Source organism: Sarcophilus harrisii, chromosome 6 (genome assembly GCF_902635505.1).
Source record: "Sarcophilus harrisii chromosome 6, mSarHar1.11, whole genome shotgun sequence".
NCBI classification, from domain to species: Eukaryota; Metazoa; Chordata; class Mammalia; order Dasyuromorphia; family Dasyuridae; genus Sarcophilus; species Sarcophilus harrisii.
Genome location: NC_045431.1, coordinates 134,577,008 through 134,649,096, shown reverse-complemented (window position 1 = coordinate 134,649,096; position 72,089 = coordinate 134,577,008). Strand labels below are relative to the sequence as shown.

Here is a 72,089-nt window from a genome sequence, read left to right as displayed (position 1 = left end):
TGTTTAGATCTGACTTTATCTGTGTGATTAGTGTATTATAATTGTGTTCATATATTTTCTGTGTTTTTCCTTGGCAGGCAGACTCCCAAAAAGTTTATGTGTCTTTAATTATTTTAAATGGTATTTCTCTGTCTCTTGCTACAGGATTTTGTTGGTAAAAATGGTGATTATTTCTGGGAGCTTATTTTATATCCTGAAACTGCTAAAGTTTTTAATAATTCAAATAATTTTAGTTGATCCTCTTGGATTTTTCAAGTAACTTAAATATCTGCTGTTTAAAAAAAAATCCCTGTTTCCTGTTTTCCTTCTAATTTTGCCTGCATTCATTTTGTTCCTGTATCTTTAAAAATATATATATATAATCAAAGCTTTCTATTTTATCTCATAATCCTGTCTGTCCTTTTTTTGATTTGGTCATAAATTCTCTTCTTGTTCATTGGTCTGGCAGGTACATTTTCTCATGTGCCATAATTTACTTATAATAGCAACCTTTATGTGTAAAGCAATTATATACATTGACCTTGTCTTTGCATACATTATGAGATGTTGACCCTTGCTTAGTTTTTGCCAAATTGCAAAAATTTCCCAGTAATTTTTCTTAAATGTGGAGTTTTCACCTCAAAAACTTGTATCTGTGATTTTATCAAACACCAGATTACTAGTCATTTTCTATTGTGTATACAATGTAGTTCACCAAGCCATCATTCACATTGTTTTGATTAACTCTTTCTTCTTCTTTGTAATATAGTTTGATTTTTAGACCATCTTTCTTATTTTTTTCATTGATTCCCTTGATATTCTTGCCTTTTTGTTCATCCAGATGAATTTCCTTGAAATTTTTCTAGTTCTTTAAAACAATTCTTTGATACTTTGTTTAGTATGGCACTGAATAAGGAAATTAGTTTAGCATAGGATTGTTATTTTTATTATTTGGCTCATCCTACCTACTATTAACATTTCTCTAATATTTTAGATGTGTCTTTGTGTGTGCTTAATTTTATATCCTGTGATTTTTCTGAAGTTGTGAATTGCTTCAACTAGTGTTCTCTAGTTGATTCTCTAAGGATATTATCATATCATTATGCAAGATTGATAATTTTGTTTCATTATATTTATTTTTTTCCTTAAATTGGTGTAACTGGCATTTCTAATGAAATAGTAAATATTAGTGAAGATAATTGACATCCTTGCTTCATCCCTAACATTACTAGGAAGACTTCAATTTTATTCACATTACAAATAATTCATGCTTGTGGTTTTAGATAGATACCACTTATCATTTCTAGAAAGTTTCCATTGATTCCAATGCCTTCTCATATTTTAATAGGAAAGGGTATTGCATTTTTCAAAAGTTTTTTTCCATATTCCTTAATATAAACATATGGTTTTGATGTTAATTGTTATTAATATGGTCACTTATGCTGATAGTTTTCCATAATATTAAACCAATCCTTTATTCTGATATAAATCTCACCTGGTCATGATCTTTGTAATATATTGACATAATCTTCTTGATAATATTTTATTTCAAATTTTGCATTGATGTTCACTAAGAAAATTGGTCTTAATATTCTTTTTCTATTTTCTTCTCCTTTACTTAGATATCAAAATTATATTTGTCTAGTAAAAAGTTTTAGGGATATTTGAAATACTGTTTTTGAATTTTATTCATTGTTTGTGGGCTTCTTCAAGCCCTTTGAGTCTTCTGAATTTTTAAATGGATGAAATAAAGACTGTCATATCTCATATGTCCTTTGTTATGCTGTATGTCTATATATGACCTGGAGACTCTTCTTACCCAAATCTGTAAAAAAAGTTAGACATTAGGCTTCCTTTGAGATTCCCCAGAACAATCTGTGAGTGGAGAACTAATGAACAAAAACGAGAATAATATTTTGAATTTTCTTCCAAGATAGGTCCCAATCTCTATATACCTAGAACCAGTTTCTTTGGGCCACACAGAACTTGTTCAACACATATTTGTGGGATTCAAATAAACTATGATAGATATGATCATCTGCAACTTTAATTAAAATCACTGGGAAAGAATGTTAACTGAATGGAAATAAGTCATTTTTTAAAATAATTTTAAAGCACCTTTATTCCTTTCTAATGCCCCAACATGTGTTGTTTTCTTCCATTAGAGTGCAAGCTTCTTCAAGGCAATGCCAGACATATAATAAGCACTTAATGATTGCTTTGCCCTTTCTTCACTCATTCACATTCTAGCTGGCCTATATTAGCTAAAAACAATAGCTCTAAAAATTAACTAGAGATTTTTTTTAAAATAAAAGTTATTTAATGTAGTAAGAAAACTTTATTTTAATAGAAAAGCAAATAAAATCAAATGTAAGCATAGAAGATTTGTTAAAAGACTTCAGTGTTCATCTAAAACACAGAACATATAGATGGAAGCAAACATTCACTCAGTCATTAACATATTTCCAAGTACTTAGACAACTGAAATTTTTATTTTCCATTTATCATTTTATTGTGTGAGAACTTAGATAACTGAAATTTTCTTTTTCTTTATTTCAGTTTATTTTGTGAGTACAACCTATTAGGTGGTAGTTAACAACAAAAAAAAAAAAAGCAAGTCTCAATTCCTAATTGAGGATCCTGGATCAGGATATTTGACTTTTCTTGAATGCCTCAACTACTTCTTTCATAGGTACTAGAGTGAAAGAGAAGTACTTCTATTTTGAATTAAAAAAAAAAACTATGGTGTATAAAAACATAATCTACAATTCACCTATCTCCTTTGAAATGAGAATAATTTAAATGAAAACCAACTGGAAGACAATTAACATTTTCCCTCCATATTGACCTGATATGTCTGTTATATTCAAATCATCTAGATTCCAGTGCTGATATTTGTATGCATATATGTTCAAAAAACAAATCTCCTTAGAAGTTGAGAAGAGGAACGTTGTTCTATGTCTCTAAATCTCCTAGGTAGGAGAAAATACTTCTTTCTCCTCTGTATATCCATTTAGCCTTTATGTTCCTAAATATTTTTTTTAAAAATATAATCATGTTTTAAACATATAAACAAAATAAAAATGTAAACAAATTTTAAACAAAATATAAGCATATTTGGGGAGAAGGATTTGCTGAAATTTCCTCTCAATATCCTCCATTTCCACTTTTTGATAACCTCCTTTTAATTATAATCTTTCTGGTTTCTGTTAAAACCTAGTGATTGGCCATTGGGAGAGTAAACATTAATTCTTTCTAGATCCTTGAACTCAAAATTTACTTAATGAGAATCTGTAAACTCTGATAAGAACTAAGTAATAGATTTGAGAAAATTAAGGTTCTAGTCTAGGTTTTGCCACAAATATTTACATGGATTTTGGGCCATTCATTTCTTCTCATTGAGCTTTTACTTCTTTGTATATAAAATGAAGGATTTAGGCTATAAAACTGGAACTAGTTGTATTTCTTTACTCTGTTCATGTGGAAAATGATGGAAAGGGATGGACAGAGTTTGGAAGGAAACAGGTATCATTGGAAAATGTTAGTAATTCCTAATTAGTTGTTTTAGAAAATATTAACAAAGGAGTGCAGCCAACATGGCAGAATGAAGTCAGAAAGCTGCTTGAGCTCTCCCAGTTTCCTTCAAAAACCACATGAAACCAAACATCTGAAAAGAGTCTGAGGAAATGAAAGCATTGTCCAGCTCAAGACAGATTGGAAGGACTTCACTGGGTTGAAAGGGTATTTAGCCCAGTTTATACAGACTCAGGGAAAGCCAGTGAGAGGGTCTTAAATGTGGCAGTTCAGCAACTGAGATCTTCAGTCCTGTTTCACTAGCAAAGTAGACTAGTGGGGCAGCCTCCAGTCTCAACTCAATAGTAAAATTCTGGGAAAGGAGGATATTTTCTGGAAAAAGCAGGTAAAGCTGCTGCAAACAAAAATCAAATAGAAGGGCTCCTGTGCTCAAAACCAATGCTCAGAGCTGCCCAGAAGGCTTGGGACAGTTCCCCCTTACCCCAAGAGCAGAGTTCAATCTTAAAAGATTGAGAAAGAAGAAAATGAAAAAGAAAAGGAGCAAAAACCAGAAAAGAACCTTAACCACAGAAAGTTACTGTGGTGACCAAAACATCAACTCAAACAAGGACAAAATGTTCATACAGAAAATCTCAAAGAGTGATATTAATTGCTCTCAAACCCAAAGAGATTTCTTATAAGTGCTCATAAAAGATTTTAAAAGACAAATAATAGCAGTAGAAGAAAAAAGGAGAAAAGAAATGAGAAATATAAGAGAGTGAACAGCTTGGAAAAGGAAGAAAAATATTAACAATTTGTCAGACATGATATGAAATTGAATCAAAGAACCCCAACATTATTAAACTTACAGATTCTTAAAAGAATACTAAACTAGGGTCTTTCAGATAGATCCCTCAGAATAACTGTAATCATCTCAAAGAAAAACTCATGTTTCTGTGGGCCAATTTTATTTTGCTTTGCTTTCAATTTTCTTTATGTAGTTGTTAAAGAAAAACAAATCTTTTCAAAATCATTTATAGCCATCTTCCCTTCCACTTTTATCAAGAAACACTATTTTTCTTCCTGAAATACTTTCAAATAACATTCTTTACAAAATAGTATAAATTATCTTTTCGACATTTATATTGATTTATTTTTAAATCTGGAATCCTGTTGATTTGTTATCATGTCTCTGTTTCTTTTAGTTCCTTAACAAATTATCCCTAATGAAGAAGCCTTGTTTGATTGTAAGGCTAATAAAATGATTTTTACTTCAAGTCTTCTTGAAAAGGGAACTATATCTACAGGGAATATGATTTTACATATGATATGCCAGGAAATAACCAGTTGTATGTAATGAAGGCAGGTTCATACAAAATAAGAACAGCTAGGCCTATTTACTGGACAAGATCATAGAGTGGGAAGGGAAGGGAAGGAAAGGGAAGAGAAGGGAAGGGAAGGGAAGGGAAGGAAAGCGAAGGGAAGGGAAGGGAAGGGAAGGAAAGGGAAGGGAAAAGCATTTATACAGTACCTATTCTCTGTCAGATACTGTGCTAATTCAAACTCATATCATCTAATCAATTTCATGAATACAAAACTCTATGTCTCTATATCTGTCTCTTAACTTTCTCATTCTCTCTAGAGAGAGTGTGTTTGTATATGTGTGTGTATGTGAAGAGAAAGTTTATGTGTATGTGTATATACATAGGTGTTTTATTGATTTATTTTTAAAAGTGTTGCAAAGAAATTTCTTTGTATTATATATTATTTGGGCAGCTGGATGTGATGGAGTACAAGTACTAGAGTACCAGGTCTGGAGTCTGGAAGACTTATCTTTCCAAGTTCAAATCAAACTTCAGACACTTACTAGTTGTGTGACCCTGGACAACTCACTTCACTCTATTTGCCTCAGTTTCCTCATCTGTAAAATGAGCTGAAGAAAAAAATGTCAAACTGTTCTAGTATATTTGTCAAGAAACTCAGTCAGACAGGACTGAAAATTACTAAACAAAAATATATTTACATGCCTATATATGTACACATATATGTATACATATGTGTAAATGTAAGCATATATGTGCATCCACATATGCATATATGTAGATATACATAAACCTGTGCATATATGACTATGAAATAAATGGGAAGCTATTTTTAAAACACCCATCTCAACTTATAGTATTTATTGATAAGAAGTCTCATTTTAAAGAATAAAAATGATAGAAAATAGTTTTCTCATCTAAAATACAAGAAATTGTGATATGGACTGCATTCTTACACCCAAACACATAGTAAATATGTATGATGTGAGTGATACTAAGATGAAATTTTATTGTCATCATATAGAATGTTTGATCTCATAAAAAGCTTACTCTCATTTAGTATTCACATTATTTTTCTTTTTTTAATTTTTTTATTTTCCCCCATTACATGTAAAAATACATTTTTGGGGATTATACATATACATTCATTTTAAAAATATATTTCCTTATGAATCATGTTGGGAGAGGAAAAAAAAATCAGAACGAAAAAACAGAAGTGAAAAAAATAAAACAGAAAGAAAGTGAACACAGCATGTATTGATTTACATTCAATCTCTATAGTTCTCTTTATGAATGTGGATAACATTTACCCTCTACAGTTTATTATTGGATCACTGAACTGCAGAGAAAAACCAAGTCTGTCATAGTTGATCACACAATTTGCTGTTACTGTATGTTTTCCTGGTTCTGCTTGTTTCACTTTTCATCAGTTTATGTAAATCTTTCCAGGCCTTTCTAAAATTAACCTATTCATCATTTTTATAGAACAATAATATTCTATTACTTTAATATATCATAACTCATTAATGAGTTATTTTATGAGCTCATTTTCCAATTCTTTGTCTACACAAAAAAGAGCTGCTACATAATTTTTTTATATGTGGGCTTTTTATTAATTTTTATGATTTCCTTGGGATACAGATTCAATAGTGGCTCTGCTGGATTAAAAAGTATGAACAGTTTTGTAATCCTTTGGGCATAGCTCCAAATTATTCTCCAGAATGTTTGGATGATTTAACAACTCCACTGGTGATGCATTAGTCTTAGTTTTCCCATATCCACTTCCAGATTTACCATTATCTTTTCCTGTCATTTTAGTCAATTTGAGAGGTGGGAGGTGATGCCTCAGAATTGTTTTAATTTTCATGTCTTTAATTAATAGTGATTTAGAGCATTTTTATATGACTATATGTGGATTTAATTCTTCATGTGAAAATTGTTCATATCTTTTGACCCTTTGTCAATTGGTGTATAACTTGTATTCTTATAAATTTGACTCAGTTCTTCATATATTTTAGAAATGAGACTTTTATCAAAGACATTAACTATAAAAATATTTTCCCAGCTTTGTGCTTTCCATCTAATCCTGGTTGTGCTGGCTTTGTCTGTGCAAAAATATTTTAATTTAATGTAATCAAAGTTGACCATTTTGCATTTCATAGTTTTATCTAGTTCTTCTTTCACCAAAAATTCTTCCCTTCTCCAAAGATCTGATAAGTCAACTATCTCTTGTTCTCCTAATTTGCTTATAGTATCACCCTTTACACCTAAATCTTGTACCCATTTTGACCTTATTTTGGTATTGGGTGTGAGATGTAGGTATATACCTAGTTTCTGACATACCATTTTCTAATGTTCACAGCAATTTTTGTTAAATAGTGAGTTCTTATCCCAGAAGCTGGATTTTAGGGGTTTATCAAATATTAGATAAGTATATTTATTGATTATTGTATAACTTGTAACTAACCTATTCCACTGATCAGTACTCTTATTTCTTAGCTAGTACCAAATGTTTTTTTCGTTTGTTTTTGTTTTTGTTTTTGTTTTAATGACAACTGCTTTATAATAGTTTTAGATCCGGAACTGCTTGGCCACCATTTTTTGTATTTTGTTTTTCACTGATTCCCTTAATATTCTTTACTTTCTATTCTTCTAAATGAGTTTTGTTAATATTTTTCTAGCTCTATAAAATAATATTTTTGGCAGTTTGGTTGTTGTGGTACTAAACAAATAGACTAATTTAGATAGAATTGTTATTTTTATTATATTCATTTGGGGTACCCATGAGCAATTGATATTTTTTTCCAATTGTTTACATCTGACTTTATGTGAAAAATGTTTTGTAATTGTCTTCATATAGTTTCTGGTTTTTTCTTGGTAGATAGAATCCCATTTTTTTTTTTTGCCTATAGTTATTTTAAACACAATTTCTCTTTCTATCTCTTACTGCTGAGTTGTGTTAGCAACATATAGAAATGCTAATGATTTGTGTGAGTTTATTTTATACCATGCAACTTTGCTAATGCAGTTAATTGTTTCAAGTAGATTTTTGGATGATTCTCTGGAATTCTTTAAGTATACCATTATAAAATCTGCAAAAAGTAATAGTTTTATCTCCTCAATGTTGACTCTAATCCCTTTAATTTCTTTTTCTTTTCTTATTGCTAAAATCAACATTTGTAGTACAACATTGAATAATGGTGGTCATGATAGGCATCCTCTGTTTGCCTTGGTATCCTCATTATGAATAAATATAGTAAAGATAAATCATCTATACATATCTGGTGTCTATACAGATACTCAATTAATTAATTAATCAATTTGACCATTCAGTTCATAGATACAAAATGTCAGTTTTCTCAATTGTCTGGCACTATATGGACACATCTAATTAAAATTTTTCATCTTACAGCCAAGTGTTCTGTTGTCATACAATTTACAATATTAGGTATTTTGTTTCAGCTTTGGTCTATTTAAAATAGGAGAGTATTACAAATAACCATGTAAGGATACTAAACTCCTAACCTTGCCATTATTTCAGTGAATAAAAAAGACTTTGGGATGCAACCTGTATTTATGATTGTTTTTTATTTGGGTAACCTAAAATGCTCTGAAAAATCTCCTTTACCTTCTCATTGTCATTAAAGCAAATTTGTTGTAGACACCTAGCAAGGTTGTAGTGAAAGTGACAGAAAAGCCTGTCTTTCATTCATAGTCAGTGAATTCAGAATCTATATTACTTGTCAAAGAACACTATGCTAAAATAAAATTATGTTTTCCCTCAAAAGCAAACTTAGGAACCTAGGAAGAATTTGAATGGAGCCTCAATTCTCTTCATCCTTTGAATGACTGCTTTTATGCACTTTTCTCCATAAATTCTTAGAGAAAGACAGCACTTGAAAGTATGTGCCTCAGTGGTATGACTAATGATACATTTCTCAAAATGGGCAAAATGAAGCAGATCCCTGTAACAAGTCCAATTCTATTCAATCTATTTTTTTTAAAGCCATGCATGGAAATTCATCAGGTAACCAAGAAGCTGTAATTTGTATCTGTATCTAATCCTCAGGGGGTCTCTTCCATTTCATGCTGTCCTGAAAGTTCCTGTGACTATAATTCATTAACTCCACTATGCTAGTCACTATTATTAAAGCATCTGCCCAAAAAGGCAAGGGATGAGCACATGTAATTGCTTCATTGAATAGCTATAGAGAATTAGCAAAAACATAATGACCATTCATCTCTTTAATATACTTGGCATTCACATTCTAAGGTTGAGGCTTACATAGTGACATAATGCTATACAATTAAATGTGAGATAAAAAATCTGGTCTAAATCATAGACTTCTAAAGCTGTAAGAAAACTTACTTGGATAACATCTAGGTTTAAATAATATTTTCTAGTATTTCATAAATGAGATCTATAATAAAGTAACTTGAAAAAAGTCACACCACTAGCTAACTGTAGAACTAAACTAACCAATATATCTTATTTTACAAATAACCAGTTTTCTTGTCCCCATACAAAAAAGTATAGATAAGTCTATGAATTTTCCAAACTAGCTTCAAGATCAAGATCAATATAATGCGGAATGTTGGAGGGGATGTGGGAAAACAGGGACACTAATACATTGTTGGTGGAACTGTGAATACATCCAATCATTCTGGAGAGCAATTTGGAACTATGCTCAAAAAGTTATCAAACTGTGCATACCCTTTGATCCAGCAGTGTTACTCCTGGGCTTATATCCCAAAGAGATCATAAAGAAGGGAAAGGGACCTGTATGTGCACAAATGTTTGTGGCAACCCTCTTTGTAGTGACTAGAAACTGGAAACTGAGTGGATTCCCATCAGTTGGAGAATGGCTGAATAAATTGTGGTATATGAATATTATGGAATATTATTGTTCTGTAAGAAATGACTAACAGGAAGATTTCAGAAAGGCCTGGAGAGACTTACATGAACTGATGCTGAGTGAAACAAGCAGGGCCAAGAGATCATTATATACTTCAACAACAATACTATATGATGACCAATTCTGATGGACTTGGCCATCCTCAGTAATGAGATCAACCAAATTATTTCCAATGGAGCAGTAATGAACTGAAGCAGCTACGCCCAGCGAAAGAACTCTGGGAGATGACTAAGAAACATTACATTGAATTCCCCATATTTTTGCCTACCTGCATTTTTGATTTCCTTCACAGGCTAATTGTACACTATTTCAGAGTCTGATTCTTTTTGTACAGCAAAATAACAGTTTGGTCATGTATACTTATTGTATATCTAATTTATATTTTAATATATTTAACATCTACTAGTCATCCTGCCATCTGGGGGAGGTGGTGGGGGAAAGAGGGGAAAAATTGTAACAAGAGGTTTGGCAATTGTCAATGCTCTAAAGTTACCCATACATATATCCTGTAAATAAAAGGCTATTAAATTAAAAAAAAAAGATCAAGATCAATACCCACAAAAAAATATTGCTCATTCTATAGAAACCATAGTGAATTCTTAAAGGGCAATTAATTCAGAGTGAATTGTTCTCAAACTTTTGGCTTTTGGCTTGGTGGCACAACACTCTTTCCTAAGAGGAAGTGAAGCACACTGGCTATTTAAATCAGCAACATTACAGGAAAGTTAAGGAAGTTGAATGTATGCAGTTCAATTAAAGCAACCATTTTTATTGAATTCTTTCAAACTTCTAAATCTGACATATTTATGGTCAATATTTATGTGTAAAAGAAAAATTTGTTTATTTTGTAACTACTATTATTAGCAAATGAAGTCAAGTGGGTTAAATTTATATTCAGTAACATTATTTTTACTTTTTCTTAAATTTGTGATGATGTGACATCCAAAACATTATAGCTCACTTTGTGAATGGAATTGCAAATATACACAGTTACAATCATTGGTATATAGCCTTCAAAGTCCTAATACAAAAGGCTATATGTATATAATAGTTAAATGATTACAAACACCGAGGGTTTGATTTTTTTAACTTCATTTATCCAAGTATAGAGATGATGGTGCTATATATAGTCAAGTGGGAAAGAAATACAGAAAGCATAAGGGAACTGATGATACTGCCCTGTTATGGACTTAGATTAGACCAACAGACATGCAAAAAATAATGAAGCAAAATGCATGTGTCCATATGCAAACATTGAAAATGAAAGATGAGTTTTTGGAGAAAATTGATGGAGAACAGGATATACCTATTCCTCTGGCAGCATCAGTGTAAGATTTGTTAGAATCAATTACAGAGATTACAATACACACAACTTCTGGGTTTGATCTCTCTCTATCATGTTGTGGTAATTAGAAAGAAAAAATTGTAAAATAAAGGTAAAAATATACTACACAATTAGGGAGTAGTGAGGTCAGAGGACTTAATGATTGTAATCCCATGTCTAAGGATCCTGACTGTTAACTGCTCAATGTGTTGCTAAATTAATTGTTTCAAGTCTCCATTTCACTTCATGAAGATCTGTTTTGTGTTTTATTCTACTTGAGAAAAAAATATTGTATAATTATGGAGTCTAGGTGACTTTTTCTGTTTACACAAAGAAGGATAGAGGTATAGGATGGTGAACTATAGTGTTTGATAAAAGGTTAAATCTGATTTTGGAGGGGGAGCCAAGATGGTGGAATAAAGGCAGGAACTTGTCCAATCTCTCCCTCAAACTGCTTCAAATTCCTTTAAATAATGACTCTAAACAAATTTTAGAGCATCAGAACACCCCAAAAGACAGAATGGAACATTTTTCAGGCAAAGGCAACTTGGAAGCTCAGCAGAAAAGATCTATAACACCAAACTGGGAGTTCTAGTGTAGGACACCCAGCTTCAGCATCAACCTGGGCCCCAATCTCAGAATCAATGGCAGTGCTTGGTGGCTTGCAGAGATCTCTTAGCCAAGAGACACCAAAGAGGACTTGGAAGGTCAGCAGAAAAGATATGTAGAACCAGAGTGGGAGCCCAGCACAGGCCCAGCCCAGCCACAATTCTTGCTCCTGCCTAGCATCAGTGAGGTGGAATCTCTGAATCAGCAGCAGTGCTGGAGGATTCTGGACTTCTTAGACCAGGGACACCAAGGAGGAATTGGGAGGTCAGTAGAGAGGATCTGTGGCAATGGGGTAGAAATCTTGTATGAGGGCACTGCAGTCCCAGCCAGCACACTAGATCTTATAGCTGCAGTGGGGCAAGGACACACCTAATAGCTCTAGGGAAGAAAAGAATGCTTGTTGTCAGATTCATAAAAGGATTTCTGAAAATAGCTGCACAAAACCCCTGAAGCTTAAGACTGTGCACCCTCCAACTTAGAAACACAGCCCTACTTTAACAAATAGTTAAATTCTGAGTAAAAAACTAGGAAAATGAGCAGAAAACCAAAAAAAGAGTTTCTGATTATTGAAAGTTATTATAGTGACAAAAAGGATCAAAATACATATGCAAAAGATAATGACAAAGTCAAAACTCTTACATTCAAAGCCTACAAGAAGAATAAGAATTGAGCTCAGACTACAGAAAATGTCGAAAGGGACTTTGAAAATCAAATGAAAGAGATAGAAGAAAAATAGAGAAAGAATTGAAAGAGGTGAAAAAGGAAATACAAAAAAGAATACTAATGAGGAGAATTCCTTAAAAAGCAAAACTGGACAATTGAGAAATGAGATGCAATTTTTGCTCACTGAGGAAAATAATTCCTTAAAAAATAGAATTGAACTAATGACTTTATAAGAAATCAAGATACAATAAGCAAAACCAAAACAATGAAAAAGAAAAAAAAAGTTCGTTGGAAAAACAACTAACCTGGAAAATAAATCTAGGAGAGATAATTTAAAATTACCTACCTGAAAGTCATAATCAAAAAAAAAAAAAAGCCTGCACATCATCTTTCAAGAAACTATCAAGAAAAACTGTCCTGATATTCTAGAACTGAGTGGAAGTAAAACAGAAATAGAAAGAATCCTCTGATCACCTTCTCAAAGAGATCCCAAAATAAAAACTCCCAGAATAATATAGCCAAATTTTAGAACTCCCAGATCAAGGAGAAAATATTGCAAGCATCCAGAAGGAAACATTTCCAATATTGTAGAGCCACATTCAGAATAATACACTATATTAAAGGACCAGAGGGTTTAGAATATGACATTTGGAAAAGCACTGGAGCTAGGATTGCAACCAAGAATCATCTACCCAGCAAAACTGAGTATAATCCTTCAGAAGAAAGGTTAATCATTCAATGAAATAGAGAGTTTTTAAGAATTCCTGATGAAAAAATCAGAGCTGAATAGCACATTTGATTTTCAAATGCAGGACTCTGGAGAAGTATAAGGAGGAGGAAAATGGTATAAGGGACTTAATAAAGGATGTACTTGTAACTCATTAGAACATTCTCATTATTATGGTAGTTAGGAGCAGAGGGCATGGGTGTGATTTGAATATGAAAGGATAATATCTTTTGTAAAAATGATGAAACTAAGGGGTAAGAGAGGAATATAAAGGGAAAGGGAAAAGTAAAATGATGCAAATTATCTGCCATAAAAAGAGGCAAGACAAAGTTTTGGAGGGGAAGATGGGAAAGAGGAATAAATGAACCTTATTCTTATCAGAATTGGCTCAAAGAGGAAATAATATGCATACTCAATATGGGTATAAAAATCTATCTTACCTGCAGAAAAATAGGAGAGGAATGAGGTTTGAGAAGGGAAGGATAAAAGTTAGGGTATATTGGAGGAGGTCAATAGCAAAACACCTTTGAGACATGGTGAAATGAAAAAGAGAATAAATGGGGAAGGGAATGGAAATACAATTAGCAATAGTAATTGTAAAAAAATTTTGAAGCAACTTTCCCTGATGGGATATTTTTGTTCTCTGGAAAATGATGAGCAGGATGCTCTCAGGAAAAAAAAAATTAAAAACTGGAAAATCTTCCATGAACAAAGTGAAATGCTATATACAAAGTACTAGCAATGTGTTCTGGGATGACTAATGTAAACGATTTTGTTATGCTCAGTAGTTCGATCATGTATACCCACTCTGAAGAGGTTATGATGAAAAATCCTATCCATATTCAGAGAAGGAATTTATTGAGTCTGAATATAGATTGAAGCATTCTCTATTACTCTCTCTATTTTTAACTTAATTTTTCTTGAAAATTTTTATTTTCATCAGAGTAAGAGAACTATGTTTTCTTTCACAACTTGACTTTTATGGAAATGTTTTGTATAATTTCAATGTGTAGTTTCTTATTTGTGCGTGAGGATAAGGAAAAAAACCTAGAACTCAAAAATTTTAAAAACAAATGTTTAAAAAATTGTTTTGAATGTAGCTGGGGAAAATAGTAAATAAATAAATTTAAAATAGCTGTTTTTTTTATTGCAATTTGGTGAATCACACCTGAAAGCAAAATCTAAATGTACTACCATTAAAAATTAGAACTTTTTTAATGAAAGAAAAAATGAGATAGACAATATATCTCAGCCACTGCTTGAAAATGTCATTTTGCATCAAAACACTGGTCTCTGCCTGTCTTTATTTCTAATCTCACTTTATTCCTTTTGGGAAAATGTAGGCAGAGAGAAAGAAAAGGTGTGTTATTTCCACCACCTTGCACATGGAGGAAAAAAATTGGTTTGCTTCTGCCATTCTTAGGTAGAATATTGTCATGCTGCCCAATGCTTCAACTTATACTAGGCTGCTTTAAGGCTATATTAAGAAGCCTAGAGCCTTGGGATAGCTTGGGGTATTTCTAAATCTCTGCCATCCAAGTAGACTAAAAAAAACACGTTAAAAATGTGAATGGTCATGTCAAGGCTGGAAATTACCATTTGTCAAACTGCTTATTTCCAATAAATGGGTTGTCCTTAACTTGGAGACATATAAGTTCATTCAAAAAGTAAGATGATTCTGTGTAAGCAATTAGATGCATTATTTTCATCTGAACTGAAACTATATCATAGGAAGCATCCCATCATTCTGTGATATCAAATATTTTGATACTGAATAAAAAGTTAGGTATATGTCAATGATGCTTAAGGAGCAAGACCTTAATTGAAAAGCTCTGAAAAACCAAATGCATGAAAGTTGATATTTATCATTTCCTGGAGTCATAGGTAAATATGTGTCTATGATATTTTTCAGAAATAATCTTCTTTTGACATAAAAGAAATTAAAAATCAATAACAAATAAGAGAGCAATGGACTAGATTAATACTTTTGTATTAGGAGGAGCAGGGAGCAGTACATTCTTCCTGGGTAGACAACAAGTGAAAAACTATGCAGAAAAGTCATACTGTAATGACTTGGGGATACTTAATTACTGTTAACAGTTTTATTTAATCCATTCATTTGTTCATTAAAGTTATTCATTCAATAAAATATTTATCATTACTCTCTTTGTAAGGCATTAGGGTAGGTACTGTAGCAAATTCACAAACCTACAAGAAATCTTCTGTAATCTCAGTGAACTTTGCAGTCTATGAATGAAGAAGACATTTTCCCAAATAATGATAATTTTAGTCAATGTAAGATATAGAGTACTTAGTGGTAATGAGATTTAGATTTGGGATACCCAAATGAAATTAGGGTTTTTGTGGTCAGGGAGTTAAATGAGGTCTAGTGGCAGGTTCGGGGTTCAGGGAGTCAAATGCAGCTCTCCTGAAACCCCTCAGGATTTGGCACAAAGGGAGGGAGTTAAATGAAGTGTAATGGTGGCACAAGAGTCCCCTCTAAAGGAATTTGCAGACCCAAAAACCTAGATGGATAAAAGAGGTTTATTATAGGGATTGGAAGTCAGGTTAAAGTCTAGTAAAGTCTAGTCAAGGAAATAGGTGAGATTCTGGAGAGCAATCTGGAATTATGCCCAAAAAGTTATCTAACTGTGCATACCCTTTGACCCAGCAGTGCTACTACTGGGCTTATACCCCAAAGAGATACTAAAGAAGAGAAAGGGGCCTATATGTGCCAAAATGTTTGTGGCAACCCTGTTTGTAGTGACTAGAAACTAGAAAATGAATGGATGCCCATCAATTGGAGAATGGTTGTGTAAATTGTGGTATATGAATGTTATAGAATATTATTGTTCTGTAAGACATAACCATCAGGATGAATACAGAGAAGCTTGGAGAGACTTACATGAACTGATGCTAAGTGAAATGAACAGGACCAAGAGATCATTATATACTTCAACAATGATGCTGTATAAGGATGTATTCCGATGGAAGTGGATTTCTTCGACAAAGAGAAGATCTTTCTTTTTCCATTTTATCAAATCTATCTTTTAATGAGTTATATGCTTTTTACATTTCACTAAGTCTATTTTTAGTGAATTCTTTTCAGATACTTTCTGTGTTGCCTTTTCAAAGTTTCTTACAAAGTTTTCATTTCCTTTCCCCATTTTTCTTCTAGCTCTTTTAAAGTCTTTTTTAATTTCTTCTAGGAGAGCCTTGTGTGATAGGGACCAGGTTATATAATCTTTTGGGGCTTCATCTGGAGACAATCTGCCTTTAGAATCATTAGGGTTTGAAATCTGTTCTTCTTTTTCTCCTTAAAAGCTGTCTATTGTCAGAGTCCTCTTTACTTTTTCACTCTTTTTTAAAAGAAAATCAAGATCTGCTTTTAGGGTGGGAGAGGTTTTCCACACTGCCACAGCTGCACTTAATTCACTCCTGGTGCTGGGTGGGCATGGCCAGGTCCCATGAGATTCTGGCATTTTGGGGTTCACTAATAACTTTTATGTTTGTGTTGGATGTTTTGTAACTTCTCTTCTAATCTACTGGCTTGCAACCAAGGCAGAGGGGAAATACTGATTTAGATTCCTCCTAGTAGATTCTCTGCTATGTAGAGTCTGCACCACCCTGGGAATCTGCACTGTCTATGCCAGTGTTTGTACTCAGCTGCTTGTGCTTCACTGGGTCTCTCCCATTTCCAATTGAAACAGATTTTTTCTGGTCTGTTTCCTCCCCCTAGATTCTCCACCATGTGGAGTCTGCACCCCCCCCCCATAGAGACTGCATCACCCTGGGACTCTGCACTGTCTGCACTGATGTTTGTATTCAGCTGCTTGTGCTGGCTGCCTCCCTCCCATTTCCAATTGCAACAGACCTTTTCTGACAATCTTCGAAATTATCTTCGGCTGATAATTTGTTGCATTCCCAATATTTGTGGGGTCTGTTAGTTCAAAACTAATTCAGAGGCTGAATTTCTTAATTAATGTGAGGGCTGTAAAGAAGCTTAGAGAGAAACATGTGCCATCTCCACCATCTTGGCTCTGCCCCAAGAATATCCTAAAATATTGTGTTCTTACTCATAATGGTAGTTGCTGAGTTTATGTGACTGCATAATCAATATAGAGCTAAGAATGAGGTAGAATATTACAGATTTTGAAAATATTTTATCACCTAACAAATTGTTTTTAAACTTCTGCTATATAGAACAGATTCCTTCAAATTGTTATGTGGCTGAAATAGCTTTTTGAGGCAGTACAGTTTTAAAGTTATGATCCACCAATTCATCAACCAATAACCTTTTCTTAAGTGGCTATCCTGGGGAAGGCTAGCTTTTGGAGATCAAATGAAAATGCAACAGCTCTTGCCCACGAGTAGCTTAAATTTTCTCAGTCAAACAAAGATATACGTGTACTAATACACATACATTATACAAATATATTATACAAGTTATACAAAGCAGAAACATAGCTCTAGAACTTTAAAAACTAATTGTATTTGAGGGGATATACAAGGCAAGTGATGTTTTACCTGAGCTTTAAAAGAAATCAGAAATTCTAGGGTATAGTAGTGAAAAGAGAAAAGATTTCTGCACAGGTTAAAGACACAAAGTAATGAATATGAGAGATGAACATTAAGAAACAATGTCAGGGCAGCTAAGTGGCACAGGGGATAGAGCACCAGCCCTGAAGTCAAGAAGACCTGAGTTCAAATCTGGCTTCATACACTAGCTGTGTGACCCTGGGCAAGTCACTTAACCACAATTGCCTCAGGAAAAAACAAACAAACAAACAAAAAAGAAACAATTTTAAAGCCAATTTAGCTGGTTCACAGAATGTATTAAAGGGAGTTATATATAGGGCTTCAAACAATATTTGATTCCAGAATCAACAGCAAGCCGCTAGTATATTGGATCAAAGATAATCTGAGAACTATGCTTTAGGCATATCACTAAGGAGACTGTCATGTCTACAACCAAAATAACTAGGCTTTTAATCTTTTAAAATGAAGTTTTAAATCACTAATCTTGAAATGAAGGCATAAGTACTAAGAAAAGGACAGAGTGTATAAATATATAAATGTGTGTGTTCAGGTGTCTAGCTAACTAGTTAGTTAGTTAGCTGTCCAGTGGCAGAATACAGATTAGGGCAACTTGAGATGGCCTCAGAAGCATGAGAGGCCTTGACCTTTTTGAGCTTAGGTCTTTGACAGATCTCATTTGACTGAGGAAGTGCCTAATCAGTGATTGAGTACAGGTAAGAAGTGAGGCAGAGAATAGCTTCTTTTAGCTGATCAAAAAAAATTATACACACACACACACACACATATATATATATATATATATATATATATGGAGAGGGAGAGAGAGATTTATGGATCTCTACATGTGTATGTATATACATACATGTGGATGTCAATCTGGGAAGGGAAAATACTAAGATTTAATCACTCAAACTTTTGGATTTTAAGGGTTAGGATCGTACCTTATACCTAAACCTAAATCACTCTGGCTCTCATTGATTGTTCCAGGTCAAGCCCCATTTGGTAATTGTTTGGGCTCTGACTGGCTCAGAATGATACTAAATGAAAGCAGTTGTTTCTGTTTTGGCCAGAAACTCGAAGTCTTCCCTTCCAAGATGATAGATAAACAAACTAGGTTAAAGAAGCTATTTCTGCTTCACTACTTACAGTATTAATTATTGATTGGGCATTGCCTCAGTCAAACTGAGACATGTTAAAGACCTGAGCTTAAAAAAGTAAGGGCATCCATGCTTCCAGGGCCATTTCCAGTCATATTTCTCTATATCTTGCCACTGGACCCAACTGGCTCCAGAGGAGAAAATAAGGCTTCTGACTTTGCACAGCCCTACCTCACTGAAATCCAAATAATTTGCATGTCATGGCATCACCTCTCTGATATCATGTCCTCTTTTTTATTATTATTATAGCTTTTTATTTACAAGATATATGCATGGGTAATTTTTTGGCATTGAAAATAGCAAAACCTTTTGTTCCAATTTTCCCCCTCCTTCCTCCCATCCCTTCCCCCAGATGGCAGGTAGACAAATACATGTTAAATATGTTAAAGTATATGTTAACTACAATATATGTATACATATCCATACAGTTATTTTGCTGCACAAGAAGAAATGGACTTTGAAATAATGTACAATTAACCTGTGAAGGAAATCAAAAATGCAAGTGGACAAAAATAGAGTGATAGGAAATGCTATATAGTGGTTCACACTCATTTCCCAGAGTTCTTTCACTGGGTGTAGCTGGTTCTATTCATTATTGAACAAATGAAACTGATTTGGTTCATCTCATTGTTTAAGAGAGCCATATCCATCAGAAGTGATCATCATATAGAATTGTTGTTGAAGTATATAATGATCTCCTGGTCCTGTTCATTTCACTCAGCATCAATTCATGTAAGTCTCTCCAGGCCTTTCTGAAATAATCCGGCTGGTCATTTCTTACAGAGCAATAATATTCCATAACATTCATATACCACAATTTATTCAGCCATTCTCCAATTGATGGGCATCCACTCATTTTCCAGTTTTTAGCCACTACAAAAAGGGCTTCCACAAACATTCGTGCACATACAGGTCCCTTTCCCTTCTTTAAAATCTCTTTGGGATATAATCCCAGTAGTAATACTGCTGGTTCAAAGGATATGCACTGTTTGATAAGTTTTTGAGCATAGTTTCAAATAACTTTCCAGAATGACTGGATATATTCACAATTCTACCAATAATGTATCATGTCCCAGGTTCCCCACATCCCCTCCAACATTCAGCATTATCTTTTCCTGTCATCCTAGCCAATCTAGGAGGTGTGTAGTGGTATCTCAGAGTTGTCTTAATTTGCATTTCTCTGATTAATAATGACTTGGAACATCTTTTCATATGGATAGAAATAGTTTCAATTTCTTCATCTGAAAATTGTCTGTTCATATCCTTTAACCATTTATCAACTGGAGAATATCTTGATTTCTTATAAATTAGAGTAAATTCTCTATATATTTTGGAAATGAGACCTTTATCAGAACTTTCACTGTAAAAAATGTTTTCCCAGTTCTAATCTTGTCTGCCTTAGTTTTGTTTGTACAAAAGTTTTCAATTTGATATAATCAATAGTTTCTATTTTGTGATCAAGAATGATCTGTAATCCTTCATTGGTCACAAATTCCTTCCTCCTCCACAGGTCTGAGAGGTAAACTTCCTATATTCTTCTAATTTATTTATAATCTCATTCTTTATATCTAGATCATGAACCCATTTTGACCTTAACTTGGTGTATGGTATTAAATGTGGGTCAATACCTAGTTTCTGCCATACTAATTTCCAATTTTCCCAGCAGTTTTTGTCAAATAGTGAATTCTTACCCCAAATGCTGGTGTCTTTGGGTTTGTCAAACACTAGATTTTTGAAGTTATTGACTATTTTGTCCTATGAACCTAACCTATTCCACTGATCAACTAGTCTATTTCTTAGCCAATACCAAATGGTTTTGGCATGGCATGTTTTTTTAATTGGGTCTTTCATCCCTGGTACCTGGTTGGGCATTGACAGAGAGAGCCTGAATTGCTTTAAACAATCTGGAAGCCAAGCTACCTCAGAGGCAAGCAGGGAAGAGCATGGATCATTTTTTTTAAGTGGACCTTTTGATTAGGCCTTTTGTTATTCTAAATAGGACTTAACTGCAGTGAGTTCTTATTCAATTCCTTCCTACTGTTACTATATTCAAACTGAAGTCCAGTTTATGATGTCAACCCTGTAGGTTATTTCTCTACTATAAAAGAATCTCTTTATACCTCAATTCCCACTAACTCCTTTTTTAAGGTTATCCTACCAATCAATGATGTAATCTGCAGTAAATTTAGGAATTTAGCCCACTTCATCAAATCTCAGGTTCATTAGGAACCATCTACCTCATGGCAGCAAGTTCATTAGGATTTACCCTGCCTAATGGCATTTTAACTTTTGTTAAGGGTGAGTTCTGCTAGGGATCTTAGTTGGTGTCTTTCCCCTTGTTAATGGCTAACTTCCCTTTGGAACTTAGCATGCCTTTCAATGGAGTCATAATAAAATATCTGCCTCTTGACTTGAAGACAATTGAAGATTACAAATTCTTTTGAGATACCTCACAATACCAGTCTAAGACCCCAATATATTTTGAATCAAAACTCAACCTCCTCAACATTTAGTGAGATGTACAGGGAAAGCCTGAAATCTCAATATATTTCAGAATTTGGTGCTTTCAAATCCCCAAACCCCATCATTTGGTGGTCCTATATGGAGAACTTGGCTGCACTTCTAAACCTCATTGATGGCCCTGTACAGCACAGTCAACACCACCTCCCCACTCCATAACTCTTCAAAAATGAAAGACAAACAGTAATCTCTGTAAGTAAGAGTAGAAGCTCCTCCTAGAGATCCCACTGGAACTGGACAATTGGCAACATAGTTCTTTTCTTTTTTCTTTCTCTTCCCTTTCTTCTGTCTACATTGGGTATCATACCTTTACCAGTAAGTATTCTGCCAAATGAATGTAATGCTGATCACTAAAACCTTTGAGGTTTAAGGACTAGGACCATGCCTTAGACTCAAATGATTCATTTATTTGGGGCTTAATTGGCTCAAAGTGTAAATAGCAAATGTTTCTGCTTTGCTCAAAAATCTTAAGGATCTTCCCCTCCCACATTGTCACATTTAGTTAACTGAAGAATGAATAACAAGTAATCCATGTGACCAAACATAGTTAGTTCTTGATTACTGAGAACACAAGATCTTGTTTCTTTATCTTTCTCTATTATATTTCTTTCCTTTCATTAACTAGTTTGTTCAAGGTATATAAATAGAGGCAAAATAAATTTGGTTTTGTTTTCTCTTAAAAAACTAAATTAAATTTCAATTAAAATTTCTGATTTGATTTAGGTAGTTTACCCAATCCTTTACCCAATCCATACATGGTCTACCTAAAAATATCAGATCTTCCACTTTGCTTTCCTAGAAATGGGTTTACTGATCAGATCAAATTTGGTGATTTCATTTAATTGTTCCTAGGCTAAAATGAGGTTGTATTGTATAGGTTTTATTCATTGCACTCCAGATTCCCATCACTGAAGAAAACTGAGATTAGTTCCTCAAAAGAAAAGGACTGTATTGCTTTTGTTCTTTAAATCTCCCCTGTAACCCAGTAAAATTATTTTTACTTTCAAGTTATACCTTATTTCCCTCACATTTTGTAATCCTGTGATTACAACAATTACAACAATGACCTGTGATAGTCATATTGTTTTTCTTCTCATCAGACACTCCATCTCCCAATTTCAGGCATTTTTATTTGCTGTCTCTGATACTTGGAAACTTTTTTTCTCATTTCAGCTTCCTAATTTTATGGACTACCTTTAAGTCTCAACTAGAATTTCACTTTCTATGAGAAGTTGTGTCTGATATCCCTTAATGCCTGCCCTGCACTGATTATACCGAATTTATTCTGTATATGTCTTATTTATACATAGTCATTTTCATGTTGTCTCCATTATTAGACTGTGAGTTCTTTGAACATGGAGACTACCTATGTTTTTTTTTTTTTTTTGTATCCTCAATACTCAGAACAGAGTACATGCCATACTGCATATGCTTGCTGACTTAATATCTTTAATAAAACATGAAAACTGATATAATTCCAGAGTATTCTTTATTCTTGGAATAGAATGATGGACTTGAAGTCAGGAAGACTTCCCAGGCTGCCTGAGTTACATGAGCTATATGTCCTTATTATTCCAGTTTTTTCATTTATCAGATGATGAGATTAGACTCAGTGGCATCTAAATTTCCCTCCTTGCTGTAAGTCTATATTATTCTGAACTTCTCTAATCAAATCAATATGTAAGTACGCTAAAGTGACCACAACTGGAAGCCATTCTTTATGTATCTATCTTTCAAAAAGAGAATAAAAGAGATTAGAGAAAGAGCATCATTTCTAAAAAAGCATCAAAATGATCCATTAAATAAACCGTGAAAGTTCAAAAGGTAAGAAATACTTCACGTCTCAAATAAAATGCAAATTGAACTTCCAATTACAATTGGTATTTCAGAGTTTACTACAGGGAGCAGCTGTAGGGGGCAATTACAGAATTCTGGTTAAAGATTCTTGAAGTAGTTGGAGGCTATACCAGATTTTACTCCCTAAGGTTTATATGCTTTTAAAGATGGGAAAGGATAGGCATTCACTTTTAATCTAAATCAAAACCAAGTTTATTTACCTATTAAACTCTATCTCCCTAATAACAGAAGGAATGTAACCATAGATTATTGAGGAGAGAATATAACTGTATAGCACTGGCATCGTATGTGGTGATTACTGACAAAAAAATAATCTGTATTCCTCACACCGTACACAATGCAGTAAGAACAGAAACAGAAAAATCTGTTCGGGTAATCCAAACAATCTACATATAAGGCTAAACAAGTAAGAATGTATCATCAAGCCATGACTCAAATTATAACTCTTAATTGAATGCTAGCTTCCTTTAAATTAGCTATTTAAGAAATGACTTTCTGCAACTGATTATAAATTGTAAAGGCTCACCTCTTCTCAGTTTTACTAGTTTTGATAGGGTCAAACAAGACAATCATTTAATGATCTAATAGTCCATTCACTATTGTAGGAGAGGTGCTATCTATAATAAGATTAATGGATGATGTTTTGCACCTACACTTAACTATTTCTTGTGGCATCAGTTGATAAGCCATACAGGTTCTGAATGCCCATGGTAACCTAATCACAAATTTTCACTATGATTCTTTTGAAGTTTCAATGTAAAGTACTATATTCTGAGATCAAGGTCATTTTGCTTGATGAATTATCTTAGCTTCCCAACACTTTTTAGCTTTCTACATTGAGACATATTTTTATTTTCAGGTTCTTGGGTGAGAAGTGCATAGCAGTAGTCCTCACCTACTCCTTCTCTCAGGTTCAGGTATTTGATGATCTTCTCAATGGTGAGGGAGGACTGTTTTTTCTGTTAGCTGTTATGCAGGGATTTCTGTCAGGAGCTTGGGATGAATACTGAATCTCTAGTCTAGGATAATTTAGTACTCACCTGACACAAAACTGTCTCTTGTAAGAAAGATGTAAAGTGATATTTCTCCCAACCATGTTCCCTGGGAGAGGTTCAGGCTATTAATGAAAATGCATGTGATTAACTCCATAAGAGTCAAGGGCAAAGGGACTAGGGAATCACTTAGTAAGGGAAGGTGGTAAATTCATGTTCCTCTAATTTTTAAGGATTAATGAATAACATCCCTTCCCTATTTAATTCCTATATACACTATAAGTCATTCTATAGGAGGAAGGAAACAGGTTAATAAGGAAACCTTATTAACTCTTTCAAGTGACTAGGACATCATTTACTCTCAATGCCTTGTCACAATAGTGTCACACTAGGGATAATGTGGGACAAAGAAATTTGTGGTGATTAACTCAAATCATTCCACCAATAAACCCTCTTCCTGAGCAGTTATGAAGATGTAAAATTAACTAATTTAGGTGAACCATCTTTTTTGTTGTTGTTCCCATCTGTTTTCTGATTGGGGTGTTAAAGAAATATGCAAAGTTCTGGCATATGAAGTATTTTCTAAGAACAGATGTATTTTTTATTTGATAAAGTGAAGTTATTAATTTGATATCATTGTTCCAATGGTGTCACCTACATTTTTCCTTCTGGGTATTTTAATGGGTTCATATAGGAAATTCAGAGCTGGAAGAAAGTTATTGGTGAGGAAACTGAGCATATTTCCCTCTATAGCACATTAGTTGTTGTATTCTCCCCCTAAAACTAGCAATTTCTGCACTACTCTAGTGATTATGCAACACAGGAAGAGAAATTTACTTTTGCTTATTCATTAGGATCACTTTTTTTCACTTGAACACTTGTATAGATGTACAAATAATAACAGGGATGATGATAATAATGAAAATAATGATGATGATGCATTAGCCTTGATGAAGCACTGGATGAAGAAAGTTAAGATTTAAGTCTTACTAAGGATGGAGTAGAAAGAAACTGTTTTCTTGGGTAGAGAAGATGCAGAACATACAATAATTTTATAGATTCTTCCCTACCTTTTCTGCTAAGCCCCCAAGGTTTTCCTGTGATTCCTAATGATTGCTATCTTCTCCTAAAATTTCTTCAGCTGATTCCTGTGTTTTCATTTGACCTTCAGTGCATCTTTACCTTTGACACTAGAGGTTTTCTACCTTCTTCCCCCTCATTTGACATTTGACCATTTCTAAATAAATCATCCCCAAGCTGTTACCAACAACCTCTGAAATAAGAAGAAATTACTTGGTAAATTAATAAATGTAATATAGAAGGGACATTAATTGGAGTCCAGAGGTTCCAATTAAAATATTAACTCTTTTCTTGTTCTCTGTAGGATTTTGATCAAGTCAGAAACTCTTTTGACATAAGTTTCTTCATTTGAAAAGTGAGGACATTGGCCCATAGGCCTCTAAAGTTCCTTCCTGCTCTAAACCAGTGATTTCTGATATTCTGATTAGAAAAGCTCTAAGTTCTCTTCCAGCTCTAAATCTCTGATGCTATAAACATTGGTCAGATATATTATTTTTTTAAAAGTGTCTTAGTATTATTTCTGACTAATATTTCTTCCTAATATTATATATCCAATTATTTGCAGAATTCTTTTAATTCTATTTCTACACCATGATTCTGGAAAAATCAACAGGTTTGAAATCAGGATCTAAATTAAAATATTGCATATGCAATACCTTGAACTCTTTGGCTTTGGCTAAATCACTTAAATGAAATCAAGAAGTCATCAAACATTTTAAGAGCCTATTATGTGCCAGATTAGGGCTAAGTTCTGAAGATGCAAAATATTCAAATAAATATGAAAACCTTCCCTCCCACCAAATCATCCCTGCTTTCAAGGAACTCACACTCTAATGGGGATGGGGATAATATGCAGACAACAATTTATAAAATAGATATATAATTGAAAACTGAGAAATAATTAGAGAATTTAGCATTAAGGGGGATTAAGAAAGGGTTCTTACAGAAGAAAGGATTTCTGTTGGGACGTGACATAAACCAAAGAATCCAGATGGAGATAAGAAAGGAGAGTTCCAGATATGGGAAACCACAAGTAAAAAGCCCAAAGGTGGGAGGTAGAGTGACTTGTGAGAGGAACATTAAGAAATACAAAAAAGAAATTCAAAGGATGTTGGTCTAGCAGTATCAGACCTAAAATTATTATAAAGCAGCAGTCATCAAAACTATATGGTACTGGATAAAAAATGGAGTTGTGGGTCAGTGGAATAGGTTTGATAACACATGACACAATTATCCATGAGTCTATTGTAATCTTGTGTTTGATAAACCCCAAAACTCCAGCTTATGGAATAAGAACTCACTATTTCACAAAAGTTGCTGGAAACACTGGAAAATAGTGTGTCAAAAACTTGGCATAGAACTACATCTCACACTCCTCATCAAAATAAGGTCATAATGGATACATAATTTGGGTATAAAGGGTGATAACATAAGCAAATTAGGAGAGCAAGGGGTAATTTAGCTATCTCATCTTTGGAAAAGGGAGGAATTTATGGTGAAAGAAGAACTGCAGTATATTGTGAAATGCAAAATGGACAACTTTGATTATAGTAAATTTAAAAGTTTCTGCACAAACAAAACAAACACAAATAAGATTAAAAGGGAAGTACAAACCCGGGAAAACACTTTTTACAGCCAGTATTTCTAATTAAGGTTTCATTTCTAAAATATATGAAGAACTGTGTCAAATTTATAAGTCATTCCCTAATTGATAAATGGACAAAGGATATAACAGACAATTTTGAGATGATAAAATTAAAGCCATCTATAGTCATATTAAAATGCTCTAATTTACTATTTATTAGAGAAATGTAAATTAAAACAACTATGAGGTATCATCTTATACCTCTCAGATTGGCTAAGATCATCAGAAAAGATAATGATAAATGTTGGAGAGGATGTGGGAAAACTGGGACACTAATGCATTGTTGGTGTGTGAAATGCTCTCCATTCTGGAAAGCAATCTGGAACTATGCCCAAAGAACTATAAAACTGTGTATACCCTTTGACTCAGCAATGCCACTACTGGGTCTGTGTCTGAAGGAAATCATAAAAGAGGGAAAAAGACCCACATGTGCAAAAATGTCTGTAGGAGCTCTTTCTGTGCTAGTAAAGAAGTGGAAGATGAGTAGATGCCCATCAATTGTGGCTGAATAAGTTGTGGTATATGAACTAATGGGAGATTATTGTTCTATAAAAAATGAGCAACAAGCCAGTTTTAGAAAGCTTCGGAAAGATTTACATAAACTAATGCTGAATGAAACGAGCAGTACCAGGAATGCATTGTACACAATAACAGCAAGATGATCAATTTTGAAAGACTGGTTCTTCTCAGTGGTTCAGTGATCCAAGGCAATCCCAATAAACTTTGGATAGAAAATGTCATCTGCATTCAGAAAGAGAACTATGGAAATTGAATGTAAATCAACACACATTATGTTCACTTCTTTTTTGTTTTTTTTTCTCTCCTGTGGTTTTTCCTTTTTGCTCTGATTTTCATCTCCCAACATGATTCATGAAGAAATGTGTATTTAAATAGTTACTATACATGAATATCCAGAAAAAATAAAATGATTATTAATGGAAAAAAGAAGGAAATGAAAAATAAAGAAAACCAGTATCACTAGAAAACTGAATTGTAGAGTACACGTGCAGGGGAGGCCAAGTAAGGAGACAGGGAAAGGCATAATAAAACAGGAAAGTATGAATGATTATAAAAACAATAAAGGATGTCCATAAGTTGCTTCTATAGTTTATTGAATAGAGTGAGGGTTATTGAGAAGATCACTTTGTAGTAAATGAGCAGTAATCTGAAGCAGGGAGAGATAAGAGCCAGTGAAACCAACTATAATGCTATTTTCATAGGCTGGGCAAAATGTGATGAAGGTCTGCTCTAATAATATTAGAAAAGAAGATAGAGTCTACAGGTCTCAGCAACAGATATGGGGAGTGAGAGAGAGTGAGGCACCAAAGATAACACAAACGTAATACTGGGACCCTGGATAGCTGGTAGGATAGTAGTACCCCAGAAAATAACTCTCAACTGGAGTCTTAACTGGAAAGAAAATGAGATGTTTTCACTTAACTTCTTTAGACTTTGCTTTTTTTCATTTGTACAATATGTGAATTAAACTAAATGACTTTAAAGATCCCTTTCATCTTTAGATCTCTAGACAATTCAATTCCTTTACTTAAACTCTTTAGGGCCTCCTTCCTTTTTCTGCCAAATAAAGAATAAACTTTTTATCGTAGCATTTAAAACTATTTTCAAAGTATAACTCCAAACTTACCTTTACAACCTTATTTTCTATTTCTTCCATCCATACAATTTTACATTACTTAAAAAGAATTCCACCGAACAAAACAACTCCTTTTAAAGTAGAATTAGTCAAATGAAAAAGGAGGTACAAAAGCTCACTGAATAAAATAATTCTTTAAAAATTAGAATTGAATAAATAGAAATTAATCACTTTATGAGAAATAAACAAAAAGACAAAACCAAAAGAATGAAAACTAAACTAGAAGATTGTGAAATAATTCATTGGGAAAAAAGTAATCTGGAAAATAGATTCAGAAGAGACAATTTTAAAATTATTAAATTACCTAAAACCCATGATAAAAAAAAAAGAACCTAAACATCATCTCTCAAAAAATTGTTAAGGAAAATGACCTTGATATTGTAGAACCAGAGAGTAAAATTGAAATGGAAAGAATACATTGATTACTTCCTGAAAGATATGCCAAAATGAAAACTCCCAGGAATATTATAGCCAAATTCCAGAATTCCCTTATCAAGAATAAAATATTGCAAGGGGCTAAAGAGAAACATTTAAAGTATCATGAAGCCACAATCAAGATAACAAATAATTTAGCAGCTTTTACATTAAAGGATAATATTCTATTCCAGAGTACAAAGAAGCTAGAATTTCAACTAAGAATCAATTATCCAGGAAAATTGAGTATAATCTTTTAGGACAAAAATGAATATTCAATGAAATAGAGAACTTTCAAGAATTCCTGATGAAAAGACTAGAGCTAAATAGAAAATTTCACTTCCAAATACAAGATTCAAAGAAAAAGAAAAATGTGAACAGGAAAGGGAAATCATAACAGACTTAATAAGATTAAACTGTTTACATTCCTACATGGGAAGATGATAATTGTAACTCATAAGAACTTTCTCATTTTTAGAGCAATTAGGAACATCATATAGACAGGGGGCATAGGTATGAGTTGAATATGAAGGAATAATATCTAAAAAATAAAATTAAGGGGTGAGAAAGAATTCTACTGAAAGAATGGGAAAGGGAGAGGTGAAATGACATAAATTGTCTCCCATAAAAGAGACAAGAAAAAGCTTTTACAATGAACAACAAATTACCAGATCAAGAAAATGTGTGTGTGTGTGTGTGTGTGTGTGTGTGTGTGTATTAGAAGAAATTATATTCATGAATGTCCATTTTTCTTTACTTCCTTGTAAATTGTTCTTTGGTTCTCTGCTGAATACTTTATTTATTTTATTCTTTTTCTCCGTCATTGCCTGCCACCTCCAAGCAAGCTATTGTTGAGAAAATATATTTATGTAGATATATACATACACTTACATCCCACATATACACACATCTTTTCTATCCCTGCTGATTCTTTAATTTAATTCTGCTCCATAATTTGCCTTGCTATTATCGAACCCCTCCCCACTCAAGAATCCCTCCCTTGTCTTCTTTCCTGACCCTTTGCTTCCCTATTCAGCTATTCTTTCCCCCCTTATTTCTTTATAAATTTTGGAGGGTACTATATCCTTCAAAGTATACATATAGTATTTCCTATTAAACCCATTTCTTATGTGAGTCGGTTTTCAGAATTACAAGTCTTTCTCCCCCTTCTAATACCCCTATGTCTATTCTTCCTCTGCACCTCATTTGTATAACATGATTACAATTTTTTTTTGGCTGACACAATTGGAATTAAGTGACTTGCCCAGGTTCACAACTAGGAAGCATTAAGTGTCTGAGGTCATATTTTGAACTCAAGTCCTCCTGACTTCAGGACTGGTGCTCTATCCACTGTACCATCTAGCTGCCCTCATGATTAAAATTTTTACCTTAACTTTTTCAATCTTTCTTTTGAGCTAGCCTATTGTTGAAGTGAATCTTAAACATATAGTATTCATTTTGCATTTAAAAAATTATTCATGTTGAGTTCCTTAAAATTTATTTTTCATATTGACTGTTATATGTTAAATTTTCTGTTAAGTTTGGTTTGCTTCTGAAAAATCTGCAAGTTCATTGGATACCAATTTTTTTCTCATTCAAAATTATAGATATTTTTGCTGGATATTATATTTTTTCACAGGTCTATTTCTTTTGATTGTCAGAACATATGATTCCAGGACCCGAAGTCTTTTATCATGGCTGCTGCTAAGTCCTGTACAATTATAATTGTAGCTCCAGCATATTTGAATTTTTTTTCTTGTTTCTTGCAAAATTTTATCTTTAATTTGGGAATTTCAAAATTTGGCAAAAATATTGTATATTTTTCACGAAAGATCTCTTTGGGGTGGTGATAGGTGGATTTTTCTTTCCTATTTCTACTTTCCCCTCATGTTCTATCACTGCAGTACAATTTTCTTGGATTATTTCCTGTATTATTTTGTCAAGGTTCTATTTTTAGTCACAACTTTCTAGCAATCCAATTATTCTTACATTTTATCTTCTTGATCTATTCCCCAGATCTATCATTTTTCTTATATTTCACATTCTGTTCTATTTTCTCATTTTTTATAATCTGTTTTGTTATTTCTTAGTCTCTCATAGATTCACTGGCTTCCCCTTACCTAATTCTAATTTTCAAAGAATTATTTTCATCTTTAAGACTGTAGCTCCTTTTCTAATTGGTTAACTTTTTTCCATAATCTTATTTTTCTTGTATTCTCTTTTAGTTTTTCCTCAATTTGAGGAAAATTTGATTTTTAAATTATTTTTTAAGTTCTATAAATTCTCGTGGGATGGGAAGCCATTTCACTTTATTCTTTGGGGTAGAAGGTTTTTTTTTTTTTTTGTATTTTTTTTTACTACAGTATCCTCCTTTGAAGGTGAACCTCTAGACTTCTCTGTTCCATAATATGCTTCAATGATAGCTTTTTGCTTCGTTGCCACTTCATTTCTTTAAAATAAGAGGTATTTATGGAAGCAGCTCTAATTGTGGGATGGGGGATGATGCTCAAGCTTCCCTTCAGCTCTCTCCTCTGATCTGGAACCCTAAATGTAGAGCTCTCATCTTCCTGTAGTTGCCAATACCCAGCAGCATCCCTGACCCACTGCCTCTGCATTCACCAAGTGCACTAGGATACCTGGGCCTGGCATTCCTAAACAGCCAAGGTTCATTTAGTCCTCCTGGACTCAAACCCCAATTTGACTACAGAGTCAGAGGCGGAAAAGTGTCTGAGATTCCTGCTGAGAAACTCAAGAGATCCCGATAAGGTGTTTCTAAGGAGCTAGCCTGCAGGTGTTTGCACTTCAGACAAGTTAATTCCTAGCCTGGGGTCTTTCTTCAGATTTTCTCAAGTTGTATCAGGAGGACCCCTAGTCTGTCCCAAGCTTTTTGATTTTTCATTGGACTGTGTTCTCTTTAATTTGGGAGTTTCAAAATTTGGCAATAATATTGTGTATTTTTCACAAAATTCCCTTCTATTTGTGCAGAAAACTAGGAAAGCTTGAAATTTACCAGCCACTCCACCATATTCCCAGAATTCTCCCCCCTCTTGTTACATATTTTAAATCTTCCCTGATATTTTGCTGGAGAGTTACAATGTTTTGTTTTGTTTTTATTTTCCTTTTTTGTCTTTTTTGATTTTTTTTATGTTGTAATTAGTTTTAAATAAATAAATATTCGGGACTTTTTAGCTGGGATTTGGGCTCTAAGGAAACCAGGAAGAGAAGATAAGGAAAAAGAATTGCAGGCATGGTGAACAGTCAATGAAAATTCCTGAAGTTTAGAAATCTACTCAACATACTAAAGGAGGCTTTCTTTCATTTTGTTATTTATAAATACCTAAAAAGCACTGAGCTATGTCCTTTCATTCTAGATATATGACCCACCTACGTCCAATTTCTATTACAAAAATCTTTAGTAATATCTTTTGGGCAAATTATTACAGATGAGTTATTTTTGATATAAAAAAAAAAGTTTTAGTCTGATTATACTTACCATACAACTTTCCAGAGCCCTTGTGTTATGTGAAATTGTCTAAGGTCATGGTATTCGAGGATCAATAATAACACATCAGAATATTGGGATTAGCATCCAAGGCACTGTTATTTCTCAAATATAATCCTCTTCATTGTCATCCTCTTCTTTCCAATTCATTTTTATCTTGCATCTTTTTAAAATGATAAATCATAGAAGTATATATTATAAAAATAGAAATTATGAGCCGGGTACTCTCAGAAAAACCTGGAAAGAATTCCATGAGCTGAGGCAAAGCAAAATATACTGTGTGTAAAATAATAGGAATATTGTAAGATGATCAGCTGTGAATGACATAACTATTTTCAGCAATACAATGATCCAAGACAACTCCTTGTGATGGATAATGCTATCCAGAGAGAGAACTGATAGTGTCTGAATGCAGATTCAAGCATACCTTTCTTAAAAAGACTACTTTTCTTAAAGTAGGGGGTTTTTTTTGGTTTGAGTTTTCTTTAACAACATAGTATTATGGAAATGTTTTGCATGATTACACATGTATAACCTATATTAAATTATTGCATTCTCAGTAGGGGATGGGAAGGAAGGAAGGGAGAAAATCTGAAACTCAAAAGTTTTAAAAATGAATATAACTTTTTTACACATAACTGGGGAAAAACTAAATATAATCAAAAAAAATCATTTTTTCTCTGTCTCTGGCAAAATCACATAATTATAGCATTGTTTTGACCAGCAATAGGTGTTCTTTGAGTTCAAATAAATATTGGACACTTGGACAAATACCTGTGTTTCCATTATAAAGTCCTGTTATAAATCAAATGTATTTCATTGTTGCTGTTATCCCTCACTGTCAGGGCTACAATTCATTATGTAACCATTGGCACAAGTATTGACATCTCCCCATACTACCTGGCATCCATTCACTAGGGATGGGGCCCCAGGATGTATGCTAGATCCCATCCTTGCTTGCAAGGGATTTCTCTCACTTCTATTTGATCTCTGACTGTCCTATCTCAAGCCTGCTTGGTTTGGCTCCCACCACTCATAGGCTAGAGGCCAGTTCTCAGTTGAGAAAACATATCACACCTTTTTCTCTTTGTACAGTTACTTAGATATTTATATTCCTCCTACTTTTCCTCAGAAACTTGTAATTTTCCTAAGGGAAGTTTCATGTCATATCTCAGTTCTCCTAGAATCTAACCTCTAGTACCTAAGACAGAATTTTTGTATCTTTACTTTTTAATTTCTTTTGTCACGAGTGACTTTGACAATCTAATGAGACCTATGAAACCTTCTTAAAAGGTTTAAAAGGGGAGATTATAAATGAAATAAAGTATTTTTATTTCATTATCAAAATATCATTAAAAAAATATTTCATGGAAGTTAAAATCTTCTGGATTAGGATGTAAAAAAAGATGTTTTAAAACACTTGTTGACGTGTTGCAAAAGTTCTATGCCTGCCAAGGAAGTACTGTTTGGGTGGCCAAAATAAACCTTTCTTAATTCATGCATGTTTAACTTTAGTATACATACAAGAAGATAGGCAAATTGACAGTCACAAGGGTGAATGGACTTATCCTTTTCCAAATCATTTATAAGCATGAAAATTAAAAAGAAGATAACTTCAAGAATATAAAGTTCAAAATTTGTCCCTCATTATTAGCAAAATAGTCCTCTCTTCTCTTCCTCCAATGCCAACTGAAGGCAAACATTGCAGTAGTAAGAAACCCAAACACTTCACAAACTTGAACTCAGGATCAAATGACAGTATCTGTGCTTTGAAAAAAAAAAGTGATCATCTACTAAATGGCTTTCTAATGATCTAAAAGAGTTAATGCAATTTCTCTGAGTATCTCATAGGGAAAACCAAGACATTTCAAAAGGAATGTTCACCATGTTTAATCTCATTGGAATAGTGAGTTCAGGATTTATTTTACATCATGAGAAAAAAAGTGCACACATTTAACTTATTAATATTGTATTTTTTTCTAGGAATGGTCCTTAACTGCTCATAATAAACCTTAATTATATCCAACTGTAGGCTAAGCAGTTAAGTAGGCAGTGTGCTCAAAACAAAACTAAATTAAATTGAAAACAAATAAAAATTTACTTAAGACATTTTTAGGGAAATTTCCCTGGATGACATTTATTAGAAAGGAGCCAACTTTTTCAAAAACAAAACAAGCAAACAAACAATAATAGGGCCACCATGAGGTAATAAAGTTTTGTTTAGCTACTGTCAATTACCCATTTTAAATACTGGATCATTTCTATGAATATAAAACTACCTGACCAATTTTACTCTTGTTTTCTAAGAGTTGTCCTAACAGAAGGGAAAAGAAATTATTAAAACTTTGATGATTTAATAATTTAATGTCAAAGGAAATCATTAAAAACTAACTTAAAAGAGAAAACATACAATAAGAAATTTACATTATTTACCTTAAGAGTTTCACTGAATATTTCATAGGATTCCGATGGGAGGTCAACATTGTACTCAAGTATTCAACGGTCCAACTCTAGTTAACTGGCCTGAGGTTTTTGCTTTAAGTGGAGGGCCATATATAGACTATGATTTTTCAAAACTGTAACAAAACATAATTTGATTTCACAAAATGTTGGTTCAAATAAAAACCTTGAGCTTATTTGTTGGAGCTTTCCATGAAGTCCAATTCTGAGATCACATTTTTAGGCTGGATCTTAAAATAAAAAAAAAATCACAATACACTAACTGGGGTATTTAAATATATATATTAACAGTGATTAGCATGGTACCTGATACAAAGTAAGCTATTAAATACTTGTAGACCTGTTGACTGATTGTCATATGCTTAAAACAACTTATTCCTCCTTTTTTTCATTTAAAAATCTTTTAAAATAATGGGAAAGAAGAGCATTTTCTTAATTATCTCCTCCAATAAACATACTGTAGAAAACTCATGGACAAGCAGCAGCATCAACTTGCAAAGGTAAGACTTCTTTTTTTTCACAAAATCCTAAAGACTAATTGTCATTATTTAATGAGTGCTATAAGGGATGTAATAGAGTTATTCTTAAAGATTCTAAAGTAATAAAATGATCTCTTAGAAAAATGAAGTTCTGAGCAATTATTTTTTTTATTTTTGCTGCTTAATATAAAAGTTAATGAGAGTGTTTTTGCTTTTTGATTTTTTTTAAACATACCTAGATAAATGTTATGGAATTTAATTATTTGTATAGACCCAATTATGGATCAATTTTCAAAGTCATAACCACAATGTGTGTCTTGGAATATATCTCACAGGATAAGCTGAAGAATGTTATTCTAAACTTAAGTCTGCTCTTATTATTAATTAAATAATTGTTATTTTTGTTATAATTAAATTATTATTATCAAATTTGCTATTATTTTCTCCTTGCATTCTATAGTTCAAAAATAATTTTAAATGCTTGAAGTTACAGTATTTGCAAGGTATACGAGTTCTATTCCTTATACTTCCTATTGTTTATGAAGCATCTAAAAATTGGAAATTTGAATCAAGGAATAGCAAGATTAGGGCCAAACGAGGCTTTCACTATAACATTCATGATCCTAAATATTCTAATCATAGGAAAGCATAGTAATTAATTTAATATCAGATAAATTTCTGTTTGTTTTTTTTTATGGTTGTAGATAAAAATTCAGGATTGTCCACATTTAGCAATATATCCAAATATAAACAACTTTATTCTTCATTCATACTATAAATGCACTCAATGTTCAATTTAAGTGAATAATGGGGTTCAGCCCTAATTCCTTCTGTGATGAGGGATGAGGTAGTAGGTTGTTTTGTTTTCATTTCAGTTGTTTCTTTTTGGCTTCTCTTTGAATACTAACTTTTGGACAATATTATTGTCATTTAGAAACATAAAAAGATTTTTTCCCTCAAATATTCTTCACATGTAAGAAGTATGAACTTTTTAATATCAGTGATAAAACCAAAACTTCACAGACTTATTTTTGCCAAAATGTCATACATAATGTTCATTCAACTACTTAAGAGTCAAGGTAGAATTATATCCTTCTTTATCATGAAGACTACTTTTTCAAGGATAATATTTTCATTCTTGAAAATCCTACAAACAAAAGTTTGTCCATGGAAAAATAGAGATATTTTGAATACTAAAGTCCTTTATTCAACAACACAGAAATTTCACAAAAAACAACTTTACTGGGCAAATTGAATCTATTTTTTCTTTTTTTTTTTTACAATTTTGCACATGCCCCATTAAGTGATTTCTTTTAAAATAAATACAAGGTTTTCCAAAACTGTTTTTTTCATAATTGTACAAGCATACATACACCTTACACAAATATCTATTAGAAAATTTAATAGATAACTGCACAATTCATAAATAGGAGAACACTGTGAAAGGAGTACATTTTTTTGTGGCCCACATTTCTGAAAAATCTCCAACTTACCTGCAGTTGTGAAAATGGAACCCTTCCTAATGTAGAAGCTATCTTTTATTCACTAGAAATACAGATCTCAGTGTGAAACTGCCAAATTTAATAAAAAACAAAATGTGCAACATTTAGCTGTTACATGAGAACCAACTGTTTGATATCACTATGCATCTAACCATGATCAAAGACCCACTACGGCTTTTTGCAGAATGCCTTCAACCCTGGATGGTGTGTTCACTTAGCAACTCTCTTTTTTCATTATTCTATTACAGTTATTGTCAGCATAAAGACTTTATATGCGTTAGCATTAATTGTATGACTTTCATGCCAGGGGTTCTGATAAAAGGAACTATTCCTTTCTCTTAGGGAATGTTTAATACTAATTCCCTGTAAGCTCTGTTCTGTATTTAAGAGTATGTTGAAAGAAAAGAAGTAAAGAAAGAAGTATAGGGTCATGCTATCATACAGGTAAAGAAGGAATTTTTGGAAACCCATAGGACAAGGGTGAAGATCATCTCCATAGTGCCACTTTGTGGCAGTGCCACACCTTTCACATAGCCAGAAAGCTCAGAGAGGAAAAGAAATGTGATCTGAAGGCTCCATCCATTCACAACATTGCTGAATAATCCTGTTGAAGTACAAACATGTTCCTAGTCCTCACTACTATCCTGCCACTCTGATTTTATCTATCCAGGTACATTAGTGGAAGTTTTTCTCTGCCCTGCAATTAGCAGGAATATACCACCTTCTAGGACCATACTTTTTTTTTCAATCTTTCCATTCAATTAGCTTAAGTGTACTTTTTAAAAAGTTGTCTTTAATGTACATACTCATGAGACTTCAAAATTATTTTCTGCATTTTCTTGGTGTTCAAAATGAAAGGAAAAAACCCCAGCAATAATAATGATGAAGAAACCTCTCACATTATATAAGTATTTTGGAGTAATGAGAAAATCAAAATTTTAGTCATCAACTTAATATATAATAATCTAATGTACAAATATTTAATCTGTGATGAGAAAAATAGAACCCAGAAAAGGACTGTCTTTCTTTAAGAAATGTAAACCAGATTGCTCTACACCCACTGCAATATAGTTTTATTTTGTCAAAACAAAAATTATATGTCAATGAGCAATCATCAAAAAAATGCATGCAAGATCAAGAAAGAAAATCTACTTTTGTCTGTTTTAATAATCAACTGGTTTCTCTTAAAAATTTTTGAATTGACATGTGTAATACCACATTTACATTATACAAATCCATCAATTCTTTCAAAATCAAATTTTAAAAACTCAAAAAAAAAACCCTACAACATTAAAGCACTTCAGACAGTAAGCACATTGCTACTGACGACTTTGTATGGTATAATTCTCCTAAAGTAACCTGAATTGAATTTTATTTTACATCTATAATAACAATTTCTAAAAAAATACGCAAAGTAAGTGTACCAAATACTGTTGCAGACTATGCTCAATTTTAATTGTTCAGTAATTTGGTTAAATACTTCTTCTCATTGGTTCCACAGTAGAAACAGAGGTCCTGATTTTAAAAAATAAAGTCTAAAATGAAACAGTATCATATAGAAAGCAACCAAATCAAAGAATAGAAAACACTTTATCTTCATGGTGATTTTATTGTATTTTTTCTAAAACACTGACAAGTTATACACACAAGGGATTTATTTCAAAAGATATTGCCTCCTAAGACTTGCAAGCATTTAACATCAGAATTCATGAAAACTAAGGCAAACCTTTTTGGCTTTCCAATTTGTTGTTTGTAAGCTCCTTCAATTCATAAACACATTAATAATTGTCTACCACACACACACAATGCCTCCTATGCTTTTCTGGTCCTTCAAGCCACTCTCAATTAAAACTTACAACTAAATCTTATAAAATCCAATTGCTATTTTAATGTTTCCTGATTCCTTCCCAAACTCAGTTATTCTTATTGTCTCCAAGCAGTATTGGCAAATGAACTTCTCTCATAATCATTTAAAATTACTTTTTTTTCAGCAAGTGAATGACGTGGGAGGTAAAGGGGAAGAGATGAGAGAAAGAGAAAGTCTAGGGATTGAGATAACCCAATGATAGAAGGATAAAAGGTAGAAATATCATAATTATATGAACACTTTGTATATTTTATCTGATTTATTCCTTTTTCTCCCCCTTTCAAATTATGTCATCATTTTCTGTGGTACAAACTAACTTAATACCTAACTATCATTTCACACACTTTTTTATATTAATGAAATGGCTTATAAATCCATAATTATTATGATAATGATAAACCACAAATAAAGGATAACATCAATCCTGTGGGGTACAGATTCTCTGTTGAATCATATTGAATATTTCTTATTCCATGTAATGTGGCAATGTCTGCTTGGTAGACAATGGATTAGTTGAATGATTAAATAGGAATTTAATGGGTGTTCCATCAGGGGACTACATTAGAAGACTATTGCTGCCCCCAGGTAGATTTAATGGAGAGAAAAAGATGTAAAGGGATAAAGAGCCACAATTGTACATCTATGATTAATTATTTGTTAATTGATATGAACATAGCCAGCTTTGCATGGCTGCAGAAGGTCTCAATTACCTAGATTCAAAAACAAATCTAATCACTGAATATTATACATGGAATTAAAATATTTTATAAAGTTTTGTTTTTACTATTAAAAAACCTACTTTGCAGCCCATGCTGGGCAGTTAAGCAGGCAAATACAGTCAGCCATGAATTATTTTCCTAAGATATGGTACTTTATTCATTTTGTATCCTAGAAACACTTTTTTAAAATATATAACTGCATGTCCTACTACTCTGAGTACTTCACCTTCCAGTGCAGTCAAAGGCAAATCAACTACTCTAAGTACTTTGGAGGTATTCTCTTCCATATAGCTCTTTTGTAAGCAATGCAAGTGCATAACCACTACTCTATTATAGTGTTCAAAAGATTAATTAAAATTTTTATAATGTCTTCCCCTTTTACAACAATGCAACTGAAGGTAATTTCTAGATGCATCATAATCTTTTAATCTTGTAAAACTTGGCATCAAGTCTCTACAGGAGGATACATGGCCTAACAGCATTGCTGCTGCTGCTGCTGCTGCTGAACAACTGGCCAAAAATATATGTGTGTGTGTATGTGTGTGTGTGTGTGTGTGTGTATGTGTGTATGTACATATATGTATATGCATATGTATACATATATATACATATACATATATATATTTAAAGCTAGAATTTATTGCTCCAGATTTAACTCGCAGAAACACACTGTTGTGTACAAACTGTTAATCTCCATAGATGCTCAGACATGATTGTCTCCTTGTGTCTAAACACACAAAATACAAGCTTCTATCTGTACAGTTTACAGTACTGAAACACATATATTTGGAAAATGAAGTATAGATATGTACTTTGCAAAGATACATGATTTTACAGCAGGGCTTTACCCAAACTTAATTTTTTACAGCCACTTTAAAAATAGACAACTTCACTAGTATAGCTAAGTTACATCAAAGAAAGAAAGAATCAGAATATTGCCTGGCCAATTCCCAAACTCCCAGATTTATTTATTTATGTTTGTGGTTTGTTTTTGAGGAAACCCCTATACATTAAAAAAAAAGTATCTGAGTATTTTCTTCAGTGGTGGACTAAGCAGTTTCTTAAAACAAGACTTTAGTTTGCCATTCACTTCCGACTGCCTTGAAAATAAGATACACTACACCTTTAAAAGAACCATCGGAATGCTTCAGCGCTGGGAACAGGTGTTCTCTATAAAAAAAAAAAGCAAGAAAACAAGTTAAGCTTTCCTTCTAAGGTAATACAAAATGAGATTTTTTTTCTTTATACTTCAGCCATATATGTGTGCATGCATGTTTTTCTATGTGTGTATCTATATGTATATACACACATATGTATACACACATATATAGTGAATTATAACATTTAATTTAAAATGTCATCTTGGAACATTTAAAAAAATCAGAATGCTGACTTTTTCCTACTTTACAGAACAAGATAAACTTAAATATATTAACAGTGGTATGAAAAAAATTCTAGGGAATGCCTTAAAAATATAGCAAATAATATTTAGGGCAGTAAAGAGAGAGGGAATGACCCTGTATATGTGACTTTGATCAGGATTACTGAATAGCCAGTGACAGGCTAGAGCCTGTCTTCTGTAATGGCTTACAGGAAAATTATATCATATTAATGTGAGCATCATCTTACTTCAAGCATGACAACGACAATGAAAAAAAACAATCTGTTACTTGACAGACCTGAGCTGTTTAACTTTCTATGCTGGCCTATTTCATTACTTATATCTTATTGTAATTTAAAAGATTAAACCAACTTTGGACTTCATTTCAGAGTCAATGAGATAAATGAGAATCCCATGCAAAAATATTGCATGTTTAGTTGCCTATGGAAACATTCACAAAATGTACTATTTTTTTATTTGATTTGGTCCAAAAACATCCTCACTCAAAAAAATACCTGATAATAATTTAGCTAAAAAGGTAAACATTTCAATAAATGATGTTGATGAAGGAAACATTATTTCTAAAATAGTTCTAAAATATGTTTCTATTCAGATACACTAAATGCATATTCTACCCAGGTAGAATGTACTTTTAGGATCTAGTTAAGCTAGCTCTTCATTTAGAAGGTGCAATGACAACCACTGTCATTGCATATGAATACAATTTCAATTAGTATATATTTAGTATAATACTATATATAAACTACTGAGAATTATGAAGAAACTAAAATATATCAGCATTCTTAAGAGGATTTATATTTTAAGACCTTTGTAAACATAAGGGATTCAGCACTGACTAGCAAATAAAGATCAGGCCTTGAAGTGAGAAAGATCTGGGTTCAGGTCCCACTTCTGACATGCACTGCTTGAGTGACTTTCTAAAAAAGGTTGCATTAGTCAAACCTCTTAAGACTATATGAAACAAAATGTTGGCTGAAATTGGTGGGGAGACCTTTCTTGCTTGGGAGATCCCTAGACCAAGAAAATCTCACTATACTTTTGTCTTCAGAAAAAATAAATAGAAACTGCTAAATCTCAAACATTAGAAGAAAAATAAAACTGAAGTCATTCATTGATACTGAAGGGAATATACCATCCTTTCATACTGTTTTAAGAAAAGACAACAAATATTTTCCAAAAGACTACTAAAGCATGCACCAAAAATATTCACCTACTAGAGGAAGATTCCTAAATGTTTCGTACGTATTCCAGCAACTTTGTAAAGTGCTGGTTGTGGTGCAAGTGTAAGGGTTCTGAACTCCATTCACATTGTTCACATGCAGCAAAGGCGATTTCTAAACACCAAAGGTAAAGAAAAAAAAAGGGTATTGAAGGAATAAACTTAATCCTCATTGTCAAAGTATTTAATTTAATGTACATTAAAACTGGGGCTTAGAAATAGAGGAGATTCTCTTGTTAAATAATTGTCAATTATTCCCTGAGTAGCATCATGGATTAAATTGAATTGGTTATATCACCAGAATTTGAAAACATTCTTTCTCACTCCCCATGCTCTGAAAATATTGAATTTAATAAATCCCGTAGCATTAACTTACAATTACCATGAATTTCTATCTTGCATAAACATAATATAAACTGCAGAATTTTCATTTATAACTTAACACACAAGACAATATATATATATATATATCCTCTTTATAATCCTTATATAATCTATATATAATCTATATAATCTTATAATCTATATATAATCCTCTTTATAATCCTTACCATGTTTTATGTGGGGGGGGAGCGTATATGGGTGCATATGTGTGTGTGCGTATGTGTGCTCATGTGCTTGCCTATATGTGATTAAGAGCCAGATAGAAAGAAAGTCTACCTTGGGGATGGGGTGATCTGAGTGAAAGACTTATCTCTAATAATGCCACTAATAATGTATGGATAAGTCATTTCAATGGTTGGGAACTATGTTACAAATGAGAGGTAAGTACATCATCGTATTGGTAGAGAGAGTCTCCACACGAGGATTTATACCATTGAAGTCACAAGTCTGAGCTAAAGAGAAATTTGTGCAAGAATATGTGGATAGATTGATAAACACACACACACACACACACACATATATAATAATAAAATGTATGTGGCTAACATACCATGTGTGTACTTTTGTGTATAATGTGTGTACTTTTGATTATATGTCATTTTTACATTAAATATTCTGATATACATACATATGTGCATGTTTTGTAGGAGACAATGAAAGAAAAGTCAATCCAACTCAAAATGAAAAAAGTTAATCTTGCTCACTTGTTCACCAGTCTTGTAGGATATAAGATAGTTTATCTTATAAGATAGAAGATGGTTTCTAATGGTAAATGAGGTCTAAAAGTTTTACAGACAGAGAAACATACAGATAGATACATATATATGCAGATACATATATTTCATAAAGAAGAAGTTAAAGGGGTTAAGATTTCTGAAATAGTATCTTGTAACTGAATATATAAATCACATGAAAACTCATCTCAACAGAATGATTAATTAAATTTTAGTTTCTTATTCAATATATGCATTCCTTATTCAAAACAGCCATATATGCTTAACTGAAATTATATTAGCTTTTATTGATTTTCTTGAAACATTAGGCTGAATTAACTTTGTCAAATTTAGTTATATCAGTTGGAAATGAAGGTACAATGTCTGATTAAAATATCAGTTAGATCTTCAAATATTTTTTAAAAATAGTTTTGATTTTTACAATTAAAGGTTGACAAATGCCTCATTTCCAAAATATATAGAGAATTGACTCTAATTTATAAGTAATCAAGCCATTCTCCAATTGATAAATGGTCAAAGGATATGAAGACAGCTTTCAGATGATTAAATTGAAACTATTTCTACCCATATGAAAGGGTATTCCAAATTACTATTGATCAGAGAAATGCAAATTAAGACAACTCTGAGATACCACTACACACCTGTCAGATTGGCTAAGATGACAGGAAAAAATAATGATGAATGTTGGAGAGGATGTGGGAAAACTGGGACACTAATGCATTGTTAGGAAAGTTTTGAACTGATCCAACCATTCTGGAGAGCTATTTGGAACTATGTCCAAAGTGCTATCAAATTTGCATGCCAACCATATCTTTACTGGTTCTGCATCCCAAAAATATCATAAAGGAGAGAATGGGATGCAAATGTGCAAAATATTTGTGGCAGCCCTTTTTGTAGTGGCTAGAAACTGGAAAATGAATGGAGAGTAATCATTTGGATCAATCATCAATTGGAGAATGGTTGGGTAAACTGTGGAATATGAATGTTATGGAATATTATTGTTCTGTAAGAAATGACCAGCAGGATGAATATAGAGAGGCATGGAAAGTCTTACATGAACTGATGCTGAGTGAAATGAGCAGGACCAGGAGATCCTTATATATTTCAACAAATACTGTATTCTGATGGGAGTGGATATCTTCAAAAAAGAGAAGATCTAATTCAGTTCCAAGTGATCGTGATGGACAGAATCAGCTACACCCAGGGAAGAAACACTGGAAAATGAGTGTGAACTGTTTGCATTTTTTGTTTTTCTTCCCAGATTATTTGTACCTTCTGAATTCAATTCTTCTTGTGCAACAAGAGAATTGTACAGTTCTAAATACATATATTGTATCTAGGATATACTATAACATATTTAACATTATAAGACTGCCTGCTATCTAGGGTGGGGGTGGAGGGAGGGAAGGGAAAAATTGGAACAGAAGTGAGTACAAGGGATAATATTGTAAAAAATTACCCATGCATATGTTCTGTAAATAAAAAGTTATAATAATAAAAAATTAAAAAAAACAAAAAGCTATCATTAAAAAAATAAAATAATAGTTTTGAAGGGCAAAGATGCTTTTAAAAAATCCTTCTAAAAGCGCCAACCAACTCTTCTTTAATAACATAGGAAAAACTAAATCATCTTTAATATATTATGTAGAGAATAAGCCAATGATGCCTGTAAATTATTAACCCATGTTTTTTGTGTCTTTAAATTATTTATTTAAATCTGTAAAATTCCCTCCCCCCAAAAATTCATCCTGCCCATCAGATGTGCATTGACCTTACCCATAGTGAACAACACTGCATTTCTTCTCCTCCCCATGTCTATTTTCATTTGCCACTTTGTGTTTTACCATATTCAGAGAATGCAGAAAGAAAAATTACAGCTTTCCTCTCAAGCCAAAATTCCTCTGAAAGCCACACAAATTAGCAATAGAAAGGAAAGACAGACTTAAAATTAATCTATGTATTATTAAACCCACTATGTATTATAAAACCCAATTTTATTCCAGCCTGCACTGAACTTCTTTAAAGCCTTGGTATATGAGCTAGTGCATTTTTTTTTAACAGATGGTTCAGTTAAGACAACTCATAATTTATGGGAATTTTGACATCACAATGGGTGAAGTTATTTTCATTAGAGAAATATCCTTTCAACCAGTTCAATGGCTAAACACCATAAGAGAGGGGCTTCAGTGCAATGACCATATATCTACTTTCTGGTGATATAAATTTGAGTCACAGCTAGGGAATCAAACTCTTGAGGAGATTACACAGAGGTTCTGAATCTCTGTTATGCTTGCTGGAAATCATTATCCTGAGTGACAGGGAAGCCAGATTCCCCTGGAAGTTAAGGGAGAGGGTAGGTAAAGAATAGAATTGGAATTGATCAACATTGTCTAAGGCAGCCTTCAGTACTCATACAGGTACAAATCCTGACAAACAGCATACTGGTTCCCACAAGACATGTTGAGAAACCTGTAGCCCTAGTTTCTTCTAATGAGTGATATTAAAAAAGTATTCTAGAGATCTTAGCCCAACATGAACCTTATATGAAATGCTCTTCAATCTGAAAAGTGTCTTCTTTTTTCTTTGTTGGCTAACTTTAACAGGAAAAAACATTTCTTTTCAAAAGGTAAGACAGATTTTTAAAACTATGTTAATTTTATATTTATTTACCCTCCTCCCTACATCTCTCTTCCTAATACCATAGACCTAGATCAGAGAAAAATCTTTTTACTACCTATCTCTTTAGTCATCAAGAAATATTTAACTAAACTATTTAAAACTAAAAAGATTTTTTGAAAATATTTTACCAACCAATGATTAAACCTCAATTTTTCCCTTTTTGTGCCTCCAAAATGGTCATGTGAAACACAATTTGTTTTCTGATACAAATAATTCTTGAAGTTAATGTACAGATTTAATTGGTTATATATGTAGCTAACTATCATTATAAAAAAATACATCCTGATCTACTTAAAGCTAGTCTCACGAATAGTTTAGCATATCTATAAAAAATGTAGCAGATTCAACTCCTTGTGTGTGAAGACAGAGATAAGTTCATGCCTAAGTAAAGGAATGGTAACACTATTATAATATTTATCTGAAAATTTAATCATTTCTTTCAAACAAGAATCAATCAGGTCACAGTTTTTAAAGATCCAGTGATTTAGAATTGAAAGTATGATATAATGGAAAGGACAATGGATTTGGAATTAAAGGGAATGGATTCAAATCCTGCTTCTGTTACATTAGGAAAGCATGAGCTTCCCCAGCAGTAAAGTAATGATGTTGGACTAGTTGGCAATTTCAATACATAATCCTTCAATAGACCTGGTCCTACAACCTAGTTCATTTAACAAAAGGGACCTATATTGTAGTCAGGGAATTGATTTGCCTGTGGTCTTTGCTGTGTGATCTTGCACAAGTTAGGTACTCAGAACCCTACAATCAAGTATTCCTCTCAGGTTTTTCATGAGTAAAATGCTTTGTAAAGCTGAAAACATTACAGGAATATGTAATTATTCCCATTATTACTGTCAAAGGTTACACATGCAGTTAATAGCAGGGAATTGCGTTGAAATGTGCAAAACTACTCCAATGGGCAATCATGATTGCACTAAAAAAGTTCTATAAATAAATGTTAACTATAAGTAAAATAACCACAACATATTGTCCTTTATCTTTGATAATAATATAACAGCTATTGTTTATATAGTGCTTTAAGATTGGTAAAGCATTTTGTAACAAGATTATCTCATCTAATGTTCAATGAAACACTAAAACTTTTCATTTTACATATGAGGAAAATACAGCCAAGAGAATTTGTGATCCACCCACAGACATATAGCTAGGTTGTGGGCAAGATTTCTAATAATTCTAGGTCCAGCCCTCTTCCTAAAACTTTGGGCTGACTTTATTCATATAGTCCACATGCTTTATGCTTATTTACCTTTTTTCCTACAAAGGAAAATAAGGCCTTGATATGCTTAAGCTTAATAGAGAAAGTGATACTACAATCCTAATGAATACTGAAACATGTGATTATTAAAATCATGGAGAGTGATATTATTTACTTATAATTAAGAAAAATAATTAAACATATTTTGTCTATAATCACAGAAATAGACAGATAGACAGATAATTTCCTCACAAGTTAGAGACTGTGGCACACATTTAATATCAATATTGAATAATGAACTATTTTGTATTATGAAACCAAGTGAGTGTTAGACAAAACTGAAGAAAACAAATGGGAAACTATATAAAGTTTGCTCCAAATGATATGCTGTGACCTAAATAGCTGTAAAAACAAATTAAAGAAATAAATAATTATGCTCATCAATATAATATAAACTCCTTTCTTCTCTTCCTCCCTTCCTTCCTTCTCTTCCTTCCTTCCTTCTTTCTTTTTCTTCTTCCTTTTTTCTTTCTTTCTTTCTCTAATATAGAAGTGTTTCTTATTTTCTGTTGATTTTACTATAGGTATGAAAAAAGCACATTTTATGGGAAAAGCAGTGGGGAAAGAAAGAAGAAAAAAGAGAAAGGAGAAGGAGGAGGAAAAGAAGGAGAAGAAGGAAGAGGAGAAGAAGGAGGAGGAGGAGGAGAAGGAAGAGGAAGAGAAGGAGAAGGAGGAGGAGGAAGAGGAAGAGAAGGAGAAGGAGGAGGAGGAGGAGGAGGAAGAGGAGGAGGAGGAGGAGGAGGAGGAGGAGGAGGAGGAGGAGAAGAAGAAGGAGGAGGAGGAGGAGAAGAAGGAGGAAAAGGAGGAGGAGGAGCAAGGAAGGAAAGCAGGGAGGAAGGAAAGAAGGAAGGAAGAAATCCTATGAAAATAAATTACAATTTGCTAGCACGTGCACACACACACATACACACATTCATATATTTATATTGGAAAGAGCAGCAATGATTTTTTTTAAAATCTTAAGTTTAAATCTTAAAATGTAAAAACAAATTAAATTTTTTAAAACTTTAAAAAAGATTGCTTTCCCCAAAAAATAAAGTTTCCTACAATTGTTTAAAAGTAATAACACTATGAAGCAATCTTTTTTTTAAATTGAAATAAACCTTTCTGTCCCCCCCCAAAAAAAAAACAAGATAAAAGGATTGCTAAAAGCAATGCAACCCTGTTGAGGATGGCTGTAACATTTATATTTTTATATGTACTTTCTTCTATATCTTTTATTTGCCTAGTTCAATAATTCTGTCTCTTCTCAAAGCCACTACAGTAATTCCTCCTGAATACAGGAATACTATTCAGTAAGTATAAAATTAATCAGTTTCTGAAAAGTAACCAAGAAACTTGTCATGACTATGCGGCTAAGTGATTTATTTTTTGTTTGGAATAGTGGGTTTGAAAATTTCCCCAATTTTTTTTAATGGAGAAAGGAACAAACATACACATGTAAAGGCACTTACTGATAGGGGGAAAGGCTAATCTGACCAGTAGGTCAATGATGGAGAAACTTGTGAATAAAATTCAGAGAAAAAAAATGTATGATTGAACCTAAGCTAGGGAAAAAATTTTATTCTTTAACTTCGGAGAGGGAATGTGTTGTAGAGGACATAGCACTGGCTTCAGACACCTGGTTCAAGCCCTGCCTCTGACAAATAGTGACTTTATGACTGTGGGAAAGTCATTTGCTCCCTCTTTGCCTTTTTGGCAACTCTCTGAAATGCTTAAATTTGTACGAAAAAGGTATTCTGAATTCTTAGAAGCAATAATCTTAATAGTAAGTCTTGATAACAAAGGAAATCAATAGGTCCATTTCCTAATTCCAAGTACAAAAAATAGCATCAAACAAAAATCTCATCTTATTTGGCACAGTGAAAAAAATCCTGGCCTAGGAAAGACTTAGGAAGCCTATATTTGAATCCAGATTGTGCTAGTAATTAGCTGTCATGAAACCTTTCTGAGATGAAGTTCATTTTTCAGGAACAGAAAAATCATACTACCTTCACAGGATTGTTATGAGAAAAAGGACTTGGGAGCCTTAAAGCATTACATAGGAGTTCATTGTTATTATATAGAATTTTACAAATAGGCAGTCAATGAAATTTAGTTGTCAAAGTTTCTTATCACTAAGATATTGCTAAGAAAGACCTATCCCTGAAGAAGCCAAAAACGATTGACTTTTAATTTATCATCAAGGGGAGTTAAGAATTCCTTCTAAGCAATGTATTATCTAAGTGGACACCACTATTAATAAATTTATACAAAAACTGCAGTTCCAAGTAGTCTATGCTGCTTTTAAAGCATATTTCTCCAAATGCTACTTAATAATTCAAATTTTAGGCTTCCATTTGAGCTCCTTGAGAGAAAAGATTGTTTTTTGTATTTCTTTGTATTCCTGGGGCTCAGCACAATCCCTGGCACATAATGAGTGCTTAATAAATGCTTGTTGATTTGATCCATAATCATCATAGTGTCATCATAAGTGATATTTAAGTTAACATTTTAAATTTCCAAAATGCCTTATATCTCTAACAAATTAGCAATTCTGAGTTAGGTATTTTTAACAGATGAGGAAACTGAAGTTCAGAGAGACTGAGTGACTTATTCATGGCTATTGTATTGTAATCACTGTGTTATACTGTTTTCCAGTTTGAATTATATTATTTTTCCAAACTATCTCAACTAAAAGGAGACAAGGAGAAGAGGGAGAAACCAAATTAGCTTTATGACAATTACGGATAGTTATTTAGCCCTTCTTTCTCTATTAATCTACAATTATAAAATAATTCTTATAAAAATTAAAGAGGATATTATCTTTCTACATGAGGTTATTTTTATATTTGTAAACCCTTAATAATTAAAGAGAAACATAGGCTATTATATGTTACTATTACAATCTCTTTCCTATCATATCTTGAGTTAGTCCAAGTTTTTAAGGTCTTACTTATAAGAATATTGTTGTTGCTGCTGCTGTTTTTAAATCACCTCCTTTCTTAAACGTTCATATGTAATGTAACTGAGAAAAGAAAATGAAAATCATGGTTTTGTTGTTGTTCTTCATTTTTAAAGAGGAAGAAGATGGCATAACTATGCTAGAGCCAAGTCACAGCATGTCTGACTGTGGCTAATCAGACTAACAGGAACTTGGAATACTCTGCCACAGCTCAGACACAAGTAGTCCATATGAACATTTCAAGTAGCTTCTCTAATTTTGCATATTTCAAATTTCCTTTAGGATAATTCAATGCTGCTTTGCTCATAGAGTATAGCACCTTCTCTGATGAGGGCACACCATGCTAGGCAGTCCTGTGCCAGTTTCTCCCATGTCATAGAATGTATTCTAAATTTCTTAGGAGATACCTTGAGAGCACCCTAGTATCACTTTTTCTGACCGCCTTGTGAGTATTTGCCCTGTATGAGTATTTTTTGGCAAGCATACATTTGGCATTTGAACAATGTGGCTAGCCCAATGGAGTTGTGTTCTCTTTAATAGAGTTGGAATGCTTGTCAGTTTTTTATAATAATAAACATATACATATCACTGAAATATTTTTCATAAAATCAGAGAAGGTGCCTTTGAAATCATCTAATCTTATCCCTAATTTTAAATCTTAAAAACTAAGATTCAAGAGCAGCTAAGTAACACAATGAATAGAGCACCAGCCCTGAAGTCAGGAGGACCTGAGTTCAAATCTGATCTCAGACACTTAACTGTCTAACTGTGTGACCCTGGGCAAATCACTTAACCCCAATTGCCTCAGCAAAAAACTAAACTAAACTAAACTAAGATTCAGAGAGGAAAGGGACTTAACCAAGGTCATACAAATAGTAAGTGACCATCAAAATTTGAAACTTAATATTCTCCTTGCTTCAATATGTAGCACCTACTGTGTAATAATATAAAAAAAGTTTATCAGGGGTTTTCCTTAGCAATGCTTTTGTTTATTATTTTCCTTGTATTTCTCTTAGCCAATTAGGAATTTTTCCAATATCTCAGAAATATTGTCAATCAGATTACCTCTAGCAAAAAGACAAATTATCATTACCTTGGAATGGAAATTAACCCCACACCATCTTTTATATGGAACTTCATTTTAAACCTGAGAATCAATTTCCTTAAAAAAAAAAACTAGCATATTTATTTGCCCTCTAATTCTATTTCCAATTACTATATACACATACACACATAAATATATACACACTTACAAGAAGGATCATAAATGTTGAATATCGCTTACTTTTTTTATCAAGCTTCTCAGTAATGACCACCAAAGCTTCCCATGAGTCCAATGAAATATTCATATCTTGTCATATCTTAATTAATTAGGATTAAATCCAAGATGGTGACCTTAAGACAAAATATGCTAATATATTTCTTTTTGCATTTTCTTAAAAACTGTGCAATCCTAGCTTATTCTTTTCTTCTTCTACTCCTTATTTCTGATTCCATTAAAGCCAATACTATTACATGCTCTAGAGTACCTACCTTTACCTAGCTCTCCTCTGCTATGTGTATGTCTATCTGTGTGTCTCTGTCTCTCTCATTTTCTGCTTTTCACTAATTATATTTTTAAAGGATAGTTACTTTCAAAACACTCCTATTCTTTTTCCTTCCATACACAAATCAAATAGTCTGGTTTTCCTTCCCAGATATCAAAACACACCCATTCAATGGATATAGCAAAGAATCAAATGACTTTTTAAATGCGTGTTAAAATTTACCGAATCTCCTATTATTTGAATGAATGAATTTTAGAATTGTCTTCTACTCTTGGGATGGAGGATTAGATATACAGGCTGTTATGACTGAAGTATCATGAAGGAAAAGCTTCAGGTATATAAAAACAGTAAACATTTGTTCAAGGATACTATAATTCCAACTCTTAAAATGGGTCTAAAGCAGTCACCTTACTGAATTTCAGATGGACATAGTGTCTTGACTTTGAAATAAGAATATACCATTATTTTACTATTTTAACTTACTTTCATTTCCACCCTTTTACAGTCCTAAAGAACATTTCAGAATTCAGAAATTGAAGATATGGCCACTTCCTCTGATTTTTTTTTTCTCCAACCACAAATAATGTAGCATTCTATTACCCTTACTTCCATTCCATCAAAGCCATCACTGATCTTGTAACTCATATACAAGAGCATTTCCCCAAAGGACTTCACATTTCCCAACCCAATTTTCCTGTTTTTTTTCTCCAACATCAAACTCATCATCACTATCAATAATCATTTTGTGACAATGAAATTTATATTATCTTCAAATATTTTAAGATATTCCTTTCCAATCTTCTTATCTCAGCATAGCTTTCCAAAAATGAGATCTTGACTTCAGTCTAGTTTGTATCAGCATTGCAAATTAGCATGCTAACTTTATTTTTCTTATCACACTATCTGGCACAGTATCTTTTCTCTTCATATACTACTTGCATCATCAATCAATCAATTTTTTTTCTGTGTTTTTGAGCATACCCTTGAGAACTGTTTTCTTCAAATGCATCTCTTTTCTTTGTTGTTTTGTTCCTATACGTCTACCCAGTTCCATCTGAAACATAAGTTTTGATGTAGATGACTCTTAAATCGGAATCTTTCACCACTCTCAGATTTACTGATACCAAGTTACAGTTTGGCATCTTTCTATGTAATGCTTCAGAAGTCTGGATGAGTATCATCACCATAGCCATAACTACCATAATGAGAAGTGAAGAAGAAATTTAGGCTCTCATCATGGCTAAAATATACATATGTAAATATGAGGAGGGACAGGGGAAGAGGGAAAGTAAGAGAGAGGAAAAGGGAGAGGAAGGAGTTTGCCAGCTCACTATGTTTCCCAATGATCTGTTTTAAATTATTCTTATTACTTTGTATACAAAGCCTATTCACTTCTTTATGTACTCTATTTCCTCCAATACAAAGAAAGAAAATGATATTTTTATTTTTATCTGCAATATCTAGTAAAGTGCCTGGTACATAGTAGACATTCAATTAATACTTACTGAATTCAATGGAATTAATGCATATTTTCACCCATCTCCCTAATGCTTTCAAAAAAAAAAGATATTGATTGTAAACTTGTGTCACATTTTCCTTCTTTCTTGTCATATTTCTAAAATTAAATATAAATTCACTTCCTTTATGAGCAGAGTCTTCTACATCACCTGCCTTCATGGTTTCCTGGTTTGAGCATCACCACTGCCTTTTTCAAGTATGTCCTTAATCACCATTCTAAATATTAATTGGCTCATTATTATCAAAGTTAAACTATTTATTTACTTCACATTTTCTAGGACTTTCTGACATATCCAAAATCAACTCAGAACTACTTTCTAATATTTTAAGAATTTTCCTAAGAACTTTCTTTCTTACTCTCAAACTTTACATCCTTCATCCTTCTATCATTATAGTCCTTTAGCTGGCCAAGCTATCCTAACATTTTTTTTTTGTTTGGGGTATTTTTTAGGGAAAAAATAATAGAATCTATCTTTCCAGAATACATTTGAGGCAAACCTTTTCTATTTAGAACACTTTCATCTCATAACATCTAAATTGTTTCTTCTCAAAATACTTTTCCTGAAAATCTTTCAATTCTTATTATACATAGATAGCATCAGTTGTTTTGTATATATAATATAGAGATGGAGGATAAAGTTGTGCAGATTATTCAAGAAATAATAAGAAAAATGAATTCACTTCTTAAATAATTTTAAAAACAGAGAGAAAGATTATTTGGATTGAATTCAGCTCAGTTTCTCAACAATGACTTGCTATTACAGGTGAAAAAAAAATTAGAATTTAACTCTTTCCAAATGACTCACATCATATCTTGAATAGTAAAATGAGTAATAATACAGTCATCCAGACGAATAAAATTAAGTAACAAAAATGACTCCATCAGCCTAGATTATCTCAAAGTCATAAATTTAATTATTAGCATAATTGCCTGAATTTTGATGTTATGGACCTAACAATAAATTTCAAAATATGTCATAAAATTATGAAGAAAATTGAGGCTTTTGAGAAACTCTCAGTAATTTGTGATATAAGTATGAATGAACTATATATATATATATATATATGTATGTATATATATATATGCAAAAGAAAAATGTTTGATTTAGATTTTTAAAAGAAACATTTGGTGATCATGCTGCTTTCTTTTGTATATTGCATAAAAGATAAAATTGATTGGTTAAATAATGAAAAATAAAGAAGCTGAAAAACTGCAAAAATGCAGTAGGCTTAATGCATACCTGGCTATAGATTTTTATAGTGTTGAAATAAATTAAGAGGTAGCCTAGGAATTCTACAGAGGAGAAAATATTTCCCATAATGTTTGAGAGTAGAAGTTAACAAGCCTGCTGGGATCTTTTTAGCCCCTGCAGAGCTAAGACTTCAACATTATTAAATGGCTGTCGCATCTGAAGTATGGTGTATATAACTCAATAAACAACAGAAAACATATGATTCTGAAAAGGGGGAGGCTTTAGATTACCCTGCAGAATAATTCAGTTTAGGGCAAGTGTTTGCACTTGATGGAAATAGATATGACTGAAATTTAAAAAAAAAAAAAAAAAACTGTCAACAATATGCTGAAGCCTGAACTTCCAGTATAATGTCAAGTGAAACCATTTATGTCAAGGTATTATTCCTAGACTACAAAAATTTAAATATGCTTAAAGGGACAAAACCTTAGATAAAGGAGAGCCTCGTTTATTTTTAACAAAATAATGTGTTTGGGGGGGGGGGGAGGTTGGATAAAAGTGTCCAAATTTACTAGTCCTGAGGCAAAGGTTATCTTAATTCCAAACAAGTGAATAAATATTGTACTATTTTAGAAATTTGAAAGTCATGAATCATAGGTTGTATCACACATTTAGATATAAAAAAATGTTTTTTGTTTTTGTTTTTTGATTTTCAGCTAAGGAAAACTATGATGTAGCCAAGGGTAGAGTGAGAAAACCAAACTTAAAAGAAACAGTGTGAATTTGTCCAATGGGTATCTTTATACTCATATCTGAATGTCTCAAAATCACATTAATTATAAATATCATAACTGAACTAATATTAATTTTCTTTAAGCAATTAAAAAGAATTAAGTTGGATTCCTAGCCACTCAATAATACAGATTTTCACAGCCTTCCTCCATAAGGGGAACATATAGTAGACATGGTAAATACTTTTTGGTCCATTTGAATATTGTACATTACCAACCTGGATCATATAAAGTGACTACTCAAAAAACATTAGCAACCACATCACTCTTAGATTGGCTACATATCACTTAAAAAGGAAAACTATCTTATTCAGTATGCAACGTAATCCTCCACCCTCCTCTCAAAAAAGAAATGAAATTATATGAAAATGCATTCTCAGTATAATAAGAACTAATATGCTTTTTAATCAGGGTAGAGTTTTCCTATCATTGAAAGTTACGCTTCATACCCACTTTTCAATTGTTAATTTATATATTAAATGAAACCAGATAATTTACAAACTAGTCAAACTTTGCTAATCTTTGTTAGTCTATAGTTATTACTATAGTACCTAATATATAACTAATAATAGTAAGAACTACAGTTCTTAACTATGTTTGTAATTCACTAATTAAGAAACATGAAAAACAAATGGGGGTAGTGGAAGAATATTGCAAAACTGTTTACGGCTTCTTTAAAATACTTGAAATATAAACTGCTATTATCCTTCTATGAAGTCTCCTTTCCCTTTTAAATTAAAGTAACAAATAATTTAATATGATTAATTCCACATGGAATTTTTGTTAAATTGCTTGATATGTTTAGCATTGTTTTAATATATTTACAAATGGCTAATTGTTTATATTTTCTCATTCCTGGATGCTTAAAAAAAAGTTTCACTAACATTTAATGAAATTCATTTGAATATATTGCTAATTTAGAAAATATTAAAAATACTTAGTTTTTTTAAAAATCTCATGTTATGCAGAAATTTTATATCCTAAAAGTTTTATTGCAGTTTTAAGTCTTAACATTTCACTAAGATGTTTAAGACACTTTATAATACATTTGAATTTTATGGGGAACTGCTATTGGTAATTCCTTCTAGAACTAACTAAATACGTTTTGTTGACAAAATTTTAAGTTTTTAAAATAAAATCTAAATATTGGACTGTGATTTGGTACCCCTCTCCTTCAACCTTAAATTTAGAAGCACATTCTCAAATAAAGACTTCAGGACATGATACTAAAAAATACTGACCTTTATCATGGATCATTATAAAGCATGAACTATTTCTAGTGCAAAAAGTCTTAAAAGTGAAAAAAGCAAATCTGTAAAAAGATTATTTAAACCACAAAAATACTTTTGTGACCATATTTTGATACATTTGTGTTTTTCATCAGTATAATATATGTTTAGTTTGCAACTATAAAGAGAGTTGGCCCAGACCTAGGAGACTAGAAAGTCTTTAACAAAGATTGTTAACTATTTTGTTGCTGCTTTTAAGACTTGAACTATTTAGGGAACCCAACAACAAACTAACAAAATTCCTAACAAAATAGAAACATTTTACTACTTTAATTGATAGTCCCTGAGATGCAGGCCCTTTCTTGAGAAAACAACATTGTCTCTCTGCTTCACAAAGGCTCAGGAAACTGAACAGGATTGTCCTTTTCTCTGATTTTCCCTTTCTTCTCAATTTGTTCATTACAACTAGCCTTTCTATCCTTTTTAAAATATTTTATTCCTTTATACAATAGGATTGTATATTGATATTGTGGTATGTAACTTTCAGCAAAGAAAGGATGGGGGAAAGAGGAAGACAAGAAACCTCTAGAGGTGCTATTTACTAATGTAGTTACATAAATCAACTAATGAGAGAGAAACCAATCTGTGTGGTCTCTAATGCTATCCCACAGAGATCAAGCATGTCACCTGAATAATGTTTAGGGATCTAGGGGCTGGGTTGCCTATGAGGTAGCTTTACTCTCTGGTACATGTGAGACCATATTTAGTCACATCTTACTAATAGAAATGTGAAGAAATGAATATTAAAAACTCAATATTTATCTTCATAAAGAAGTTTTTAAAACTACAATAAACTAAAAATAAGTTCCCCTGAATAAATTAATAATAATTGAAAAATACCCAAGATCTTAATATTGATCACCTAGAGTGAAAGTTTTAGAACTATAGCACGTAATAAGCACGTAAATAGAGTTGACCTTAATTATTTTGAATAAATAAAGCCTACATTTGGCAAATTAATTATTAGATAAATACACAGTATGTATGCAAATATGTAGTAAACAGTAACAGGAAATTATTTTATTATTTTATATACATTGTACACAGAAAATCATAATAATTTATCAAAAGAATTTCTATCATATTGGTATGCTTTAAAAGTGAATTTAATAAGGAAAATCATGGAAAAGATGAAAGCAACTTTTAAAGGAATACTGGGAAGGAAGCATGTCATTAAAAATATAAGGGAAGGAATCTGAAAGCATTAATGTAAATCAGTCTTAAATTCCATTTACTAACCTGGAGAATGATTATTTCTTAAGGAAACCAGAATAAGAATAAGTGAATAAGAAAGAAGTAATTGAAGCAATAAGAGTTAGAGATTTTTCCAATGGGATACCACAATCTACTTGTTATCTATGAAGTTTGATCTAGGTGCTTACTTTTATTCTTCCTTTGAAACCAGTGATTGTACCTAATCCTAAATACTAGACCAGTAAGGCCCAGAAAAACTCCATGGTGGAATTTGACATCTCTACCTTAGTAAAATATCTAATCAATATATAAAGCATCATCTAAGAAGATGATAAATTATGGGGACTGAGAAACAAGTAACTCAGTTCAGCAGGGTGATTTTGAACCCACCTGCAACCATTGTTGTTATTTTGGTTTAGTAGAGTAAGACTTGTCATTCTTACATGTTTCTAATTGGTTTCCTTACAACCATAACAATGTTGTTTATACATGTGCTTTGGGCAAACATGTTGTCATTTCTTAGTTTTTTTTTCCTTTAAAAATGACCTAAATAGAAATTAAGTCAATTTAAGAAACTTTTTCTTTCTTACTAAATAATATTCTTTTGAGAATATGATCTATGGTCCATAGGACATTCTCTGAATAGAAGCAATTTGCAGTAAAGATAATATCTTACATCTTTAGACAGTTGTAGAAATTAGAAAAATCTATCTTCACATTATGGTCAAGAAGAAAATAAGGAAGCAAGTGGTTATAAAAATGCACATGGTTAACAAAACCATAGTTTTTACTGACTACCATGATAAAATAATTTAACATCAAGCATAATATGCCTGAACAATTTTTAATGCTAATGGAACATCCTACTCATTCAATAAAATTTAAAAAAGAAAAACGTTCTCAGATGTAGATATCTGTCCAGCCACAGATTGATAATAAAAACCTGGTAATTCATAAGTAAGATTCACCCAGAATACCATGCTTATGAAAAAAAAAAATACCCTGTCTGGCAACAGTGGGCTAAAGCTTTTCACTAACTCATTTTCCAGGCTCACTGTCATCACCCAAAGATTGTAATGCTAGTAGCTAATACATCACAAGAAAGGTGAAGAAGAGGAAGTCATGCCACAAGCTCCCTATTAATTGTGGATCAGTGAGAAGTCTCATTATTAGCTGTTTTAATTGCCTATAGCTATTGGAAATTCTAAGTAAAAGTGAACTCACAATACTAAAAATAAAAGTCAAACCAATAGATGAAATATATATGTATATATATATGTATGTATGTGTATAAATATATGTTACTACCTGAGATCTCAAGGAAATGAAATTCCTGGGACATACACTCTTATAGGGGAAGGGAAAAAAGTATAAGCATTTGATAAATATGATCAGGTCATGTCAATAAAACATGGAATTTTAGAAACAAGTGTTCTTCAGTTCAAAATTCCTAATTTTTTCCAATTGTTATCATGTTGGTATTTCACAAACTAAAAGATAGTTTTTCTTCTGATTTTTTTTAATCCCATCTACAATACTTCCTAGAGAAAACGCCTTCACCAATGATCATTTAAAAAGGAATATAAGGATTCATCACTGATGACAATTTGTAATTGCACACCTCTCTAGTTTAGAGCAAACTCCTCCAGCTATTTTATAAGCACTGTGTAGATGTAATCTAACCTGAAGCACTGTAATTTCAACAACAAAATTAAATAATTATTTGCTTATCTTTCTTTGCCAAAAGTATCTCCCCAAACCATTTTGCTTATGGTTTTCTGTCTCCATCCCCACTGTTTTGTTCAGTATATCACCTGAAATTCCTCCAAACGTGTTGTTTTATGTTTAACAAATTTGAAAATCTCATTTTACAGTTCTGTGGGCATACTGCACATCATTTCTTTGGAGCACATATAGGCAGAAGACATTATATCACAGATCAAAATATTAATCAAACTTTTGCCTACCTTTTTTAATAGAATTTTAAAACATCACATAATGGTTACTTTGTGAAAAGCAGTACCCAAAGGAAACATTTTTTCTTATTATATATTACTAACCATTAATTTGTGAAATTAAGTCTAAGCATTCTTTCTGAACATTATATTCAGCTGTCCTAAAATTAACTAATCTATTACTTTACTCTGAGCTGCTTCCCATTAAAAATGCAGGTATTCAGCTATCTCTGTACTTTTGTCCTTTTCTTAAGAAAAGCTATATGTATCTATTTTAAAATAGCAAATAAATCAGAGGAAGATTAAGGACATGTTAGAAAAATAAGTACATGTGTGTGTGTGTTTATGTTTGTGTGTATGCTTGTATACATACATATATATGTTAATAAACACATACATACATATATATATATACATACACACATACACACTCAAGAGAATTTTCATTTGCATCCAGGTATTTCTGGTTCAAACATTCATCTCTTGTAATATTATTTTTCACCTCAACACATATCTATGTGCATAAAAATGTTTGTGTTACTATACAGAAATGGTGAAAAATAGGTCACCAATGTGTCATTCTGAGCCTATACAGAAATGTATAGGATGTGAAGAGTTCAAACTTGTGCAGAGATTGTAGGTTGGGAGGAAAGACAAAAATGATAGGGGGAGGTATTTTAAACCACTTGGGTAAAATTGTAACCATAATGAATGTGAAACTTCTGACTTTCAGACCAATTACATTTTTCCCCAGAGGCAAAAAAGTGGGGGGACCTCCCCGTGTAGAGGGTGGTTCCATCCGAGATGCAGGTTGGGGAGGGGAAGGGAGAAGAAATGGTGCCTTCCTCCATTCACTTACAGCATTTTACAACCTGAATGAAGCTTCAGAAAAGGGATAATGCATCTTGAAGTTAGACAAAAAGCCCTGAAGGGGTGAGGGGAGGGGAGTGAGAAGGGACTGGGGGAGGCTGGGAAACAAGAAATCATCTCCTCTGACCTCTAGTGAAGTGCCAGGTTTTTTCTTTAGCTCTTCACATTTCCTAAATTTGCAGATCTGGTGTCCCGTTTTGCGATTCCTGCAACTGCTGCAGACTCCACAGTTGATGAGCCTCTTGCAGGGCACGCAGACCCCACACCTTTTCCTCTTCTTCTTGGCCGGGTTGGCTCCGCCAGCTCCTCCAGAGGAGGAGGAGGAGGAGGAGGAGTGATTCTGCGGGCAGTCTGCCAGATTGGCAATTTGAAACGCACTGTCTGTGACGGCTGCTGAGGCTGCTGCGGGGGAGTGAAGGGCTGTCATGACGATGACCCCTGGAGGTAATGAGATGCCCCCTAAAGCCGGGATAGCGGAAAAAGTCCCCACGCGTTCAGGGAGATTCATTATCTCTGCTTCAGCAGCGCCGCATTTGAGCTTGTTCATGCATTCCCCCGCCAAAGGTCTGCAGTGTTCAGGGGATAAGGTGGAGAGGAAATTAGTATTTGCCATTTGCAACGACGGCTCTGGCGGGCAGCCAGCTTTGCCCAACCTCTGGGAGTCGTTTCGATGGTGCATGCTGGTCCTGCTGCTGCCGCCGCTGCCCTGATGGATGGAGGAGGAGGAAGAGGAGGAGGAGGAGGAGAGGACGAGGAGGAGGAGGAGGAGGAGGAGGGCGGCGGATTTCCTGCCGCCCCCCTCCTCCTCCTCCTCCCTCCTCCTCCTCCTCCTCCTCCCTCCTCCTCCTCCTCCTCCACCTCCACCACCTCCTCCTCCTCCTGCTCCTGCTCCTGCTCCTGCTCCTGCTCCGCCGCCGCCCCCGGCTGCTCCCCCGCCGCCGCCGCCGCTGCCCCAGAGCATGGCGGTGGCGGCGGCGGCGGTGGCCGCGTTGTCGCAGTTCCAGGGGGACATGCCGATGCGGGCGGCGGCGGCGGCGGCGGCGGCGCTGCTGGGGAAGATCGGCGTAGTGATGCGCGCGATCTTGGCCGCCTGCGGAAAGGCGCCCCCGTTGGTCTTGTAGAAGGAGGTGGCAAAGGAGCGGTAGCGCTCCATCTCGGAGTTGTAATCCACAAGGCTGTTGAGGGCGCCTTCTGGCAGGTGGCTCTCCTTGGGCAAGCCCGGAGCTTCCGGACTCGGTCCTGGCTCCACGCAGACATTGGTGTTCATGGTGCAGGGGGGAAAGAAGGGGTGCAGGGTGGAAGAGGGGGGCGCCTGGTCCGACACCTGGGCGGGAAAGGGGGGGAGATGGGGAGGAGGGAAGGGAGTGATGGTTGGTATTGGGGTGAGGCCGGGTTCGGAGGGGAAGATAGGTCGAGTTTGGGGGGTGAGGTTGGGAAGAGAGACCGTGAAGGGTTGCTTTATTCCTCTCTGGGGCACATATCCACAGACGGCAAATTTCCAGGCAGCGTCTTCCTTTGCATTATCTTCCAACTGTTACAACTAAAATAAAGAAAGTCATTCCAACGAGATGCAGGAGGAAAAAATTAAAAATAAAACACCACATCCATAGACGTGCTCATACATTCACCTGCCAGTTCGTTTGCATGACAATCATAGATGACCCCCACACACACACATACACATGCACACTTCCACACCTCCCATTCTTTCCCCCACTCGCCCTCCCTCCGAGGTCCTCTCACCCCACCCCAACCTCAACCACCACCACACCGCAGCTCCACCCCCCTGTTCTTATAACACTCCTGAGTAAATGAATTACTAGCCAGGAATACCCGAGGATAGAAAAGGAGGATAGGGGTTACAAATGCCAAGAGAAGAGGACACTTGGATACTAACGACATGCAAATGAGGGGCGTTAAGGGTGATAGTACCTATAAGCAGAGGGCATTTAAGCATTAGGAAATGTATGAACAAATGTTGCATGGTCATGCAAATGCTATAAAACTGGGGGGGGGGGGTCGGGGAGCCATGGCCCTAAGGAGAAAACGAACAGGAAATTAACATGAGGAACGGAGAACATCTACAATGCTTTAGCGTATAAACTGTAAGCAAACACAATACAACTGAGAACTAAGCTACAATATAAACTAAAGAGGCCAGGGGAAAAAAGGAACTACCAGCTGCCACAGTGTCCTTCTGTGTCTGACGGTTATTAGTTTGAATCCCAGCTCAGCTGGCTCTGTTAGGGACTTAATTCAGAGGACCAAGGGCAGGTCTCAATTGTACAAGCCATTTGGTGATGAGATTGGGTAGGGGAGGAGAGAGAGGGTTGTTTAAGAAGGGTGGTGTTCTATTTCTTTAAAAGGAAAAAAAGGAAGAGAAAGAAAGAAAGCGAGACTAGATAAAAATAATAATAGTATGCCAGGCAATTTCACAGCTTTGATCCAAGAGTCTGCAACTGCAGTAAGGACTAATATTCCCAGTCATTTCCAATGAGGACTTCTATTCCTTTCAAAAAAGACAGGAAGACTGAATGGGACTTTATTATTATTTTTCCCCCAATGCATCTCCTGCAGACATTGAAAGACTTTATGCACAGATTAAAGAGGGAAGGGGATATTTCAGGTACTGGTTAGCTGAAGATCAAACCATTAAAATAATTTCCTATTTTTTTTCTTTCTTTTAAAAGAAAGTTAAATGTAAACTGAGTGTTTTTGTTTCTACTTGAAGCCTTATAGGCCATTATTATGCTTTGAGAAGGGGTATTTTAGTTGTTTACTACAGAGGGAGGGAGGTACATTATAGGCTTTTTTGAAGTAAAAACAAAAACACAAAGTGTATATTAAACCAAAATATAATCTCTTTTGTTTCCAGATTTTTCCAGATTCTTTATCAGAAAATCTATTTATAACATCTTCTGACGCTTAGATATTGACCAGAAATGTTTAGTTCTGGTATTTGTAAATGGGGCCAAGTATAGTGTGAGCTTTGAATATTCACAGTTCAAAATGGTTATCAATTATTGTAATTATGTTAATAATTAGATTAATGAACCATTTATAGCCAACTTACCAGTGTAAAAACTTCAAGTTCTACTGTTGAGGTATACTAAAAAAAACAGGTTTTGTGTAAACAAATCTCCATTAGGGTTAGAGTAATTCAAGATAAGGCATCTCATCCATGGCTGAATTAGGAGTAGAATAAATCTTTCAATTACTTAGAGTCCCTAATCACCCAGGAACCACCTAAGTATTTTAGCATCAAGGAAAACTGCTCTTTTCAAAGGTTTATGGGCAATACAAAGGGTGCCCCCCCAAAAAAAATGTCCAGGTTAAATGTTCTGGGAATTGAGGGGAAAGAAGGAACCTGCCAAGAATATCCATAGATTCCCTTTCTCCAAATGAAATTTTAACTATGCCCATAATAATAGTTACCCAAAAAACTAATTATACCAACCCTTTTGGAGGAAAGGGAAGGAAATATGTGAATATTTCAATCTTTTAATCTTGATCCATTAAAGAAATCAAGTTATGTCCTATTTTCAAGAAATGTTATGTTTCCAAACAGAAGCTTTCCTCACCTATGCCATCGGACCCCCCCCCTTTTCTCCCTCAAGGTTTAATGCCATCTGAAACTGCAGAAAAGGATGGTACCTACCATCCAGATCATTATTGTTTAATCAATGCATCTGTAGAGCACACACAAAAAAAAGAAAAAAAAGGTGCCTAAGCCATAGCTATTGTTTCGTTTTCTTTCTCAAAACAAAACAAAACACATAAATAACTACTGCCCAACATAAAGCCCAAACCAGACATCTGTACTTCATGATCCTGTTTTAGTTTTAAACAATGTAATTGTACATGCTTAATATTACATGTCTGGTCTACCAGAGACATAGAGATCAAAGGTCATATTTAACATTCAGGAGGAGGGGCGGGTGCAGATTAATTAATAAATTAATACAGCGGCGCTTTTTATTGCTGGAGTCCAGCATTATTAATCTACTTTTACAATCTCAGCGGACAGCAAACATTTAAAAAAAAAAAAAAAGCCAGAGAAAAAGAAAGAACAATCACTTACCAGTCTCTTTTTATTTGGGGAGCCTTAGGATTTGCAGACGCTGCCAGTCTGCCTTTAATTAGTTGCACATCACCCCCTAACACAAAGAAACACAAATCCAGATGTGTCTTGGCAGCTCCCAATTACAACTTTAATACTTGTAAACAAACTGTTAGGGGAAAAATAAATAAATATGCGGATCCGCCAAAAAAAAAAAAAATACCTGTAAATGGGTTTTTTTTTCTTGTTGCAGAGAGAAGGAGGAGGAGATGGTGTTAGTGGTGGGGGTGGTAGGAGGAGGGGTGGGGGGAGAGGAAAGAGCAGAGTGTGAGTGTATGTGTGAGAGCGCGGGGCTGTTCTCGGTGGTCTCTCTCCCTGCGCGTTGCTCTCAGTCCGTCTCTAGTCGCTGTGTGCGAGGGAGGGAGGGAGCCGGGGAGTCTCTCTCTCTCTCTCTCTCTCTCTCTCTCTCTCTCTCTCTCTCTCTCGCCTTCTCACCCCCCCTCCCCCCTGTTTGTGTGTGTGCGTGTGTGTGGTAGCTGGGGGGAGGGGAGACAGGGAGGGAGAGAGAGAGAGAGAGAGAGAGAGAGAGAGAGAGAGAGAGAGGAGCAGGGGGGGAGGTGTACCGGCTAAGAGGGCGGGAGGGGGGCTAAGGGTGTGTGTGTGGGGGGGTGATTGGCGCGGAGGTGAGGAGGACGCAGGGACGTGTACACCTACTGATGATTGGCTGCAAATTACACCGGGAACAAGAGGCGCACGCGGGCCACCGCGCCTCTTCACAAATCCTTGGCTAAGCAGCGGAGCCACGTTTCCCAGCTCTACCCGTCTGCCTGCTTACCCGCCAGGCTCCTTCTCTGCTTGAGCTGTGGTCCCAAGCACAGGCATCCTGGAGACACAAACACACATACATACACACGCATACATGCATGCAATATATGCACACGTGCATACACAGAACGTGGGTTGCTGATTATTTTCCTTTTTTTCCTCCTGGGAATAATTGAGAGAAATGGAAAGAGGGCGTTTCCACCTCTCCTTCAACGTGAAAGGATGTGTGTGTGTGTGTGTGTGTGTGTGTGTGTAAATAAACTTATCTGTATTCTCTGAATAGATTGAGAAGCAAGCCAAGAAGTGGAATGAATGTCATGTTTGTTTGAGAGATGCTTTTTCTTCTTCATCCCACTGTACCTTAATCCCTTCTGAACTACTTGCCTAGAATACCCATTAAGCTTCTGTTTGTCTGTCTGTCTGAATGTCTCCTCTCTTTCCTTCTTTTATTCCTCCTCTGAGGCTTAGAGGAAGGGGGGGGGGGGGCAAAAGCATCTTCAGTCAAGTGTTTCTGGTTGCACTGAAATTCGGCAACTTAACATTATTAGAACAGAAACTAAATTGAATCTGTGCTGCTTTGCCTCCCTTCCTCCCTCACTCTCTTTCCCTCCCTCCCTCCCTCCTTCTCTCTCTCTCTCTCTCTCTCTCTCTCTCTCTCTCTCTCTCTCTCTCTCTTTCTTTCTCTCTCGCCACTTCAGTCTTACCGCTCATTTACTGTCTTCTCTCTTTTTTCCCCTCTCACTTCAGTTCTCGTTGATGTATCTGCTTTGAAGGTGAACCAGGATGGGTTTGACTTTTTTGTTTAGTTTCCAATTTGCCTTGAAATGAAACTTAAACTTGGGTTTTTGTAAACATTGATTCACTAATGATCAATTCTTGATTAGCATTTCTTTTGCTATATTTCTTGGCACTCTTAATGGAGTATAATATCATTTTAATTATAATTTTTTTTCCTAAGGATTTTGTGATTTCATAATGAACAAATAGGTCATGATTACAGTTTAGAGTGTAATGCAGTGGTAAGAGTACCACTAAATTTGCAGTCAAAAGATTTTGCATCCAAGGCTTTGCCAACTTACTTAGACTTTTCTGCTTTAGTTTTTTTTCTTTTTTTTAATCTGCAAAATGGGGGTGGTAATCACCTCACAATGTGGCAGTGAGGCATATAAATGCATGTGAAAGCAGTTCAGAAATTTAAAAAAGTGCTATGCAAACATGTCATTGTAAAATGCTCTATTACATTTTGAAATGAAGCATACTGTTTTGTTTTTGTTTTTGTTTTTTAATTAAAACCAAAGTAGTTGTAGAGCCAATATCACCACTTTAAAATTTGGTGGATTTTGTAAGTTGTTTAAAAGAGGGAAAGAAAACAGCGACTAAAAACTAGTTTTAAAAAAAAGACTAATTTTAAGATTCTTTCTTTTGCTTCCATTAATTTGAATGCAAATTTTTGAAGACAGCAAATTTCAGTGGTAAACAATTATTGCTAAGAAATTATAACTGTTAAAATAAAAAAAAAATTCTCACATTTAGCATTAGGATCTTTTGAATGTCAATCTTTATAAAATAAGGACAGGGACTAGCCTGTTATTTCATTGATATAGGAAACTCTGGTGAGGAAACTTCTACCAAAGAGCTTGACCCTTTCTCTGTAATTTATGTTCTTAACACTGACTAAAGCATGGAGATGTTGAGTGGCTTGCTGGGGACCATACAATCAGTGTATTCTAGCTGCTCAACCTGGTTATATCTCCTGCTCTTATTGTCTCATTTTATATCAATAAAGTATGTTTAAAAAATAGATGGGATTTGAGGGGCTTACACAATCCATCATCAGAGTAGGTTTATAACAGTCTAATGTTCTATGGTGTAACATGTACTTTTTTTTGGCATGACTTAGTTAGCCTTGCTTGGTTTTTATGCATCAGTGAAGAACACCTTTACAATCTGATGGATCTGATGGAATTTGTCTTCTACTAGAATTATTCTTTAATGATCTAGCATTCCATTATGATAGCTATACCAAATAAAGCACTCGATGTAGACTTTCTACCTTCAAGTCCTATCTGTATGATCTTGGGAAAATCTCTTAAACCCCTCAATCTCTTAAAATGAAAATAATCTGGAAAATGATCTAGTTCTGGAATTGGGATCTTGAAGGTTTCTCCATGTCTTATATTGGCTCCCACTCAAAGGGATTCTGTAAATACTATGATTTGACTCATTTTAAAATATACATACATACGTATATATATATATCTGCTAGGGATGCTTACTTTCTTGCTTCAAATGAGCAAGATTACCAAATCTATTTCATTCTCAGGCATATGAAAAACAGGGAGAAAATGGTTATAAGGAGCATCCAATACACTAAGCCTTTACCTCTCTTTCTATCCCATGTAAGTCACATTCTCTACCAACTTATGATAACAACAGATAAAACCCTGGTATCCTAGACTATTTGATCTTCTATAGCCACTTCAAGTGAGTGGCATTAATTATGGCTCTTAGCTTTTGTCATTGTCCATTTGTCACTCTTGGCTTGTCTTCTTTTTAGCTAAGGTTCCCACTCCTGGTACAACCATGACTGTGTACTCCCACCATTATCTTTTCTTCAGAAGTTTTCTGCAGTTCCCAGCTTAAAATAACCCCCCTTTTTTAGTTCTGCACTCTAAGTTCACAATACTACAGAAAAGTATTTGAATAACAACTGCCATTGCCTTAATACCTTGGATGAGGAGGGGGCATTCCTTGCAGGAAAAGAAGAAAAAAAAATTCAACTTATTGCCATAATTTTACTTTATCAGGTCCCCTCTACCTTTAAATGCTGAGACTTCAATGTCATGATAAGGTATTAATGTAGGAACTAAAATAAATGTTTAAAGTCTAAATAAATCATATGTATGTTGCATATACAATTTGTATATATAAAAGATTTATTTATCGGCATATTCATGTATGTTTTATATTATGAATATGTTACATATACTACGAACACACAAACACACACATATATATTTTAATTATAGCTTTTTATTAACAAAACATGCATGAGTAATTTTTCAACACTGACCCTTGCAAAAACTTCTGTTCCAATTTTTCCCCTTCTTCCTTCCACCCCCTCCCCTAGATGGCATGTTAAATATGTTAAAGTATATGTTAAATACAATAATATATATATTTCAACAAATTAGAAACATAGGTTTTAAAGATAGAAGAAACTTTAGAAATCATATAGTTCAATCTCCCCATTTTGTTAATAAGGATTCTGAAGCTCAAAGAGAATGTTGCTTTCCCAAGCTTAGGGTCACAAAGAGACAGACTTGAAATGTGAACCAATGTCTTTTAACTCTGAATCAACTGTTTTTTTTTCCTCAGTCCCAAATAAGAACCACTTTAATTTCCTGATAAGTCTGATGACCTTTCAAGCAAACTTTTTAATCCAATATTTCTAAGTGAAATCAAATAAATGTATCCATAAACTATTTTAGCATTGTAATTTTACAAGGTTTAAGGTTTGTGATTTTTGTCATCATATAAATAAATGTTTTGTTGTGCAGAGTGAATATCATCCCATGTAATGCACTTGGTAGTTTATAGTAGTGTTTTAAAATATGGAATAAAATTTGAGACCATAGTTTGTTTTTTTTCCAGATGCTAGGAGTTTAAGATTAATTATGATTTCTTGGTTGACATTACAATAAAATGTATCAAAGGGGAGAATTTCCCCCCTAACTCATAGATCTTACAATCAATTCTTTAAAAGGAAAAAAGGACAATAGTTGAATAGTTCTCTATTAAATCTTCATTTTCTAGATTAGAGATTGTACTCACAGTCATTCACATAATAAATAGGAATGCCAGTATCTGAATTTAGTTCCTCTGGATACAAATCCAACACCGGACTATACCACACTATTTCCACAATGATTCACATTGAGGCAATATATACAGTGAGAAAAAGTAATGGTTTTTAAGGTGGAAAATGAGTTTGAGGTTTGATTCTTCTACTTACAATCTACATGACATTAAGGAAGTCATTTTACCACTGGCCTTAATTTCTGGACTCATTCCATTTCTCTAACCTCTCATTTACAAAATAACATTGTGTCCTTTTAATGAATTCAGCGGGATGCTTCTATCTCTTCATCTCTGAAACTGTAAAATAGAGAAATATACCTCTATGAGGTTTAAATTTACATTGCAGTCAGTAAATCCTTATCTGTTGAGTGTCTTCACTACACAAAATGCCTACAAAAGACATTGTTTCTTCTCTCAAAGAGTTTATAACCTAGCTAGGAAAACAAAATCTATAATAAAAAAATAAGCAACATTTTTTGTTGTTCTTTTATGTGTCATTTTAGATTCTTCATGACCCAATTTGGGGTTTTATTGGTAAAGATGCTGGAGTGGTTGGCTGTTCCTGTCTCTGATTCATTTTACACATGAAGAAACTGAAGCAAATAAAGTTGTGACTTGCCTAGGATCACACAGCTAGTACATTTCTGAGGTCAAATTTGAATGATTCTGAGTTCATGCTGTGGGGGATTAATGGAAGGACCTGGTAATGTAAATGAAGACATTAAATGTAAAAATTGTTTTCAAATAGTTGGAATTTTGTCATATGGAAAAGGGAGTGTATTGGTTCTGTTTTACTCCAGAAGACAAAGCCAGCAGCATTGGATTAAAGATGCCAAAAGAGAAATGTAGACTTTATCATCATGAAAAATATCTAAACAATTAGTTTTCCACAAATGAAATGGGTTGCTTAAAAAGATTTGCTATCTGTAGCTGGGGGTCTTCAAGCACTAAAGAACTAATTACCTGTCGTTTGCTAGCTTGACCCATTTATTAGTAGGTTGATTTTAGTAGGGATTCTTTAGGAAGGAGTATTGTAGTAACTGAATTAAGCGGCTGAAAAATACTTTCCTACTCAAAAACTCCATGATTCTGTGGCCACAAATAACAATTGTATACAAGCAATAGATGCTATGAACTATGTGATTCCTGAATGGGAGAAGTTGCTGTTCTTTGAGTTGATCAGGAAAAACTTCTCATAGGAAAGAAGACTTCATCTGAATCTTGAAGTATACACAGGATTCCAAATGGTGTAGGAGAGATATGATTTATTTTATTGGGGAAGAGGAGTTGAATTGAGTAAAATTTTGGAGGTAGGAACATACAAGTAATTTTTAAAGGATAATGAGGAGAACAAGTGGATTATATAAAGTCTTAATTTCTTGAAAAGTCTTTTGAATTTTGCCTTGGGCTTCTAGTCTCATGCTTACTTCTGCAGGTAACCTTGTCTTGCCCCCTAATTGACCTATTTGCATTATTTATTCTTAATGTGATACTACATTATAAGGTCCCATTTTCTTCCCTAGGTCTACAAGCCCTTGTTAATTGGACCCTTGACTTGTAACTGTGACATATAAACCCACCCTTGCTTCTAGCCCCAGACCCTATCAGACTAAATCAATAGAATATTGATCTTATCTTATTCTTCCCCAAGGACAAGTTGTTACTCTGCCTTTGAACATCTTTCATTTCACGGGTCCCTGTTCCAGAGTAGAGTGTATACAGGCAGCCTTTACAGTTTATACTCATTAAGTACTACTCCTTGACCTGAAACCTACTTATGTCTTATTCCTGTTCTTTCCTGTCTATTTAGTACCTAGGACTCCGAAAAGGCCAGAAGGAATGAACAAAACTAAAGTAGATTTATATGTATCTGTGTTCATATGTGTGCATGGATTCATATAATACTATATACTATATCTATGTATCTGTATATAAGCATATATGTGCATATGTATACACATATGTGGGAATTCTCCAAGTTTTATGTCTACAGCTAGGTTCCAATTAGTGCCAATAATGAAGTCCATGAAATTAATGTTTGTATTTAAAGTTATAATATTCGAAGTTATAATTATGTAAAATATAATGATTAGTTCCATTTGAGAGAAATTTGCAATATGAATTCAAATAAATCTGACCACTTCCAGCACTAATCAGGATCTTATTGTAGATAACTGTCAAATGGATTATATTTAATACAATTAAATTTCTAAATCATGTTTAAATATTTTTGAGGATTTATTTTTGGTGGTCTAACAACTTTTTAGAAGAAATTATTTTCTAAAACCAATTTTCCTTACTGCAATGTTATTTTCTTTCACTTATAAATAAATATCCATACATCATAATCTTTCTAAGTTTTCTACACAAAGGTGACTCTAGTGGCCTGTCTTTAATTAAGGTATATACTTTGAAATATTCCCACCCCCCCAAAGATCTTTGATTTACTTTGATCCATCCTTATTCTCTCAACTTATTATTTGTCTACTGAGAACTCCATTCCTTAAGGGTAGAAACACATTCAGGGGAACTCAGAAAATAAGACTGGCATCCTATGTCTGAGCATAAAAACACTCAAATACCTAAATGACACTGAGTGTGGTATATTGCTTCAGATTCTTCACTAAATTTGGACATTCCTCAGTTTTCTGGATTCTGAAATTTCTGACTGCTGTGAGACCACATATATCCCTTTGCTTACTTCAAGAACAATAATAGAAACTCACAACAACTCATCATTATCATTCCAATATTATGAAAGAATAAATTGAGTCTGAGAGATTCAGTGACTGGTCCACTGTCATATGCGTGTGTGTGTATGTGTGTATGTGTGTGTGTGTGTGTGTGTGTGTGTGTGTGTGTATTCTATACATTAATGGCCCCACAATGTCAAAGACATAATTTGCCT

General features: G+C 33.7%; 1 protein-coding gene across 4 annotated transcripts; it reads right to left on the bottom strand.

Annotated features, from left to right (window-relative positions):
* Positions 1-40,022: 40,022 nt before the first annotated feature.
* Positions 40,023-64,796, bottom strand: CXXC4 (CXXC finger protein 4). 4 transcript variants are annotated; one of them, XM_031941808.1, is made up of 5 exons: positions 64,719-64,796; positions 64,517-64,592; positions 60,563-61,975; positions 42,053-42,176; positions 40,023-40,610 (listed from the first exon to the last, which is right to left on the bottom strand). In XM_031941808.1, exons 3-5 carry the CDS (start codon positions 61,700-61,702, stop codon positions 40,588-40,590), a joined length of 1,287 nt encoding a protein of 428 aa, XP_031797668.1. In that variant the 5' UTR covers positions 61,703-61,975; positions 64,517-64,592; positions 64,719-64,796; the 3' UTR covers positions 40,023-40,587. The 4 variants fall into 4 exon arrangements, with proteins under 4 accessions (XP_031797668.1, XP_031797666.1, XP_023361514.2 ...); XM_031941806.1 differs by having other exon boundaries at positions 42,057-42,176; XM_023505746.2 differs by lacking the exon at positions 42,053-42,176.
* Positions 64,797-72,089: the final 7,293 nt, after the last annotated feature.

Bases quoted from the DNA above. Each gene is read 5' to 3' on its own strand.
- CXXC4 (XM_031941806.1), bottom strand. From the start codon at position 61,702: ATGAACACCAATGTCTGCGTGGAGCCAGGACCGAGTCCGGAAGCTCCG. The intron at 42,177-60,562 runs GTCAGAGGAGAT...TTTGGTGTTTAG, and splicing joins AACCTGGCACTTCACTAGAG to AAATCGCCTTTGCTGCATGT. The intron at 40,611-42,056 runs GTAGGTGAATAT...TTTTTTTTATAG, and splicing joins CATTTAGGAATCTTCCTCTA to AGAACACCTGTTCCCAGCGC.